Source organism: Triticum aestivum, chromosome 1B (genome assembly GCF_018294505.1).
Source record: "Triticum aestivum cultivar Chinese Spring chromosome 1B, IWGSC CS RefSeq v2.1, whole genome shotgun sequence".
Classification (NCBI taxonomy): domain Eukaryota; kingdom Viridiplantae; phylum Streptophyta; class Magnoliopsida; order Poales; family Poaceae; genus Triticum; species Triticum aestivum.
In genome coordinates, this window is record NC_057795.1 from 499945186 (window position 1) to 500017274 (window position 72089).

Here is a 72089-nt window from a genome sequence, read left to right on the forward strand (position 1 = left end):
CTGTCGGTGGATGGTTTCGATGTGACGGAGGCCGTTTCACAGGGGGGGCAACGACCCCGACGAGACGTGTGGGCCGTACTGGCGGCTCCCAGCGTGTCATGCACGTCTCACCAATCACGGCCGTGCGGTAGGACGCGAGGGGCCAACCGCTCTCGCTCTCGGCCAGGAGGGCACGTACGGCTATTTGATTGGCCCGCGTGCGTGCAGGCCCTGCGTGCGTACGCAGAGACCAGTACAATTACCTGCGCTGCGTGGATCGGTCCAGCTTACCGGCCAGCGCTCTGGCGTGGCGAGCGAGCGCATGCACGGGTCGGGTCGTCGTCGACGACGGCCAGGTTGGTCGTGGGGACGTACGCGTACTTGGCCTCCGATCCGGTGCCCTGTGTGCTTCGGTTCGTTCGTTTCGTGGGTGGGCCCCTTCGACGGGTCGTGCTCGATGGATGGATGCGCTCGACATGTCCTAGGAGAGCGTCGGGGCCGGTAGCTTGGTGGCTGTCCCAGCCGTACGGCACGGACCAACTAGCCTTTGTGAGTGTGTTTTTTCCACCGTTTACTTAGGGCATCTCTAATGCTGACCCCTAAAACCGACACTGTATTTTTCCGGCGAGGCACACAGAAGATGAAGAGCCAAACAATTTCCGATGCACTCAAGGAAGCTCTAGGGGCTGCTTTGGTGCCAGTCTCGCCGAACTTCATCAAGCCTTTGATGGTGTAAAACGATGCTTGCGACAAAGGCAGATGTGGTATTGCAGTAACAAGACGGGCATCCTATTGCGTACCCAAGCAAAGCATCGGGGCCAATGTCAGCAGGATTGTCCACCTACGAAAAAGAGTGCATGGCCATCTTGCATGGTGTCGGCCAATGGTGCTCCTACCTGCAGATGGACGAGTTTGTCATCCGCACAGACCAAAAGAGTTTGGTCCACCTCGAGAAGCAACGATTGAACACCATCTATCAACACAAGGCCTTGCCCAAACTACTTGGCCTTCGATACCGAATCTGCTACAAAAGGGTGAAGAAAATTGTGACGCGGGTGCTCTTTCGCGTCGTACGCATGAACAAGGTGATATGGCGGTGGCTGTTATGGAGTGCAAAGCTTCCTGGCTCAAAGAGGTCCAGAAGGGGTACGGGAGGATGTGTAGTGTCAGAAACAGCTAACGGTTTTGGCAGCCGAAAAACAAGAGGGCCAATTCACTCTACGACAAGGGTTGTTGCGCTACAAGGGAATAATTTGGTTAGGTCAGAACCGCGTAATGCAGAGGCGTGCACCTCTGCTTTGCACGATCTAGCGGTAGGAGGCCATTCTGGTTACCCAATGACCTTGGTGCGTATCAAGCAACACTTTGCTTGGCCAGGCATGTGGCACGCTGTCAAGGAGTTCGTGCAACCTGTCAAGTATGTCAGCAGGCCAAACCTAACAGGTCACGTTATCCGGGACTGCTACAGTCCATTCCAGTTTCGTGCCAGCCTTAGTAGCCACTATAGACTTCATTGATGGTCTTCCACTGTCAGCATGGTTCAATTGCAATATGCTAGTGGTTAACAAGCTAGCAAATTACTCCCACTTTGTTCCCCTTGCGCATCTGTTTACAACTCAAGTAGTGGCTCAAGAGTTCATGGATCATGTCTACAAACATCAAGGTATGCCTCGGTCCATTATCTCGGATTGGGATCCTATTTTCACTAGTCTTTTCTGGCAACACCTCTTCAAGCTGACGAGGACTGAGCTATATCTGAGCAAGGCAAGGCAACTATCGTGGAATTATTACGTCAGATGTCCTAATGGAAGGACTTAGTCGTGGAGCCATCGCGGCCGGGTTAGCTTAGAGGGGTTAAACTAGACAAAGGACACGAGAGTTTTATACTAGTTCGGCCCCTTACGATGAAGGTAAAAGCCTACATCTAGTTGTGATGGAATTACTGGGGTTTCGATTGCCAGGGAGCAAACACGCTATGCCTGGCTCTCGAGTTGTTGTTTCTTGTTCCTGAGCCGCCGCCGGGTCGTCCCTTTATATACACAGGTTGACGACCGGCCGGTTTACAGAGTCCCGAGAGCGGCTCATACCAGTGTCCGGATCAGTCTCTCCCTTTCCCTAACTTACAATACAAGTTATACAACTATGGCGGTTTACAACTATGGGACCTAATCCGCCTTTGGGATCTGGGCCTCTAAGCTTTATCAGTAAAGCGCCATCTTCTTTGTCTTCATGGGTCTCAATATGGATGAGCGTGAACCGGCCCCTCCTGGGCGGTTTATACTTAGTAGTTATATCCTCAACATTAGGCCCCAGATTGATTTGAACCTGTTCATGTCAATCTTCAATACTTAGAAAAATTCCGTGAACATCTTCTTACAATCCTCATAAACCGCCTTGATGTCTTCTCTCTTGTAAACTTTGGTAAACCGCCATGACGCCATCTTCTGAAATTGCAGTTAATCGTCATGACGTCATCTCTGTATACAAAATGTTATAAAGATTCCCTTCATTAATTAACTTCCGAAGATCGAGGCGACAGTTGCGCCCCATTTTACCGCTTCGAGCTCCTCGATTCTCGCGCTTGCCTACTTTATCCATTCAGCTTATAAATAGGCTCAGGGGCCCTTCACTTTTCCCCTTCCGCACTTCTTCTTCTTCCTTTCGACGCTCAAGCCCGACAGCTCCACCGCCGCCATCGACCTTGAAGCTCTGCATCATCCCTGGCCGCTGCATCAACCTGAACGCACCAGAGATCGGCGGTTCTCCTCCGCTACTCCTGTGAATCTGGTAAGCTTTCTTCCTTTCAACCCTAGATCTCCATTAGGGCTTCTTGTTCATCCGTGTTCCTCAGTGTACATCGGTGCTCATTGTTCTTTCTTACTGCCCCTTGTATCCTGATGATCTTAATATCTTTCTTGTGCGGCCAAAACTATAGTTTATTTTTCCTCATCATAGCGTCCTTGTGAGTACAAAAAGATCTCATCTAAATCCTTTTTGTTCCACTGTCGCCATTTTAGGGCTCAGAAAATTTTCTTTTACTAAACTGTGGTAGATCCAAAATTATAGTACCATCTTGTGAAACTTGTTTCTTCAACACTTAGTATATTTTAGATCTGCTTCTTCCATTATAGGCGGTTTAACCTTTAGAATGTTGATAATCCGCCAGGTACCATTAGCCCTCTCTTAAACCGCCAATATTACCTGAACATGAGTATCCGGTTTAACATGTATATATTCTTTGATGAAATCCCCCGGTTTGATACCGGTTTAACCGTAAACCGTCATGTGAACTTCCTTTACAGTTTGTCAGCAAAAAATGGCCAAACAATTTTCTTCTTGCAATTGGGTTCCTTCCCGGATCAAAGAAGAACAGCTTACTGGGTATGTTCTGGCTGGCGCTTTAGCCAAGAAGGAGGTCATTCATTGGCGAGTCCCTGGTCCCGAGTGTCCTCCTGAACCTCAAGATGGAGAAGTGGTTGTGTTCATGCAGCATCTGGACCGAGGTTTTAGTCCTCCCGGATCAAAGTTTTTTCGGGATGTACTTGCTAGTTTCCAACTCCACCCTCAAGATATTGGGCCAAACTGTGTGTCCAATATTTGCAACTTCCAAGTGTTCTGTGAAGTTTATCTGCAAGAAGAACCGTCCATTGACCTTTTCAGAGATCTCTTCCACTTGAACCGCCGTACAGAATTCACTGATGGCCCCAATACCGAGCTTGGCAGGGTGTCAATTCAGAAAAGAAAAGAGGTCAATTTCCCTCATGCCAAACATCATGGCCACCCCAAAGATTGGAATCAGACGTGGTTCTATTGCCGAAATACTCCTCCTGCTGATGAAAATCCTCTATCGGGTTACCGTGCTCACCGGCTTAGTAATGGACATCCGCTGCCTCAACATCTGACTGCTAGAGAACGACAAACATTTTCACCACAGCTTGCCAAGCTCCGGGCTCTTATGGCTAATGGCTTGACTGGGATTGACCTTGTTCATTGTTGTGTTTCCTGGAGTATCATGCCTTTAAGCCGTCGATCCGGTTTAATGTATGAATATACTGGAGATGTCAAAGATCCTCTGTCGCACATTGACATACAGTTAACTGAAGATGAGGTCACTGATTCTGTTAAAAAGATGCTGGATGAACCGGTAGCTGAGTGCAGCAAGACCGGGCTGCGTCCCTTTTATGCTGCCAACAAACCGCCAGCAGTAAGATTTTGCCTTTCTACTTTTAATCCGTCCTCGTTTTAACACTTTTTGATAGCCTTCTATTTGTTCTTTGCAGGCCAAAGACCCATTCTGGAAAAGGAAGCCTCGGGACAAACCGGCCAAACCACAAGACAAACCGGTGGGAGCTGCACGTGCCAAGAGCAAGGTTACAAAGAGATCAGCAAGGAAGAGAACCGCCGAATCCTCTGATCCGCCCGAAGAAATTGAAGATTCGGACCCAGAGGTAGAACTTGATTCCCTTGGTTTATTTTTTAGGCATCTTATTGACAACGATCATTATTAGGATGATGCGGAAGCCAGTCGTGCGGACCATGTAGAGGTAATTTCCCTTTCCTCCGATTCAGATCATGTGCCGGTTCAAAAACTTCGTCGCACAATCCGGAAAGTAAAACTTTCACATCCTCACGCTCATTTGGATCCACACTTTTCTTTGAAGACACAGCAGCATGAAAGTCGTCGCACAACCCGGCATAGTGGCCAACAGGTCACTTCTTTCGGTTTACCAGACACACCAACCCGGAAGCGTCGTCCAGAGGTTTCTTGTTCTTCCAATAAATCTTATCCTTTGGCGGGTTGCTTCTGATACCCACTTAATCTGTATGATTCGAATTATCAGGTAACTTCCAACTCATCTTTTGGCGACTCATCAACCACACAAATGCGTCCTTTCAAGACCGTCCCTGGGTGAGTGATGTTTTTAGCTTAACCTTCTTGCGCCTGGTGTATCATACTAACCTTTGTTTGCTATTTTGCAGCACCAAAGGCCGGCTCAGCAAGAAGGCAAAAACAAATGCTCCTGCTGAGGAATTTGAACCAAAGAAGATCCCAGAAGGTACTGGTGGAGATGCTAACATTGCTGTGGATGATCCTGTACCACAAGGTCAGGATACTTACGTTGATCCGCCGGAAGTTAACTCGGCCAATCCTCATGCTGATCCTCCCAGCCCAATTGCTAATCCTCCAAGTCTTGTTGCTAATCCGCCAAGCCCAGCCAAAGCCTCGGATAAACCGGCTAGTCCAAGCAAAGCAACTGATGATGCTGTGATCACCGGATTTGGCCATACTTCGCCTGGTCGCCCTGTCGCTTTGTCAAAACACAGTGCCAAAGAGGAATTTGCTGCTATGGAAAATGGCAAATGGAAGACTGATCTGTCAAGCAATGCTCATATCAACGCTCAAGATCTTCACTCTGGATACCTAAACCGCCTATATACAAGCTGTGACTGTGAGGCCGGTTTAGTGAACTTGATGAAGGAGCGATATGAGGTAATTTCTGCAAATCTTGCTTTGTACTTTTGTCAATCTCATTGTAGCCCCCAAGGGCCGGTTTATCTCTTGAAGATGGACCAGAACTTTAGATAAAAAATACTTCAACTGTGTAGCCCCCAAGGGCCGGTTTACCTCTTGAAGATGAATTGGGACTTTCTGTTAAACATTTTGTCCTTGTTGACTTCCTTGACCTTTGATTTGGCTGATCAATTAGGCATTAGCCCCCAAGTGCCAAGCTTAATACTTGTATTGAGCCTTGGGACTTTTAAAATATCCGTTTTAAGAAGCAATCCACATTAGCCCCCAAGTGCCAAGTGTATAACTTGTTATGTGCTTGGGACTTTGAAGAAGATATGACCAACTTATCATCTGTCTATTGCAGGCTGACTTGAACAGTAAAGATTCCCAAATTGCTGATTTTCAAGAAAATATTAAATCCCAGCAAGCAGAAACTTCCAAGGCCAAGGAGGAACTGAAAAGCACTTTGACGGCCATGGAGCAATTGAAAGATGGCTTCAAGAATGAAAGAACGAGCTAGGACACCGAGAAGGCTGCTCTGTTAAAGCTGGCTGTAGATGTCGAAGCAGCTCTTAAACCGGTGGCAGAAGAGCTAACTGGGCTGAAGCATCAAGTGAATGCTATGACTTCTACAATATTTGGTAAGTACTTTGTAAGAACCTGTCTGAAACATCTTCGAAATTGCCGGTTTAACCTTAAATTCTTAAACGGTTGCAGGCAGTCGTGTTGCTCATCTGGGCGCGGATATGCGGATGAAGTTGAAGGCAGCATATACGTTGATAGAGTAACTGTATACTGGTGCGCAACGAGTTATCTGTGCGGCTTCATACAATAAACCTACACCAACTTTGATCAAGGATACTTTGGCCAAGCTATCGATGACACCTGCCTAGATAGAGGAGATAAAGCGATCTGCTGCCAGGGCTGGTGCTTTATCAGCACTGACTCGTGCTAAAGCTTGGATAGCTGACCTTGATCTGGTACATATCACAAAGGGCTATCCTGGTGAATAGGCAGACGGGTCAACATTTGACAATGAAGCCCTTAAAGCCCTGACAAAGGAAATGCGCCCGCTGTCGTGGTTCTAAGTCTGACAGTAGTGTAGGGGGGTACTAATGGAGAGGCAAGATCCTAGCTATGGAGTAGTTGTATACGCGAGAGGTTTACGAGTTCAGACCCTTCTCGGAGGAAGTAACAGCCCTACGTCTCGGAGCCCGGAGGCGGTCGACTGGATTATATGCGTATGAGTTACAGGGGTGCGAACCCTTTACACTGAGGAGGGGGTGGCTTATATAGAGTCCGCCAGACCCCTCCAGCCCTCAGTTATGTCGGGTTTAAGATACATTAAGGTTGGGCGTTACTGGTAACGCTATACATAAAGTGTTATGATGACCATAAAAGCTACTTAATGACTGACCGTTGGCGTGCAGAGTGACTTTAGATCTCCTGGCCATCGAGTGGTTGGCTTCATGGTCAAGTGTTTGGCTTCATGGTCGAGTATCCTCGAGTCCGTCGAGTGGAACACTTCTGAGTCGATTGACAGGTGGTTTCTTCTAGAGATGTCCTTGGGTAGGGTAGTTATGACAGAGCCATGACCCTACCCTAGGTACATGGCTTCATCATTAGCCCCCGAATGGATCGAGGTTTGAGTGGGGAAGGAGTTGAGAACTCTTCCGACCCATTTTTCATGCTATTGAGTATGTCTTGTACTGGATCAATGAACTTTAGGTGATGGCACGAACTTCTTTTTCAGTTGCCTTGATCCATTCTTTGTATCCGTCGAGTGAAGTTTTTCACTTGGAGAGCTCCGAGCGACAGAGCGGAGGAGATCTTTCATCTAACGAGTTGTTCTGTAACCCGCGGATTTCGCGGGATTCGAATTTTGGGAAGCGCGCGGGGCGGAGTGAGGCCGCAACAATCGTACAGGATAAGGCAGGGACGCCTCGATCTCCGCGCCACCTTTTTCGCCACGTAGCGCGCGACTGTTACGGGATTTGACAGGATCGTCCGGGCCTACATGTCAGTCACTCGGAAGCAACCTTATATAAGGCGCCGGACGAGGGTTTCTGAACAGTGCGCCCTCATTCCCCCCCTCTCTTCTCTAAATTCCTCCGCCGCGTTCGCTTCTGCCTCAGTGCCGCTGCTCCGTGCGTGCCTCGCCGACGACGATGGTGAAAGAGAAGATGGCAGCCCTGGAGCGGGCGAAGAAAGCGACGGCGAAGGCGAAGGGGAGGGGAACCAGTCGAAGCGGATCTTCATCGAGGACCGGCCTGCCGCCGGGCTAGATCCAGGGCGACTGGATCCGCTTGACAATTAGTCAAGCGGATCTTGACGACCTGGCCGACGGAGGGCTAATCCCCCATGGATCGGCATGGCTCCCGGGGAGGGAGTCGGAGCCGTAGCCTCAGGAGGGTGAGTGCGTTCTCTTGGCCACCCACGTCGACCGCGGGTTTTCTTTGCCGCCCCACCCTTTCTTTCGGGGATTTCTGAATTTCTTTGGGCCACAACTCCACCACTTCACACCCAACACCATCGTGTACCTCACTGCTTATGTGTCTTTGTGCGAGAATTTCTTGGGTTGCCGGCCTCGTTGGGGTCATTTCAAGCACATCTTCACCTGCCGCTCCCACACGGTGAAGAAGGCCTTTCCGACTATGATTTTTCCCGACTCCGTCCGTGGATGGCAGTCGACCTGGTTCTACTGCAAAGACCAGCCGACGCCAGGGCAGTCGACTGGGCTCCCTTCCTTTTCCATGGAACGAGTGAGGAAGCCCTCCTCTTTGAAGGTGGTCCCGGAGGAGAAGGCATAGGTGAAGGTGCTGGTCGAGCGTGTCGTGCAGCTCATCTGTGACGGGTGACTGGCATGGACCTCTTGGAGGTCTTCCTCCGACAATGCATCCAGCTGCTCCAAGCTCGAGATCATCCAATGTGGTTGTATTCTGGCACTGAGGACACCACTCGGATCCATCCGGAGGAGATTGACGCTGCCATGCTGGAGCGGTGGATGGCGAGCATCACAAGGAACAAAGACAACCCCCGAGGAGCCCGGAGGATTGTCCCACTCGACCAATCATATGAAGTAGACAAGGTCCTATTCTGCATTTCCGACTGTGATTCCGCTTTCTCCATTCTGTTTGCTTAAAATCAGCCGACTGACATTTGTCTTGTTTGTTGTCTTCTAGGCTATGACTGAGATGTACTCGATACCCAATGGGGAGCGGGATCAAGCCAAGGAGGGAGAGGCGAGTGGAGGTGAAAGTGAGGAGGAGGAGTGGCAATCTGACGGTGAGGGGGAAGAGGTTGAAGACGGCTCCAGCAAGGAGGAGGAGGAAATGGAAGTCGACCCTCCTTGCACGGAAAGGCGGTCCAAGCTTGCCCACAACTCCGCGGGTGAGCGTGGCAAGGCGGTCGCGCCTGTTGTGCAGTCGATCAAGCATCCTTGGGCGGCTTCTCCGGCACCGACTGAGAATGCGCCGAAGCAGCCGAAGCCATCAAAGCCGCCGAAGGCCTTGACAAGATGAGAATGGTCATTCCCACTATCTCCGAGTAACAGCAGAACTTGCGTTTCCTTGTTTAGCTCGGACGAACTTCTGGTCGACTCACCGACTGACCGACTGATTTCTGAAATCTGCAGTGCTGCTACCTTCGAGATCTCCGCCAAGAACGACGACCAGGAAATGGAAGACGCTGCCACCTCCAACCCTGGTACGCTCTCTAGCATTTTCACTTTTGGTCGATTGGATTTCGTTTCTGACTCTGGATCTATCTTGCAGCTCCTTATCATGTCATTGATCTCCCTGATGATGACGACGAGGTGCCACTGAGGGCGAGGAAAAATAGAAAGGCGCCGGCTGGCAATGACACTCGGACTGCATCAGTGCCTGAGGTACTGGTTCAAGAAGGTGGCGATGTCACTCGGCATTCTGTGACCTTCGCTGTGCCGCTGATGAGTGCCCGGCCTTCGTCGTCGACTATTGATCCGCCCTCCCTTTTTGCCACACACCACGTCCCAGAGGACCAAGCGGGTGCTGCTAAGGAGGCTATACGCCAGGCGGGGATTATGATGGAGCAGGTGAATGCGATTCGGGAAGCCAGCCAACTGGCTTATGATGCGAGCTCAGCCCTTCAGAGCAATGTCCAGGTTAGTTGGTCACCGCCTGTTCTGTTAGGATATGCTATCTGAAGACTTTCTGTCTAAAGATTTTTGAGTCTGTACACCCACTGGGTGCGTCCATTGATGTTTTGAACTGTTGGGGGCACGCTGAGTGCACCCACTGGGTGTAGTCTCCGAGACTATGGTCGACTGCTGGCAGTCGACTGTAGTCTTTGTATTTTGAATTTCCTCATTCCAACTTCTTCAGTCGATCTGGTCGGACCATGTCGAATGGAATCTTAGAACCGGTGGGGGCATGCTGAGTGCACCCACTGGGTGTAGTCCCTGAGACTACGGTGGACTGCTGGCAGTCGACTGTAGTCTGAAGATCCTGTTTTTTTTGTAGATCATGATGAGACCAAGACTAACTGCTGGCAGTTAGCTATGGTTTTGGAACCACAATCTCTTTGTTCCTTTCAGTTGACTGATCGGATCAAGTCGATAAAACTAGTGGGGGCACGATGAGTGCACCCACTGGGTGTAGTCCCCAAGACTACTGTTGAATATTTTGATTCGACTGTAGTCTTAAAAATGCTACGGTTTTTCTCTTAGTTACTCGGAAGCAACCTCTCTTTGATATCTGTCGACTGACTCTTTGCAGAAATCTTGCGAGCTTGTGGCTCGTTATACTGAATTCGAAAAGAAACATATCCAGCTCGACCTTGACTTGAAACTTGTTCAGGAGAACTTTCAGAAGGCGAAGGACGAGGCAAAAGGTATGATTGGTGAGAACTTGACGACTGTTTTCATCCTTCTGCCCATTATTGATTCTGACCTCCTTGTCATTTTGCAGAAAAAACGAAGGTGGCTCTGAACAAGAAGGACCAGGAACTTGCTGAGGCGCAGAAGGCGGTTTTGGACAAAACGAAGCTTGCGGAGGAGAAGCTGACTTCAGTCGGCAAACTTGAAGAAGAGAACGCCAACCTGAAAGCTGCTCTCGACGCAGCCAACAAGGAAGTCAGCCGTCTGAAGAATGACAAGATAGCTCTGAGTGACAAGGCTAGTGAACTGGTGTGGAAGAAGAATGATCTGGAGGCTTATCTGGGAGGGCTCGCCAAGAAGCTATTCATCATGCTTGAGGGTAATCTCTCCTGCCCGACTGACTTGTAGTCACTGACTTATCATAGAACTGCTGGCTTATCCGTGAGTTGTGTTTACAGAATTCTGCCAAAACTTCAAGGAAGAGACCGGTCGAGTGGAGACAGGCCTGGATCCTATCAACTCTCCTGTGAAGGATGAAACTGCCATGAACATGCTCCGACTGGAGTCTCGTGTCGCTAGTGTGATTGACTATCTTGCTCGACTGAAAGTTGCGGCGTCGCGAATCGACACGACACTCTGGCCAAGGGAGACGCTTCAGAATGACCTCGAGTCTCTGATGACTCGACTGAATGAAGTTCCAGGTCCAGTGCAAGAATGGAAGAAGTCTTCCGTCAGGTGTGGTGCTGATGTTTCTCTGTCTTTGGTCCGTGTTCACTGCAAGGATGCACGAGAGGAAAAGCTGGCGTCCCTCAAGGTGGCTAATACCAAGAAGCATGACTTCCAATCTTTCATGGAGACCTTCATTGCAGCTGCCACTCGGATTGCAGATGGAATCGACCTGGACCAGTTTATCACGCCTTCCAGTCCTCCACTGGAGGAGTAAAAAACTTTTATGCTTGATGCCTTAAATTTGCCTCGGAATGTTGAGTGCTTTTGTAACCGATAAATTTTAACAGGCTTGATGCCTGAGCACTTCTGGACCTGTAGGATGCTATCTGAACTTGGCTTTGCCGTTGAATATGTTTGCATTTGCCTTCGAGCGAACATTGTCCTTCACTCGGAATATATTTTAGTGCTTGTGACGCACTCTTGCAGGTAGGGATGGAGCACAGATGGCAGCCGACCTGTGTCCTTGCGGGTCGGGATGGAGCGCACATTGTATTTGCGGCGGAGCTCCGAAGGAGAAGGTAGCAGTCAACCTGCACCTCGTCGTCCTTGTAGAGCGCACATTGTATCTGTGCCGTAGCTCCAAAGGAGAAGGTAGCAGTCGACATGCACCTCGTCGCCCTTGCAGAGCGCACATTGTATTTGTGCCGTAGCTCCAAAGGAGAAGGTAGTAGTCGACCTGCACCTCGTCATCCTTGCAGAGCGCACATTGTATTTGTGCCGTAGCTCCAAAGGAAAAGGTAGGAGTCGACCTGCACCTCGTCATCCTTGCAGAGCGCACATTGTATTTGTGGCGGAGCTCCAAAGGAGAAGGTAATAGTTGACCTGCACCTCGTCGTCCTTGCGGATCGAAATGGATTTCATACTTAGACGAGTACTGGACTGCGGCTAAGCCCCCGAGTGGGAGGTTTTCTCTCCACTCGGTAGGATTTTAAACACTTAGACGAGTACTGGACTGCAGCTAAGCCCCCGAGTGGGAGGATTGCTCTCCACTCGGTAGGATTTTAAACACTTAGGCGAGTACTGGACTGCAGCTAAGCCCCCGAGTGGGAGGTTTGCTCTCCACTTGGTAGGATTTTAAACACTTAGGCGAGCACTGGGCTGCAACTAAGCCTCCGAGTGGGAGGTTTGCTCTTCACTCAGTAGGATTTTTCAAACTTAGGCGAGCACTGGGCTGCAGCTAAGCCCCCAAGTGGGAGGATTGCTCTCCACTCGGTAGGATTTCAAACACTTAGGCGAGTACTGGACTGCAGCTAAGCCCCCGAGTGGGAGGATTGCTCTCCACTCGGTAGGATTTTTCAAACTTAGGCGAGCACTGGGCTATAGCTAAGCCCCCGAGTGGGAGGATTGCTCTCCACTCGGTAGGATTTCAAACACTTAGGCGAGTACTGGACTGCAGCTAAGCCTCCGAGTGGGAGGATTGCTCTCCACTCGGTAGGATTTTTCAAACTTAGGTGAGCACTGGGCTGCAGTTAAGCCCCCGAGTGGGAGGTTTGCTCTCCACTCGGTAGGATTTCAAACACTTAGGCGAGTACTGAACTGCAGCTAAGCCCCCGAGTGGGAGGATTGCTCTCCACTCGGTAGGATTTTTCAAACTTAGGCGAGCATTGGGTTGTAGCTAAGCCCCCGAGTGGGAGGATTGCTCTCCACTCGGTAGGATTTCAAACACTTAGGCGAGTACTGGACTGCAGCTAAGCCCCCGAGTGGGAGGCAGACTCTCCACTCGGTAGGATTTCAAACACTTAGGCGAAACAGATTCGCGGCTAAGCCTCCGAGTGAAAGGGTTGCTCGTCACTCGGTAGGATCTTTTTTTACAAACTTAGGCGAAACGGATTCGCAGCTAAGCCACCCACTGGGGGATTTCTTACATAAACAAAAGAAACAACAATTAATGGGAAAATTATAACACTTTTGTCTTTGATAAACAAACTACAGGAGTACTTTTATTACATCTCATCTGAGTGAGTACTTAAGTGTAAAAGGGGCGGAGCAGATCTGCATTCCAAGCTCATGGCTTATCAATCTGGCGACCGACATTGTAAAGACGGTATGCTCCATTGTGGAGAACTTTGGTGACGATGAAGGGGCCTTCCCAAGTAGGGGCAAGTTTGTGTGGCTTCTGTTGGTCCACTCGGAGGACCAAGTCTCCTTCTTGGAAGGCTCGACTCTTCACGTTTCTGGCATAGAATTGACGTAAGTCTTGCTGATAGATGGTCGATCGGATCATGGCCATATCTCTTTCTTCTTCCAGAAGGTCGACTGCGTCCTGCCGGGCTTGTTCTGCTTCAACTTCAGAGTAGAGTTCAACTCGAGGTGCGTTGTGAAGCAGGTCACTCGGCAGAACTGCTTCGGCTCCATAGACCAGAAAGAACGGAGTTCCCCCAGTCGACCGATTAGGAGTAGTCCTCAATCCCCAAAGAACTGATGGAAGTCCGTCGACCCACACGCCTGCTGCGTGTTTGAGATCACGCATCAAACGGGTTTCAGTCCTTTGAGAATTAGGCTGTTAGATCTTTCTGCTTGTCCATTCGACTGGGGGTGAGCGACGGAAGCATAGTCGACTCGTGTGCCTTGAGAAGCACAAAAGGCTTTGAATTGGTCGGAATCAAAGTTTGACCCATTATCAGTGATGATGCTATGCGGAACTCCATATCTGAATATCAACTCTCTGATGAAGCTGATAGCAGTGCCGGCATCAAGATTCTTGATAGGCTTGGCTTCGATCCACTTGGTGAACTTGTCGACTGCCACCAGTACGTGGGTGAAGCCGCTCCTGCCAGTTCTCAGTGGTCCAACCATATCTAATCCCCAAACAACGAAGGGCCAGATGATTGGAATGGTCTTCAGGGCTGAGGCGGGCTTGTGCGACATATTGGAGTAGAACTGACATCCTTCACAGTTGTCGACTATCTCTTTCGCCATTTCATTTGCTCTGGGCCAGTAAAAACCCGCTCGGTATGCTTTAGCCACAATAGTTCGAGAGGACGCATGATGGCCACAGGTCCCCGAGTGGATGTCATTAAGAATTTTCCGACCCTCTTCTGGCGTTATACATTTCTGACTGGCTCCAGTCGAGCTTTCTCTATACAACTGTCCCTTCATCACAGTAAAGGCCTTGGATCGATGGACGATCTGTCGAGCCTCTTCTTCATTCTCTGGGAGCTCTTTCCTTAGGATATACGCGATGTACGGCACTGTCTAGTCGAGAGTGATAACCAAAACTTCCATGATCAAGTCGACCATGGCTGGGACCTCGACTTCAGTCAGATCCGTGGCACTTTTTGGCTGCGGGGCTTCTTCGGTGAAAGGATCCTCTTGAACTGACGGTGCATGGATATGTTCCAAAAACACACCACTGGGAATGGCTTCTCTCTTGGAACCTATCTTTGCCAAATCATCAGCTGCTTGATTTTTCAGTCGGGGTATATGATGAAGCTCTAACACCTCGAATTTCTTCTCCAGCTTTCTTACTGCATTGCAGTAACCAGTCATGGCTGGGCTTCTGACGTGCCACTCCTTCATCACTTGGTTAACCACCAAATCTGAGTCGCCGTAGACCATAAGGCAACGGACGCCGAGTGAAATGGCCATACGCAACCCATACAAAAGTGCTTCGTATTCTGCTTCGTTGTTGGAGGAATCAAAGTGAATCTGGAGTACATATCTGAGCTTATCTCCTCAGGGGGAAACCAACACTACCCCAGCACCGGAACCATTCAGCATCTTAGAGCCATCAAAGAACATGGTCCAGTGCTCCGAGTGAACTTGAGTCGGCAATTCTGTTCAGTCCACTCGGCGATGAAATCTGCTATTTCTTGGGACTTGATAGCTTTCTTTGCCTCAAATCTGATATCCAGGGGAAGGAGTTCAATCGCCCATTTTGCCACTCGACCAGTTGCATCTCTGTTGTGCAGAATCTCTGACAATGGGGCGTCGCTGACGACTGTAATGGTATGGTCAAAGAAGTAATGAGCAACTTTCTTCGTGGTCATATAAATCCCATATACAAGCTTCTGATAGTGAGGGTATCTTTGCTTTGATGGGGTCAGGACTTCAGAAATATAATATACTGGGCGCTGAACTTTGAAGGCTTTTCCTTCTTCTTCCCGCTCGATCGTAAGTATTGTACTGACGACTTATCCTGTGGCTGCAATGTAAAGCAGCAAAGGCTCTTTGCTGATCGGAGCAGCAAGCACCGGCTGGGTGGAGAGCAGGGCTTTTAGCTCTACAAACGCTGCATCAGCTTCAGGAGTCCACTCGAATTTGTCTGACTTCTTCATCAGTCGGTAAAGAGGCAGTGCCTTTTCACCGAGGCGAGAGATGAATCGACTTAAAGCAGCCAAGCAACCAGTAAGCTTCTGAACATTGTGCACACGCACAGGTCATTTCATTCGGAGTATAGTGCCCACTTTCTCTGGATTTGTGTCGATTCCTCGTTCGAAAACGAGAAAACCGAGTAATTTTCCGCCGGGAACTCCAAATGTGCACCTTGATGGATTAAGCTTGATATCATACCTCCTGAGGTTGGCAAATGTTTCAGCAAGGTCAGTCAACAGGTCGGAACCTTTTTGTGACTTGACCACAATATCATCCATGTACGCTTCCACATTCCGACTGATTTGAGTGAGTAAACACTTCTGAATCATCCTCATGAACGTGGTCTTGAGGCCGAATGGCATGGTGACATAACAGAAGCACTCGAATGGGGTGATGAAAGCTGTTTTGATCTCATCGGGTCCATACAGACGGATCTGATGGTACCCGGAATAGGCGTCTAAGAAAGACAGTCGCTCACACCCCGCAGTCGAGTCAACTATTTGGTCGATACGGGGGAGAGGAAATGATCTTTCGGGCAGGCTCGATTGATATGTTTAAAGTCAATGCACATGCGAAGTGACTTGTCCTTCTTGGGGACCATGACAACATTGGCGAGCCACTCGGAGTGGTAAATTTCACGGATAAACTCTGCTGCTAAGAGCCAAGCCACCTCCTTGCCAATGGCCTTCCTTTTCTGGATGGCGGACCGTCGCAGATGTTCTTTGACAGGTTTCGCCTTTGAGTCGACTCGTAGACGATGCTCAGCCAGCCCCCTGGGAACACCCGGCATGTCAGAAGGTTTCCATGCGAAGATGTCCCAGTTCTCACGGAGGAACTGGATGAGCGCTTCTTCCTATTTGGGGTTGAGTGTTGTGGAGATATGAGTCGGAGCAGCATTAGGGTCGTTAGGGTGGATGTGAACTGGTTTTGTCTCACCGGACGACTAAAATGCTGATTCCGTAGCGGGCTTCTTGGCTCGCAACAAATCACTCGGGTCTGCATTCTTCTGGTGTTCCTGCCACTCTTCTGCTACCATCTGAGCATCGGCGATCTTTGAGCCCTTCTGAAAGCACTCTTCCGCCTTTTTCCGATTGCCAGTAATAGTGATCACACCTTTGGGGCCAGGCATCTTCAATTTGAGGTACACGTAGCATGGTCGAGCCATAAAATGTGCATAAGCTGGCCTGCCCAAAATAGCGTGGTAGGCACTCTCGAAATCCACCACTTCAAATGTCAACTTCTCTTTGCGGAAATTTTTGGAATCACCAAAAACCACATCAAGAGCAATCTGGCCGAGTGACGCAGCCTTCTTGCCAGGAATGACTCCATAAAAACTCATGTTGCTGCTACTGAGTCTCGACATCGGAATGCCCATCCCTTTCAGTGTCTCTGCGTACAGTATATTCAAGCTACTGCCACCATCCATCAACACTTTAGTCAGTCGAGTGCCTTCGACAACTGGGTCGACCACCAGAGCTTGCCTCCCAGGGGTGGCTATGTGTGTCGGGTGATCAGACTGGTCGAATGTGATGGCAGTCTGAGACCATTTCAGATAATTGGGTGTTGCCGGAGCAACCATATTTACTTCTCGGTTGATAACTTTCAATCAACTTTTGCTTTCAACATCAGCAAAAATCATCAGGGTGGAATTGACCCGGGGATACCCATCATCACTATCCTCTTTGTCATCAACTTTGTCCAACTCCTTTTCCTTATCCTTGGGTTGTTTCCCCTGGAATTGTTGGATCAAGAGCTGACACTGTCAAGTGGTATGTTTCGGGTAAATGAAGTTACCCTCTTCATCTTTCTTCGTGTGGATGTTGCATGGCAAATCCATCACGTCATTTCCCTCCTTGTCTTTCACCTTCTTAGGGTTCCAAGGCCCTTTGGGCTTCCCTTTAAACTTTCCTTGAGTTACGGATAAGGCTTCTCCAGGAGCAGCTAGCTCGGCTTTTTGTTTCTGCTTCCAACTGGAGTTCCCTCCTCCGGTTTCGTGGGTGACTGACTTGTGCTTGCCACTCCGGAGCCGATCCTCTTCTTTACCATTGGCATACTTGGTGGATATCTCCATCATTCGACTCAGAGACATGTCTCCGGTTCGACCAAATTCCAAGTTCATCTCTCTGTACTTAACGCCTTCCTTGAAGGCACAGACTGCCTGGTGATCAGATACATTTTCTACCGTGTGATGCAATGTGATCCATCTCTGGATGTAATCTCTCAAAGTCTCATTCGACTTCTGCACACAAGTTTCCAGCTCCGTCAATCCTGCTGGTCGCTTGCAAGTTCCTTCAAACCTTCTGACAAACACTCGGGAAAGATCTTCCCAAGTGTAAATGCTGCTGGGTGCTAACTGATTCAGCCATGCTCTGGCTGAGCCCTCCAACATAAGGGGCAGATGCTTCATGGCCACCTCATCATTGCCGCCGCCGATCTGAACAGCCACTCGGTAGTCCTCAAGCCAAGTATCAGGCTTGGACTCACCAGTGAACTTACTGACTCCAGTCGCCAACCTGAAGTTGGGAGGAATCACCGCGGCCCTGATAGCTCTGCTGAAACACTCTGGTCCTGAGACATGCACTCTGCTGCTGGTGGGCACATCTCTGTCGTGACCCTCTCGGTGAGCTCTGTTCCTGTCAACCAAACCTTGAACGATGATGGATCTCGCCTCAAAGCCTGGTTCCCTAGGGCGACTGGAATCCTTCGCCCCACAATGTGCTGGCGTCTATCATCCTGGTGTGAAGGCACGTACGATCCACCCCTTGGGGGAGGGGTGGGCACTCGACGTCAATCATCGCGATCGATTCGGTGATCGTACTACTCATGGTTCTTGTACTGATCATGCCGGTCTCCACGCCCTTCACGACTCGGGGGCGATCTGGGGCTGTGAGCCGACTGGACTGTATTTGCAGCTACGGATCTGCTGTGAATCCTATTATGCGACTGCGATACAGCTGAATTTTGATCTCCTGCTGCCCGGAGTAAATCTCTGATCTGCCTCAAGCCTCTGCCAGCCTCTGACTGGGAAGGCTAAATCGACTCTGCGATACGGGCCGCAGCTGCTAAATTCTGAATTGGAGTTCGGTATACCTGAGTCGGTGGTGGAAAGAGCTGACGTCGACTGGAGTCCGGAACCCGTTGCTGCGCACGCTCGTCGAGTGCTCGCTGAAGGTTCTCCAATCGAGTGTGCTCAGCCAAGTTGGCCAAGCGTGCGTCCTCTAAGGCACGAGCCTCAGGGGTTTCTCCAACGATAGGAGTGTGTAGCGCATCCATGTTCCGGCGGCGAAGATCTTCCCTCTGCAGCGAAGTGAGTGGCTCGGGGCGATACTCTTCATGGGCATGCGACGGATCGCCTCCGCCGTTGCCTTCTTCGGCGCCGGGAAAACCGGGAGGACTGCATGGTCCATCGACCATCAGAACCTCCACCGCTGGATCACTGCTGTCGCACTCGGATGCAGTCTCTACGGAGCTAGTCGACAGGTCGAACAGGCTGTAGAGAGATTCGTTGGGCTCGATTGCCGCGACTTGGGGGGTGGCCGACTGGCGGGCCACCGCGTGCCTCACCCACCACTGAAGCCTCAACCGACCGGAGCGCTTGCACCAGCGAGAAGCAGGGATGGAGGATGACACAACGACCGACCGATACTGGGTCGATGGTTGCCGCAGGAGGATGCCGCGGAGCGCGAAAGTGCGTTGCTCTGCAGACTGGGAGCACGTCGACGTCGAGCGGAGCCTCCTGAAGCCAAGCAGAGTCATCGGCGACGAACGTGAGCGTGCCGAGACGGATCTCGCGGCCCTCAACCAAAACTCCGCCTGAAACCATGATGAAGGAGATCGGAAAAAATTGCAACTTCTCCAATAAGTCGCTAAGACACCGGCCCCACGGTGGGCGCCAACTGTCGTGGTTCTAAGTCTGACAGTAGTGTAGGGGGGTACTAATGGAGAGGCAAGATCCTAGCTATGGAGTAGTTGTATACGCGAGAGGTTTACGAGTTCAGGCCCTTCTCGGAGGAAGTAACAGCCCTACGTCTCGGAGCCCGGAGGCGGTCGACTGGATTATATGCGTATGAGTTACAGGGGTGCGAACCCTTTACACTGAGGAGGGGGGTGGCTTATATAGAGTCCGCCAGACCCCTTCGGCCCTCAGTTATGCCGGGTTTAAGATACATTAAGGTTGGGCGTTACTGGTAACGCTATATATAAAGTGTTATGATGACCATAAAAGCTACTTAATGACCGACCGTTGGCGTGCTGAGTGACTTTAGATCTCCTGGCCGTCAAGTGGTTGGCTTCATGGTCGAGTGTTTGGCTTCATGGTCGAGTGTCCTCGAGTCCGTTGAGTGGAACACTTCTGAGTCGATTGACAGGTGGTTTCTTCTAGAGATGTCCTTGGGTAGGGTAGTTATGACAGAGCCATGACCCTACCCTAGGTACATGGCTTCATCACCCGTTGGCAAGCCAATTGGCTGAAGAGGCTAATTTGTCCACTCATCGGTCCTTCTATGATGTAGATAACAAACGGGTTGATGCCGCTGTGAAAGAAGTGCATAATCTCATCCCGCCAATCCGTAAGCACACCTATGCCCCTGACGTTGAACCGTCCAATCTTATAAGTGAAGAAGCTGTCTTCCAGGCTTTAACCCGGATTGACTGGACCACCATTGACTTCCAGCCACTGGGTGGAGAGGAGGAGGTTGAACTGACACCAGAGGATCCATCAACGTCACGTCAACCTGGTGACGAGTCTTAATCCGGCAATCGGCTTGATTTTCACAGACTGTGTTCTGTGTGAAAAACAATCATTGTTTTGGGCCTCAGAGCGCCTTGTAATAGGCTAGTTGAAATACTTTGATCTGTTGCCATCGTGCACAGCTACATGAAGCTGTTTGATCCGACATTATATTTGTTGTGCTTGCTTATATATCTTGATAATTTCATGCAATCCTTGTGTCTGCATAAAAGGATCTGTCCTGGCGGTTTGCCGCCGGACGGGTCATAATGCCCAATACAAAGCCTGGTAGATAACTAGGGCTATAACAATATCAAAATATGAAATAGATCATACCTGTGATATGAAATCATATTGTTGGTTTACCAACTTGATTGTAGTAAGGGTGAGAACCCAAATCTTCAGTATGGATAGCTCCCACCATGCAGTGTTGGTGTATATAATTAGCTATACTGGGTTGTGGTGAACACCGGATGATCATGCTGGCGACATGTCGTGAAAGCCAGACCGGGTTATAAAACTCTGGTTTAAGAATGAGTATGGTATGACAACTTGTAGCTGAAAGCCAAGCCAGGTTAACAAACACTGGGTTATTATGATGACTGATAGCCATGCCGGGTCAATAGACGATGGTTTAACATAAAATCAAAAAGAAAAACTCTTTGACAAAAGCAAATAAAACCATGTAGTTGATGCTTTTCAAGGGCTGCCAGGCCCAAATTCGAGGCTTTTCATGGGCTGCCAGGCCGCTGAGTTAAACCATTTTGCAAAGCCTTTCAAGATGGGCCTCCAACTAACCAATCGTCATTTTAACTTTGACAAGTTCAGGGTCTGTATAAGATTGACTTGTCAAACGTTCGGCGGGTCATGCCAGGATTACCTGGATAGGAGTGGCTTACTTGATAAAGGCAGGTTAACCCGGGGTTTTAGGTGAATACACCAGGCTTCCAAGTCGTGCTTGATAGCATACTACAAGGGTCCTTTCAAACTCTTTGTTGCATTGCACAAAGAGCCCCCAAGTAATTCCGTGAGCTGTGCTCAATTTGTGCCTATGTTTGAGCTGTGCATAACATCCAGACTCTCTTTGGCCCCTTGGGTGTGAAGATCCCAAGCTGTATTGTGGCGTGATAGCCGGTTTAAAAGGCAGAACTCCGTTTTGTCAGCTGAAGCCCCCATGTAATCAAAAGATATTTGAAGAAAACCGCAGAGGCCCTGCTTATAGCAAGGATGCCGGTTTATTATATTGATCATAATATATACATTGTCAAAATATGTACATAAGAGGAGCCTATGGCTCAGGTGTAGTAAGGCCGAAGGAGAGCTATGTTCCAGGGCCGCCGGGTCTCCTCCTCAGATTTGCATGAGTCTGCGTGCTCTCGAACATCAATGTGGTAGTATGATCCGTTGTGTAAATTCTTGCTGACCACAAAGGGTCCTTCCCAAGGGGGGGATAACTTGTCCATATCGGTCTGATCCTGGATGAGCCGAAGCACCAAGTCGCCTTCTTGAAAGGTTTTGTCTTGACTCGGCGGCTGTGATAACGCCGCAGGTCTTGCTGATAAACCGCCGAACGAGCCAAAGCCATGTCCCGTTTTTCATCTAACAGGTCCAATGCCTCCTGGCATGCTTGCTCGTTGTCTGCTTCAACATAATTGGCAACCCGGGGCGAGTCATGACGAATATCACTTGGGAGGACTGCCTCTGCCCCGTAAACCATGAAGAAAGGTGTGTAACCCGTTGATCTGTTGGGGGTGGTGTTGATGCTCCATAACACAGAAGGTAATTCTTCCGCCCAACAACCCGCGGTCCGCTTCAAAGGAACCATAAGCCGGGGCTTGATACCCTTTAAGATTTCCTGATTTGCTCTCTCAGCTTGTCCGTTGGACTAGGGGTGTGCCACTGATGACACATCAAGCCGGATATGCTCTCTTTGACAGAAGTCCTCCATCTCACCTTTAGAAAGGTTTGTGCCATTATCCGTGATGATGTTGTGTGGAAAGCCAAAGCGGAAGATCAGCTTCTTCATAAATTGAACTGTCGTGGCTGCGTCACACTTGCTTACGGGCTCTGCTTCAACCCATTTAGTGAACTTGTCAACCACCACTAACAGGTGGGTCTTTTTATCCTTGGACCGCTTAAAAGGTCCCACCATATCAAGCCCCCAAGTAGCAAACGGCCAAGTGATTGGAATCATCCATAGCTCTTGAGCCAGAACATGAGCTCGGCATGAAAACTTCTGACAAGCGTCACACCGCTTTACCAGATCCTCAGCATCAGCATGAGATGTCAACCAGTAGAAACCATGACGAAAAGCTTTAGCCACCAGGGACTTTGAACCGGCATGGTGACCACAATCTCCTTCATGGATCTCATGCAGAATCTCTTGGCCCTCTTTAGGAGAAACACAACGCTGGAATGCGCCTGAGACACTGCAGTGGTGTAACTCACCATTGTGAGTAACCATGGACTTTGATCGCCGGACTATCTGTCTGGCTAGAACTTCATCTTCTAGTAACTCGCCCCGGTTCATATATGCCAAATATGGAACCGTCCAATCCGGAATTACATGTAAAGCGGCTACCAGTTGGGCCTCCGGATCAGGAACAGCTAAATCCTCCTCTGTAGGCAACTTAACAGACGAGTTATGCAATATATCTAAAAAGGTATTGGGTGGTACCGGTTTACGCTGAGATCCCAGCCGGCTTAAAGCATCTGTTGCTTCGTTTTTGCGCCAATCAATATGCTCAGCCTGATAACCCTTGAAGTGACCCGCCACAATATCCACCTCGCATCTGTAAGCCGCCATGAGTGGATCCTTAGAATCCCAAGTGCCAGAAACTTGCTGAGCCACCAGATCAGAGTCTCCAAAGCATCGTACCCGGCTTAAATTCATTTGCTTGGCCACACGGAGACCGTGGAGTAAGGCCTCGTACTCAGCTGCATTGTTAGTACAAGGAAACATTAAGCGGAGAACATAACAAATTTTATCACCTCGAGGGGAAGTAAGTACAACTCCAGCCCCCGAGCCCTCCAATTGCTTGGATTCGTCAAAGTGGATAGTCGAGTATGTGTTATCCGGTTTGTCTTCTGGTGCCTGCAACTCGATCCAATCATTGATGAAGTCAACAAGCGCCTGAGACTTGATGGCTGTCCGAGGCATATACTTCAACCCGTGTGGACCAAGCTCAATTGCCCACTTTGCAACCCGACTAGTTGCCTCCCTATTCTGAATTATATCGCCCAAAGGAGCAGAACTGACCACTGTGATGGGATGGCCTTGAAAGTATTTCTTGAGCTTCTGACTCGCCATAAAAACCCCATACACCAGCTTCTGCCAATGCGGATACCTTTGCTTTGACTCGATGAGTACCTCACTGATATAGTAAACCGGCCTTTGAACTGGATATTCCTTCCCAGCCTCCTTGCGCTCAACCACAATTGCCACGCTGACAGCACGGGCAATGGCAGCCATGTACAACAATAGGGGCTCATTGTCAACCGGAGCAGCAAGTACTGGCATTTCAACCAACTGCCGCTTCAAGTCCTCAAACGCCGCATCAGCTGCGTCACTCCAGACAAAGGTGTCTGTTTTCTTCAACATTTGATACAGAGGAATCGCCTTCTCTCCCAAGCGGCTGATAAACCGGCTCAGGGCTGCAATTCGACCCGCCAGACGCTGAACATCATTGATACACGTCGGTTTAGCCAAGGATGTAATCACTTTGATCTTTTCCGGATTAGCCTCAATGCCCCTGTTAGACACCAGAAAGCCTAAGAGCTTGCCTGCCGGAACACCGAAAACGCACTTGTCCGAATTGAGCATCATCTTATAAACCCGGAGATTGTCAAAGGTCTCCTTGAGGTCATCGATCAGTGTCTCCTTCCTGGATTTTACCACAATGTCGTCCACATAAGCACGAACATTACGCCCAATCTGAGTATGAAGACAATTCTGTACACACCGTTGATAAGTTGCATGTGCACTCTTGAGTCCAAAGGGCATAGATACATAGCAGAAGGCTCCAAAGGGAGTGATGAGGGCTGTCTTCTCCTGGTCCTTAACTGCCATTTTGATCTGATGATAATGAGAATAAGCATCCAGAAAACTCAAATGCTCACAACTCGCCATAGCATCAATGATCTGATCAATACACGCGGGAGAGCAAAAGGATCTGCCGGACAAGCCTTGTTCAAGTCCGTGTAGTCCACACACATGCACCAAGTGCCATTCTTCTTAAGCACTAGCACCGGATTGGCCAGCCACTCTGGATGAAAGACTTCGATGATGAACCCAGCAGCCAACAACCAGGCTACCTCCTCTCCAATGGCCTTGCGTCTTTCCTCGTTGAAGCGGCGAAGAAACTGCTTGACCGGTCTAAAATTGTGATCAATATTGAGAGTGTGCTCAGCGAGTTCCCTTGGTACACCTGGCATGTCAGAAGGCTTCCATGCAAAAATTTCCCGGTTCTCACGGATGAACTCGATGAGCGCGCTTTCCTATTTCGGATCCAGATTAGTGCTGATACTAAACTGTTTGGATGAATTGCCAGGAACGAAATCAACAAGTTTAGTCTCATCAACCGGTTTGAACTTCGGGGTCGGGTCATGCTCAGTGGTGGGCTTCTTCAGAGGAGTCATATCTGCCGGATCAACATTGTCTTTGTAGAACTTTAACTCCTTTGTTGCACAAACCGACTCAGCATAGGCCGCATCACCCTCTTCACAGTCCAAAGCAATCTTACGACTCCCGTGTATCGTGATGGTCCCCTTATGACCCGACATTTTGAGTTGTAAATAAATATAAGATGGCCTTGCCATGAACTTCGCGTAAGCCGGCCGTCCAAACAGGGCGTGATATGGGCTCTGGATTTTCACCACTTCAAAGGTCAAAGTTTCTGACCTGGAATCATGCTCATCACCAAACACAACCTCCAAATCTATCTTACCAACCGGATATGCAGATTTACCTGGTACTACACCATGAAAAACAGTGTTCGACAGTTTAAGATTCTTATCTGTCAACCCCATGCGACGGAAGGTTTCATAATATAGGATGTTGGTACTGCTCCCTCCATCCATGAGCACTTTGGTAAATTTATAACCTCCCACCTGAGGTGCCACCACTAAAGCCAGATGACCCGGATTATCAACCCGGGGCAGATGATCCTCCCTGCTCCACACAATGGGCTGCTCGGACCAACGCAAGTAATGGGGTACTGCCGGTTCAACAGCATTAACTTCCCTCTTGTGAAGCTTCTGATCGCGCTTACACAAGCTAGTAGTAAAAACATGATACTGCCCGCCATTCAACTGCTTTGGGTGACTCTGAAAACCTGATTGCTGCTGATTCCCTTGATTGTTCTGCTGGTTGTTACCACCCTGGTTGCTCTGATTGCCCTGATTATTCTGAAATCCAGAGTTTGAACCACCGCCACTGTAACCTGGCCCATGGAAACCTGGACCTGAACTGCCAGACGGACCCTGATCATACCGGAAGAGATCAGAGTTTTTGAACTCCTTCATAATGAAACAATCTTTCCAAAGGTGTGTTGCTGGAACCTCCTTTGTCCCGTGCTTTGGGCAGGGCTGGTTTAACAGGCGCTCCAGATTCATGCCTCCACCGCGCTGCGGCGGTTTACCCTTACGACGCTGCACATTGCCCTGCACATTGGTGTTAGCCACAAAATCTGAATTATCCGCTTTACGCTTACCATTGTTCATGTGGCTTGTCTGGTTATTCTGTCCCTTTGAACCGGCATTCTTCTTTCCCTTCTCCTGCTTCTCCTCGTTAGAATCAGGATCTTTAGTATTATCAGAATCAGCATATTTAACCAGAGCCGCCATAAGCGTTCCCATGTCATTGCAGTGGCATTTGAGCCGTCCCAATTTCATATTCAGGGACATAAACCGGCAATTACGCTCCAATGTTACAATTGATGTGTCAGCATTGATGCGGTCCGACGAAAGCAAGACTTCTGAAACCCGGCGCACCCAATGAGTTGTTGACTCGTTCTCTCATTGAACACAGGCATCTAAATCCACAATGGACATGGGTTGTTTGCACGTATCCTTGAAATTTGCTATAAACCGGGCCTTCAATTGGTCCCATGATCCGATGGAATTAGCCGACAGGCTCTTCAACCAAGTGCGAGTTGTTCCTTCCAACATCATGGTGAAATATTTTGCACATGCCGCTTCATCCACCTCTAGCATCTCCATAGCCATCTCGTAGCTCTCCACCCATGCCTCGGGGGGTAAATCGGCGGTGTAATTTGGCACCTTCCGCGGGCCCTTGAAATCCTTGGGTAACCGCACATTGCACAGAGCCGGAGTAAGACACGGCACTCCCCATGAGTTGAAAGCAAGTCCGGTACCTCGTTCAACTGACGCCGCTGGTTGAACCGGGGCGGGTTGATGATGATCCGCGTACTATGCCGCTAATGCGGCCTCCCTTCATGCTCTACCATTATCCACCACGCCCTGAGCATTTGCACCACCACACGCCGGATTAGGTCCTCAAGGGGCATCACGGTTCCGTGCACTGCTCGACACAGCCGGCTCATCCATGTGCCTGTTGTAGCTCCTGCTTGGGCGAGGGGTCGAGTGAATCCTATCTTGGCTATATGAATAAGCCTGATGCTGCACCATAGCAGTCTGAAGAAGATCCCTGGCCCGTCGCGTTTCCACCGCTGCTGGCGACTCGCCCTCCATTGGAATAGCTGCCAACCGGGATGCTGCAGCTATCATGTTGTCCAAAGGGGTGGAGAAGTGACCCGGCGGGGGTGTTGTGTATTGCGGCGGGTTGTCTGTTCGTCGAGGTGGGCCCATCACCTGTGGTTGATCCGGCGCTCCAGTCCTTGGCACGGTAGTCCGGTTTACTGCTGGCGGGTTGCTGGTTCCTGCCCCTGGCGTACTGAAGAGATTCATTGCATTGTAATCCGCCGGCAAGCGAGACTGATGTATCCTCCTCAATACGTCATTCGAAGCGTTCTGATCCAGCAAAAGTCGATAATCTTTGGCCTGAATCCTCTGTGACTGGGCATCTAAAGCGGCCCGTTCCTCAGCCATCATGGTTTCCTCAGCCGCAAGTCCTCTTTGGCCTGAGTTATCTGATCTCGTAGCTTTGTGACTTCCGCGTTATGCCGATCTTGAGTCTTCGGGGTAACTGCTGTGGTCAACAATGTCGTCCAGGCGTCCAACAAACCGGATAGAACTTGAGCCGGCCGGCGCGTGGGGCCTCCTGCCCTGGCTGCTGATCCGGAAATCATTGCCGCCGCAGTTGAGTTTTGTAAAGCTGGTTGTGTATCGGCCATGAAGATTGCGACCCGATTTGGCGGTTCAAGAAATTCTGGAATACTGCTGCCATCGGAATACCCTTCAAATAAGCCATCTCGAACTTGATACAAAGATTCGGTCTCGCCGGTGGATGACTTGCCATCGGAATAAACGGTCGTCTCACCCTCGGACACCGGTTCAGATTCGTTCCCATGGATACATCCTATGAACGCACGCTCCATGGCGGGCTGAATCCGGGCAGGACTCGCACGCTGAGCCGTCTCGACGAGGTCGGTGCAGATGTCCGGCTCAGGGCCCGGTTTGCTGATCTTGCCAATGAAGACGTGAATTCCTCCGAAGGGGACCCAGTACCCGTACTCGATTGAGCCGGCGTCGGGGCCCCAGTCTGCATCGTCTATGTAGAGCTTGCCGCGACGACTCTTAGTCATCCGGCCCACTGCGTATCCCTTGAGCCCTTCGAACTTGCCCTCTAAGAACTTGAAACCATCGTGCGATAGCCCCAAAGTGGGCGCCAACTGTCGTGGAATTATCACGTCAGATGTCCTAATGGAAGGACTTAGTCGTGGAGCCATCGTGACCAGGTTAGCTTAGAGGGGTTAAACCGGACAAAGGACACGAGAGTTTTATACTAGTTCGGCCCCTTACGATGAAGGTAAAAGCCTACGTCTAGTTGTGATGGAATTACTGGGGTTTCGATTTCCAGGGAGCAAACACGCTATGTCTGGCTCTCGAGTTGTTGTTTCTTGTTCCTGAACCGCCGCCGGGGTCGTCCCTTTATATACACAGGTTGACGCCCGGCCGGTTTACAGAGTCCCGAGACCGGCTCATACAAGTGTCCGGCTCGGTCTCTCCCTTTCCCTAACTTACAATACAAGTTATACAACTATGGCGGTTTACAACTATGGGCCCTAATCCGCCTTTGGGCTCTGGGCCTCTAAGCTTTATCAGTAAAGCGCCATCTTCTTTGTCTTCATGGGTCTCAATATGGATGAGCATGAACCGGCCCCTCCTGGGCGATTTATACTCAGTAGTTATATCCCTAATAGCAACCGCAGACGGATGGGCAGACCGAGAGGGTCAACCAATGCCTCGAGACCTTCTTGCGCTGCTACGTGCAAGCTTCACCACGCCAATGATCAAAGTTGCTCCCGCTCGCGGAATTCTGGTACAACACTAACACTCACTCCAGCTTGGGCAAATCACCTTCCGCGATGTTTTATGGACGCGAGCCGCGGCCGCTGGGTTTGGTTGCCACTGATGCATGCCAACCAATGGATGTTAAAGGATGGTTAGAAGAGCTACAATTGATGCTGGAGTTGGTCAAGAAACACTTGCATCGGGCGCAGAAAGCATGAATGAACGGGTGGACAAATGTTGTTCAGATCGATCATTCCAGCCGAGGGACCAGGTGTTCCTGAAGCTATAGCCTTACGTCCAGTCCTCCATAGGTCAACGAGCTTGCCACGAACTGGCATTCAAATTCTTCGGGCCATTCCCGGTAACTGCAAAGATAAGAGCTATGGCATACCGACTACAGTTTCCGAAGGGCTCCCTGGTTCACCCAGTATTCGATGCGTTGCATCTCAAGACGGCACATCTTCGCCTAGAGCAGCTGGTGAGCATACTTCCTTCTACTAACATTGAGTTCCAGGTCCCCTTGAAGGTGCTCAAATACCGTTGGCGCAAGACGGCTAACAAGATGGTGACATAAGGACTGATCTGTTGGACAGGAATAGCAGAAGACGACACCACCTGGGAAGACCTTGAAGATCTCCATCGCCGATTCCCTCGAACTCTAGCCTGGGTGCCGCTGCACATCATGCGCCAATGGGACAAGCACACAAGGCCACTTGGACGGAGAGGCAAGAGCTCACACACTGGTTGCACTCCATGGCGGACAAGACCACTTGGGAAGATATCAACCGCCTTCGCCAATGTTTCCCTAGTGCTCCCGCTTGGAGAGAAGCTGGAACTTAAGGAGAGGGGATTGTTAGCGACACTCCGAGCGCAACATCCACCTTCACCGCGCCAAACGTGACTACACCAGCCGGAAGAGACCAACAGGCTAGGCCCACCAAAACTAGGAAGCCAACAACAGGGTGATTGGGCCAAAGTAGGTGAATGGCCCAAGCACGAGAAGAAGGAACTACTCCCTCTGTTCCTAGATATAAGTCTTTATAGAGATTTCACTATGAACTACATACGGAGCAAAATGAACGAATCACACTCTAAGATACAGCTATGTACATCCATATGTGGTTCATGATACGGCTCAAATAGCTTTGAGACGATTTTATGTAGTGGCCCTGATCTTTCACTCGCGCAAACAGGTAGAAGAAATAGTTTTAGGAAGAAGTAGAAGTGTAGGTGCAAAAGAACCAGTATAGCTAGACTAGATGGATGGATGGATTATAGAGATCGGAAAGTAGTAGAAGATGCGTACGTGGTAGTTGTAGTACTAGGATAGATGGAGGGATTAAGCTAATGGCGATTAGCGGTGGCGACGGCAACGGAGTAATTAGCGATAATAAGCACTAGCAGAAGTAGATGGAGAAGAACGGGAAGCTAGCTAGATCGATTCTTGTAGATCAAGAATCAAATGACACTTGTGCCTTGGCGATCGAAGCTGCCGAAACACATGCAATTATCAAACCCTAGACAGGGACGCAGAAGTACAGATACGCATCCATCAGATGAGTTTTCTTCCTGAACTAAAACCTGCTTTACAAAGCGTTGCACCCCTTGTTTATATAGGTGGCGCCTAATACTTGGGCTAGGCCCGACCTGGACTAAGAAAAACATGAGGACTCCTCATTGGTTACAAGTTGTACGCAACAGGAAAAAAAAGGACTACCAAATCTGATCAAACTATGGAAATGAATAAAAAGGACACACGTATCCTTCCCTACGGCAAAATAATACTCGGCTTGCACTCGTGTAGGATGATTGATTCTGTGATTCATCACGTACGTATACTTGCATGGCAAGGTGTTCTGAATGTGGGCTTCACTTTCTCCTGAGGCACAATCTGTGGAGCAACTGAACAAACAAAAGAATTATTTGCAATGATGTTATTGCGTTCAATTGGTAGAGCATATGACCATCTCCCTTCAGTAGCATATAGAATAGGCTTCACACTTAAGATACCTCTTTGTTCTGTTGCACACATGATCTTCTTATGACGTAGAGCAGGCACAATATATTTTGATGTGTTTTCCTCACTATCAGAGTCTCGTTTCGAAGGTATCTTATTTAGCACCAATGGTGAAACAACAATATTATCTAGGGTGATCGCATCAGTTCATGCATAGTAAAATCTCTACAAAGACTTATATTTAGGAACAGAGGAAGGAATAGTTAAGCGTTGCATTACGGCTGCCCTAGTGTTATCCAGAGGATCACAAGCAGTGGGGGTGGTTCTCTTCGCTTTCCCCTTTGTGGCTACCTTCCTATTTCACCCATCGAGTTACACTGCCACTAAATCTTGTACTCCTTCCGTTTGGAAATACTTGTCGGGAAAATAAATGTATCTAGACGTATTTTATTTTTACATATATCTATTTTTATCCGTTTTTCCGACAAGTATTTCTGAACGGGAAAGTATCAAATAATGTCGAATCCTATTCCCTCTGTCCCAAAATAAGTGTCTTGACCTTATTTTAGGAGGGAGGGAGTACTATTTACCTTTATCGTGGCAGCCCTAGCTGGAAACATCATAGAGGGGGGAGGAGGATGGCAAAGAACACGTCAACACCCATGAAAGACATCGCACGTCGACGTGGTTAATACAAAACCACGAGAGGTTATAGTAACGTCTCCAGTCCCATGCAGATATCTGTCTTACCAGGTTGGCCACTACCAGCGGTGCATGTGCATCCCAATGCGACGCCTAATCGTACCAAGAAGGGTGCTATGCATACTTGTTTCGCCGTGGAAGGGGCAGTGATTTTTTTGCGGGGCCGTGGAAGGGGCAGTGATGATACACCATACTCCATCGTGTTTCCCGTGCCAGCAGTCCACACAAACAGGCGGACGTACGTACGTAGACGTGCCCCATCAATCACTCCGGCGGAGTCCAAAGTCCGATCTCTGTGCCTGTCTGCCATGATATCTGTGGGCGAAACATGGACGCTTCGTACCACAGTACTCCGTCTGCCTCCTCCCCAAAGTCGCGAGGTATTAAACGTCCATGATCGTGACCCGCCTCCTGTCTTAGTGCTAATTAGGTCTCCAGCTCAGTGGCGTGAAATTTTCTCTACGGCCACATTAAATCATTAATGGGCTGCACTGTGGACTGCGGTTGTTATGGCGCCATTGCGCGAGCTCAAGACGCTACTGTGTCCACTAAAGAGACTGCACAAGCACTGGTTGTTGGCCATGGTACCTCCTGGTTTGAGTTCTTCTTCCCTCTCCTTAACCATGCATGCCTGCATGGATCTCCTTGTCAGTGATTAGTCACGTCCTAGCCGTGGTCATGTTTTGTTTTCCCAAATGATAAGTGACACATCCGTGCCACGAAACACTCTGACCTGACCTTTTTTACGACTAAAGTTGTCATCTGAAGAAAAAACCCTAAAAAATTGAAACTTGCCATTCGAAAATAAAGTTGTCATGCTTGACAATTAAAGTTGTCATCATTGCGTCACTAAACTTGCCTTAAGAAACGATCGGAATTGCCATGTGTTCGTGCCACGCGGGTGGCACTTATCAGTTCTTTTGTTTTTTATTCTCATCATGAAGATTGAACTCGTTTATATGAAAATCCTGCAAAATTCATGAGTTCAAAATCAACAATTGAAGATTATACAGTTGAATTGAATGGATTTTAGAACACACAATTCAATTCCCACAAGCACCAGGAGACACAGGAAAAACCTCTACGGATCAAGGAGGCTGGCTACAGCAACAACTCGCCACGGATCAAGGAGTACTAGTAACTACTCCCTCTGTAAATTAATATAAGAGCGTTTAGCATACTAAAGTAGTAATCTAAATGCTCTTATATTAGTTTACAGAGGAAGTAATTACCAGCACAAGCTCGCAATCACATGCACATGCACCATGGCCTACCGAGGAAAACCTCTCGTCCTGGCTTCGGCAGCTCTCCCGCCGTCCCACGTATATATACACCTTCCTCCTCTCTCTCTCCTCTCGCATCTGCAAGCTTCCAAATCCTCTCACATCACCGCATTCCTACATTCCCCCAGGTCTCCTGCTTGCTGATCTCCTCCTCTCCGATCGTCGCCATGCTGTCTTCTCACTGCGAGAGCATGCTGGCCTACGCCGCCGCCGCCGGACGGCGCGCGATGCTGGTCGACCCCCGGCGGTACCGGCCGAACGTGGAGGTGGCGCCCAACTGCCCGCGCTGCGACTCGCCCAACACCAAGTTCTGCTACTACAACAACTACAGCCTCAGCCAGCCGCGCTACTTCTGCAAGGGCTGCCGCCGCTACTGGACCAAGGGCGGGTCCCTCCGCAACGTGCCCGTCGGCGGCGGCTGCCGCAAGAACCGGCGGGGCAAGCCGGTGCGGTCCATGGCCGAGGCGGACACGGCCTCGCCGAACCACGGGGCAGTAGTGTTCTCTCACCGCTTCCACGGCCCGGTCCGGCCCGACCTGCTCCTGGAAGGCATGGTTGGCAACCCGGCCGAGCTCGGCCAGCAGCCGGCGTCGGCCGAGGCCGACAAGCCCGCCGGAGCCGCCGACGGACCGACGATTGATCTGGCACTGCTCTACTCCAAGTTCTTGAGCCATCAGCCTCTCGCCGAGCAGTGCGCCGTCGTGCCGGAATCGGCCGACACCTCGAGTGGATCAAGCACGGAGATGAGCCCGCCGACCCTGTCCGGCCCGAGCCAACACGGGCCGGGCGAAATCTGCGGGCCGGCGAGCAGTACGGAGCCCAGCGCGACGACGATGCTCCAGTGCGCCGACGCGCGCGCGCATGCGCTTGGCGAGTTCAACTTCAGCGTAGACCAGAGCTGCTACGACTCGCTCGGGCTGCCAACGGACGGCGGCGATCTGACGATGCTCCCGTCGGCGTGGGACCAGGAGGCCAAGTACGAGCCGTTCAGTTCGCTTCCGGAGGAGGACGCCATGAGCCTCCACGAAGGCGTCCCCGCCGGCGACGACGTCTGGAGCAAGGTGCTGGGCTGCCAAGGGCTGGAGGCTGCTCTCGCTGCAGGCCTCGATCGATGCTAAGCTCATTTTCAAGCTCGTTGATTCGTGGCTGCCGCTGTTCTTGTGATTGATTTTGTGTCTTTCTTTTCCTCTCCCTATTTTTACTCTTGTTCAGAAGTAACTTATATATATATGGGGATCGTGTTCATGGTCGAGGAGTATACATGTGGGATAAAAAGGGTGTACTGTAATGATAATATCGATATATCTGTATTGGCAATATACTTACTATTAACAGCTGGTTTTTCCTGTTCTGAGCTACACGTTCACTTCTTCCTAGGACGACCAATCAATGTTGTTCCTGTTATACACATGCACTGCCTGACCTGGGTGTGGATGGATGGGCACACACATGCCGATGCCGATGGTGCCATGCTGGTGAATGAATGAATGGTGCACCGGGATTCCAACGACATGCCCTGTGGCGTGGCGTGGACGTGGCTAACAATCTGAAGCAGCTGCCACTAGTCGCTCGAAAGGTGACGTTTGGCCCTAGCCCGTTATAGAGGATTTACCATGCCTGCACGCCTCAATTATTGTTGCTACAACAGGACAGGCAGCTCCGAGATCCAGTCCGTGGATAGACGGTGGGAGGGCGCTGTATGGATCCATCATTGCCGGCTCGAGTGAGTGTTCACTGTCATCATCTTCAACAAATTGGCAGCGTGATTGCGGTTATTTTTAAGAACAGGGGACAAAAAGAGTAACAACTTGCATCAAAGGGAAATCGGGAAACCAGCTGCACCCTGCACATACGCCTTCCGTAGAATTTCACAGAAAAATCGTTCGAGTGATAAAGAAACGACACTGTGGAGTGGTGCTCCGGCCGGCCCCTTGCCGTTGCAGATGCACTAGGAACAGAGTTCACGCTGCATCCGAGAGCATTTCCAACAGGCGCCCAATGCGCGGCGCGCTAAAATTTGATTTGCGGCGTGCGCAACATCAGATTTGGCGCGGCGCGCGGCGCTGGCTCCAGCAGCCGTGCTAAAATGCAGCGCGTGCGCACCTCCAACAGTGCGCTAAAATGCAATGCGCGCGAGCAGCTGCGCATCCACATTTGTTGCATTTTACACAACACATTCATCACACAAAACAAAAACATGACATATAATTTTTAAATTACAAACATCATTTAACTAAGTTTAAATGAATAGTTCAATTTATTACAACTCATCAAACAAATAGTATTTTTGAGAAATACAACAAATAGTTCAACAATACAACATCAAACGCACAAATCATGATGATCTTCGGCGGCCATTCCAAACCCACCACTCCTCAATGAGATCCTTCTTGAGTTCATTATGCGTTGCCGGGCGTCGAATGACATGATAAGAGGCAACAAAACGGGCCACTCTTTCAGCCCTCCGCCACGCTCGCACGGGATGTTGCAAAAGCTCATACTGAGAGTAGTCTACATCTTGGCCACACTCATTCTCGATGATCATGCTGTGCATGATCACACAAGCATGCATTATGTACCAAAGCATTTTCTGATCCCAAAATCTAGCCGGTCCTCTCACAATAGCAAATTGGGCTTGCAAAATTCCAAAAGCTCTCTCCACATCTTTTCTAGCAGCCGCGTGAGCATTTTGGAAATCAAGATATTTCTTACCTTCCGTTTTTTTAACGGCTTCACAAATGCCATCCGCAAGATAGTAGTCGTGGTTGTATGTACGACCATTAGCTTCAAACTGCACTGGTGGCAGTTCATCATTTGCAATCTTACTCATCAGTGGTGACCGGTTGACAACGTTGATGTCATTCAAAGATCCAGGCATTCCAAAAAAAGCACGCCAAATCCAAGTCCCGTGATCAGCCACCGCTTCAAGGATTATAGTGGAACCTTTTTTTGTCTGTGGAATTGTTCATGCCATGCCTTTGGACAATTCTTCCAACTCCAATGCATGCAATCTATTGAACCAAGCATACATGGGAACCCGCGATCTTTGTTCATCTCCAATAACCTTGCGACATCTTCAGCATTGGGAGTTCTCAAGTACTCTGGGCCAAATACTTGCATAATTCCGACTGCGAAGTGCTTGACACACATGATGGCTTGGCTCTCACCCATGGCCAAGTGATCATCAACTAGATCAGCGGGGATACCATATGCCAACATACGCAAAGCGACTGTCACCTTCCGAAAGGTGCTATGCCCGAGCTCTCCGGCGACATTCCTCCTCTGCTGAAAAAACCGGTCATGGCTCTCTAGTTTCTCTGCAATGCGCCTGAACAACTCGGTGCTCATCCTAAACCAGCGACGAAAGTACGACTCAGGATATGTGGGATTCTCCACAAAATAGTGCCTCATCAATCTGTTGTGGGCATCAATCCTATCCCTCCAAATTTTCTGCCGACCCATAACCGAACTACCGTGTTTCGGTTTTTTATTGATGTGCATAGCTAGGATCATTGCAAGATCCTCCTCCTCTTCCATATCAAATTCTTCTGCAGAAGAGTCATAGCCCGAACTCATCTAAAATATTAAAAACTAGGCTATAAACAACATGCACCAAATTTCATGCAAAAATGTGGAAGTTGGAAGCAATACATACCTTGCGGGCCTTTTGTCGAACACCTTGCGGGCGCCAAAGCGGCGGCGGGCGGCCGGGCACTGTTCGTCGGAGACTGCCGCGCGCGACGGCCGGCGCTGACTAGAGAGAGAGGGACGAAGCCGCGGCCGCGCGGGAAGGGACCGGGGAAGCGCAGGAACGGTCGCCGGGAAAAATGGGGTGGCGCGGGGCGGCGGCGGCTGAAAGGATAGGTGGAGTTGCGAGCGAGCGCTCGAGAGTCCAGCGCGCGGGAGCAGGCGCAACAAATAAGCGACGCGCGATGGCGTTTCTGCCCGCGCGCTGAATTATATATGCCGCGCACGCGGTTTTTGCGCGTCCGCTGGAGCGCCGGGGATGGTAGCGCGCGCGCTAAAACCACTAATTTTTCCGCACGGCGCATTTATAGCGCGCCTGTTGGAGATGCTCTGAGAACGAAGTAAAGGGGCGTCAGAAGAAGGGAGCTCCTAGTTGGCGCTCTAAGCGTCGCTTTCCTGAACCAGCGCCCGCAACGCATCGTGCGCCAGCTCCCGTGGGCCGGCCCAGGAAAGGAGGCGATCGCATCTTGTGGGATTGCTGGTTCAGGGCAGTGCTTCGTTCCCCATCTCGTGGTCAATGGTTGATCGGGCCAGTTGACTATTTCATAAATTCTTTTTTCAAACAAAAATTCCCAAAAAATCACCAAATTCGAATAAAGTTCACAAATTCGAACAAAGTTCATCGCTTTTGAAAGAAAGTTCAACAAATTTGAAAAATAGTTCACCGAATTTGAAAAACAGTTCATATGATTTAAAAAAGTCAATTTTGAGAAAAAGTTCATCGAAATTCAAAAAAAGTTCATCAGATTTGAAAAAGTTTCATCGCTTGTGAAAAAAGTTCATCGATTATCACAAAAGTTCACCAATTTTTTTTTAAAAATTCATCAATTTGGGAAATGATCACACATTTGAAAAAAAAATCATCAAATTTCAAAAGAAATCATCAATTTAAAAGAAAAGTCCACGTATATGCAAATAATTCAACGAACCAGGATGAAAAAAAACAGAAAACAAAAAACAAAAAAAGGACAACAAAAAATTAAAAACGGGAGAATATATAATTAAAAAGAGAAAGTTCTTCTTTGTACAGATCCGGCTGGGTTGGCGCAGTGGTTGCACCAGCAAAAACTTGGTCTGCAGGGCGGGGGTTTGCCTTAGAAGAATTCAAAATTGATAATTGGCCAAGCTTCCACATGCCTCTCCGTGGGCTTCGATCCAATTCAGAAGATAAATGTGCTCGATCCAGGGCTGAGATGCCCATGGGCTGAGATCTGATCGACAGAATAAATTGGCCCATTATCGGAGGACCGCCAGGCGCAATGAGTCTCTTATGCTGGAACTGCCGTGGGATTGGCAACGCCCCGACAGTTCAAGAGCTACGGGAGATCGCGGCAAAGTTTGCTCCTAAAGTGCTTTGTTTGGTAGAGACCCAAATAAGTAGAGCTCGTGTTGAGAATCTAGCAAACACTTTAGGTTTCGATAATGCTTATGGAGTGGACCCCACTGGTAGAAGTGGTGGACTTGTAATGCTTTGGCAGAATGAAATAAAATTAGAGTTCTTGGGTTACTCAAAGTACCATATAGATATGAAAGTTTCAGATTCGGGAGAGACCCCATGGAGATTGTTTTGTTTTTATGGTGAAGCTCAAACTCACCTTCGTTATCAAACTTGGGACACCATGAAGAATATGATAAACATAAGCCCTCTTCCGTGGCTGTGTTTGGGTGACTTCAACGAGGTCCTGCATGTGGAAGAGCATAATGGGATTGGACAGCGAAACCAGGCTCAGATTCAGGGTTTTAGGGACGCAGGGTTTTAGGGTTTTAGGGACTTTCGTCGGGACAGGGTTACCAGGGCATGCCATGGACTTTCGAGAAGAAGGTAGCTGGCGGTTCTTACACAAGAGTTCGCCTTGACAGAGCACTTGGATCAGCCGAGTGGTGTGCCCAGTTCCATCTAGCGACCCTGGAACACCTAACAGCAACGACTTCAGATCACATCCCAATTTTACTTAAGCTGTGACCGAACCAGTCCGCACCAACTGAGAAACAATTCTGTTATGAGATCATGTGGGACACCCATGCAGATATGAAGCGGGTAGTCAAGGAGGCATGGATATTGAGAACAATACCACTTCGGTTGCTGAAATAAGGAGGAAGTTGACAGAACTGGCTGGTAATCTTGGGGCATGGAGCAACAGCACTTTCGGAAGTGTAAGAAGTGAAATAAAGAAGTTAAAAAAAGGAGCTAGAAAAGTTGTGGAATGATCCTGTGCAGCGAAACCAGGCTCAGATTCAGGGTTTTAGGGACGTAGTGGATATTTGCAGATTGATTGATCAACCATGCCCTCCAGCGGCCGGGTGGACAGATTACAGATGATCCGACAGAGATGCAGGCTCTTGCGCTAGATTTTTATAAAACTCTATACACATCAGAAGGGATTCAGGGGGTTGAGAATGTGATCAACCATGTCCCGACGAAGGTCACACCAGAGATGAATTCTACCCTTTTAGCACCATACAGCGAGGACGAGGTGAAGAAGGCATTATTTCAAATGTTTCCAACTAAGGCTCCGGGGCCGGATGGGTTTCCGGCGCATTTCTACCAACGCCATTGGGACATTTGTGGACCGGCAGTGACAAGAGCGGTGTTGAGGATTGTCAGGGGGAGGAGAGTGCTGCTTGTATCAATGACACGATTCTGGTGCTGATCCCCAAGGTCACAAACCCTACACTCCTTCCGCAATTTCGTCCTATAAGCTTGTGTAATGTGTTTTATAAGATTGCTTCAAAAGTCATAGCTAAGCGCCTCAAGATTATCCTTCTGGAGATTATATCAGAAGAGCAATCAGCTTTTGTCCTTGGAAGAATGATCACGGACAATATCATCTCAGCCTACGAGTGTTTACACTTTATGAAGAGGAACAGGTCAAAAAACAATAGCTATGCGGCTCTTAAACTGGACATGATGAAAGCATACGACAGAGTTGAATGGAGCTATCTTAAGGCAATGATGGAGAAGTTGGGATTTGCACCTCAATGGATCTCCACAGTTATGCACATGGTGAGCTCGGTTTCGTTTTCTGTCTTGTTCAACGGAGAAAAACTTGAGGAGTTTCAACTATCACGTGGCATTCGGCAGGGAGATCCTATCTCTCCATACCTTTTTTTGATTGCAGCAGAGGGCCTTTCGTGCCTCTTAAAATCACATGATCAATCATCCCATTTGAGTGGAATCAAGGTGGCGCAGTCGGCTCCGCCGGTCAACCACCTCTTATTCGCGGATGATAGCCTGCTGTTTTTCAAGGCAAGTGTCGATGGAGCTGAGGAGGTATCAAACCTACTGGAAACATATGGTATGGCATCAGGACAGAGAGTAAACACGGACAAATCATCTATATTTTTCAGCAAAGGATGTCCTAAAATTGTACGGGCAGCAGTAAAAGGTCACTTGCATGTGCCAAATGAATCTCGTAGTGAGAGGTACTTGGGCATGCCTACTGATGTGGGACAAGCTAAGATAGGCACTTTCAAATACCTCAGTGATAGAGTATGGGAAAAGGTGACAGGATGGATGGGGAAGCTATTGTCTTCGGGGGGAAAGGATGTCTTAATTAAGGCTGTCGCTCAAGCTATCCCAGTTTATTCGATGGCCTGTTTTAAATTACCCCGTGGTCTATGCGAACACATTAATTCCATCATCAGAAAATTTTGGTGGGGATGTAGAGAAGGCAAGAGGAAACCAGCTTGGGTTTCTCGGGATATTATGACAAGGCCCAAGTTTTTGGGTGAAATGGGGTTCAGAGACATGGAGATCTTTAACCTCGCACTACTGGCCAGGCAATCATGGAGACTAATCCAGGAGCCAAACACTTTGAGTGCTAGGATTTTGAAATCAGCGTATTTCCCTGATACAACGGTTCTTGAGGCAGAACTTGGTGCAAAACCATCCCAAATGTGGCGAGCGATTCTTGAGGGCAGGGATATCTTGAAGCAGGGCCTGATTAGAAGAATTGGGAATGGACAGGAGACTCGGATTTGGGCTGATAACTGGATACCCAAAGGTAATTTTATGAAACCAATTTTATCCCTGGTGCAGAACCCACCAGTAACGGTGTCGGAGCTTCTTGAGCCAACCACAGCTTCATGGAACGAACATCTAGTTCAAACCATATTTTTACCAAATGATGCTGAGGAAATTTTGCGAATCCCAGTTTGTACGCAGAACATTGGCGACTTTTGGGCTTGGCAACCGGACAGCAAGGGCGTGTTCTCGGTTCGCTCGGCCTACAGGTTCATCATCAAGACAAAAGTTCAGAGAGAAGGTTGGCTCGATGGCAGCGGAGAATGTTCTGACGGTGCAAGGGCAGAAAGTGCATGGTCATATTTGTGGAAGATCAAAGTGCCGGCCAAGGTGAGAGTATTCCTATGGAGATTAGCGCGCCACTCACTGCCGACCTTTGATGTAATGCAGCACAGGAATATGACAGATACTGATGTGTGCCCTCTTTGTGGCGCCGAAGACTCGTGGAGACATGCACTGTTGAGCTGCACCATGGCGAGGTGCGTATGGGCCTTGTCGGATGATGACCTGGTAGAGAAAATTTCTGAAAATGAAGGATCTAATGCGAAGAACTGGGTACTCGATCTCCATGAGACTCTTAGCCAAGATCAGTTCACTAGGCTCGTAATCACGCTATGGTCGATTTGGTATGCGAGAAGGAAAGCTGTCTATGAATCTGTTTTTCAGGGACTGAGACAAAAACATGAATTCATAGCCTCATATGTACGGGAGTTGAACGAGGCTCAGGAACATGAGAAAAGACCAAGGACAGTTACGGGACAATCAACCATCAGAACAGAACAATGTAGAGCTCCACCGGAAGGCACTGTAAAACTCAATGTGGATGGAGCTGTGGCAAGTCATGATGCCTTTGGTGCTTCGGTAGCGGTGTGCAGAGATCACAATGGCCTATATCTAGGGTCGTCGGCGCTGGTCACACAAATGGCCGACCCGGCAACACTGGAGGCGTATGCAGTACGGGAGGCTCTCGCCCTGGCTGAGGATCTTGGAGTTCAGCGCCTACTTGTTGCTTAGGATTGTCTGACAGTGATCAACGACATTCATCATGGCACCGGTGGACGGCATGGAGCGGTGATCAGGGAGATCATCAACCGTTCGAAAGCCTTTATTTCATGTAACTTTATTCATGAGCATAGACTAATGTAGAAGCACACAATTTAGGAAAGTATTCCTGTAACATAGGATTGGGCCGACATTTGTGGTTGGGAATCCCCCACGACTAAGATCTTGTACTCATGAACATCTCTGAAGTTTAATAAAGTGGAACAAGATTTCTCTCTCTCTCTCTCTCTCTCTCTCTCTCTCTATATATATATATATATATATATATATATATATATATATATATATATCAAATCCTGCTAAAAAATATCAAATACTATGTGTACTCCCAAAATCAATAAGGGAGAGAGAGACAGACAGACAGAGAAAGAGGCCAAATTCAGTTAGCAAAAGGAAAGAGAATTGTGAGTTGACGCATTAGTAGGAAATCCGCTGCGAGTATTCAAAACACACACCACATGGCAAAACCCTGCTAACACTAACGAACAACAGAGAGTTCAGGTACAACTGTCCATAGGAAACAAAAAAGAGCTGCCCGAAATTCAGTTACTCCATATACCACTTATATATACATTTATATGCAGCCACTTCAGGCCAGTTGGAACATGGAAATCTCAAAGGATTTATATAATATTTAAACTTTTTCTTCAAAATGTTAGGTAGACTTGCTCTCAATTTCTTGATTAGAAATAAACTAACCCCTCTGTAAAGCAATGTAAGACGTTTTGGCAGTCCTACAGGACCACAAGAAAATGTGTTTCTTAAACCTGTTGTTTCAGTTCATTTGTACCTCGTGTTTAGAATGAAAGCCATCAGTTGGGGGCTCAGGTGATATTGTCCGCAATGTGCAAACGCTTCCCCAAGATGTGAAAACAGATGCCAGAAAAGGACAGGAGCAAAAAACTTGATACAAATTCAAGCAAACCACACACCAATGTTCAACCTTCTTTGCAATACTGAAGACAAACCATACACGACCGTAGCGGATACAACACTCGACATACAGCTCTTGCTGAATGGGGATTTCACTCTTGGCACAGTTTTAGCAGGTTTGAACAAGGATTTCGGTGGTACATATAGCAGTAGTGATGGTGATGTATACATCTCCATATTACAACATCAGTGCCGCATTCTAAGCAGCAACGAGTGTGGTCACTGCCGGAACCTGGACTTGCCCCGGAGTTGCCAGCTGACTGATGTTCGCCGGACGAATCCGGCCGCTTGCGAGCCCGGCAGTCAGGTCCTCCACTTCCACTTTCAATACGTCTCGGCGGTTGCCAATGTCACCTGCGTACCTGCTGACACAGTACACCCCGACTGCCATCACCGCCACTCCATAGATGTTCGTGGTTACTAGGCGGAAAGGGGTCGAAACCACAGCAGCAAGAGGGCCGCCGATGATGGACACAGCCTGCCCACTCTGCCCGAGCCCGACGTTGCCCTGCTCAGCCACAAGCAGACCAGTCTTGCAGTATATCGCAAAGTCCTCGCAGTTGTTCTTGAACAGGCTGTAGCACCTGAAACCATTGGTCAACAAGTATTTGGCGCGTCGGACAACCACCTCGTCGGGATCAGTGGCGGCAAGCGTGCAGGTCCCTCCTCGCACTTTGGCAAGGAAAAGCGCCGGGTTGACGTCATACTCGAAACGGTAGAGGGCACCCCCTGCCAGGAAACAGCTGAGGCAAGAGGATGTCACACCATTTGTCTCCGCGGTGGTAGTGGCTTCTTCGCTGCTGCATACCAAGCATGGCGTGGTGCTCCTAGTAGGGCCAGAACTCACAAGAAGAAAATCAATGACCGTTCCTGTTCCGACCTCTTGGTCCCTTCCTCTGGTAAAATGAATCACCTTATCATCCCCCACATATATTCCTGCATAGAAACATACGGTTATACACGCACAAAGCTACAAGAGTGAAGCACCTATTACTGTTCTGACAAAATGCACAGATAATTTCCGACATGGTGGCAACAGAGGTTTCCGCTACAGCTAGACCAATCATCTATCTTTTGCAATTTCATAACTTGATTTCCTGGTAAGTATTTTCTCACATACACAAGTTGATACCCCCTATATAGTATGGGCTGAGTAAACATATGCTATACACAGAAGAGGTTTGCATTCACGCGTCCAAACCAGAGTGGCTGGTGGTGACAACCATCTGTTATGCAGCAAATCAAAGCACTAAACGGTTACCAAAACCGAGCTGTGGACACATCTGCATGCCTCCCAGTTTAGTTAATCGAATCCCCCCCCCCCCCCCCCCAATTGCCTAAAATTGCCAAACCACAAAGATCCAATGTTTTCCGGAAATAAACCGGGTTGGATTTCCACTTAGAACTAGAGACACATGGCATTACAGACAAATTCCTGCTCTTCTAAATTCATTGGTCCAAAACTTATAAACCTATCAATTAACAAACCGAAACCAAAACCTACACGGAAGCGAGTTAACACGATTTAATCAGAACTGGAAATAATGATATTGGAAGGAACAGATTCCGCACCGTGATGCGCGTAGACCCACGCGGCCCTCCACGAGTAGATGTGATCCCCCGCCTTCAGGCTCTCCTTCCCGATCCTAACCAAACCAAACCGCACAAAAAAAAAAAGGAACCAATCAATTCACCGATGCAGAGCAAATTAAAAGTCATTGTAGCAGCGCAGGGTATGAAATCGAAAGAATGGGGCGATTCGGAGCTATACCTGTTGGACAGGAGACCCATGGAGACGGACGGAGGCGGCGGATCGGACGGCGAGCAGGCGGCGGGCGGAGAGGAGGGCGAGGAAGAAGGAGAGGGGCGGAAGCGAGAAGGCGCCTTGCGCTTTGGAGTAAAGCACGAAAAAGTGGGAGGGGATCGTGGGGAATGGGCCGTAGGATTCACGAGACGCTGATCTCGTTTGACGCACACGCGTAACCGGCGCCTTTATCCTACGGTGGAATATTTCGTTTGCCACCCCTGGCTTTCGCAGTAATTAGTTGTCGCATCCTTTCAGGACTATTTGTGAGACTTTGTTTTCAATATCATCTTTGAGTTGTTGAGTAGTAAAAGGGCAACCTGGTGCATGTAGCTCCCGCTTGCGCAGGGTCCAGGGAAGGGTCCGACCACTTTGATCTCTTTTCACAACATATTAATTTAATTTGGCCACTAGTATGCATTTTTGCAAGACTAACTGGTTTTCAAAACTGTGGTACGTACGAGATAACTTTGATCTAGATTTGTCATGAAAAGCACTTTAAACTTCAGTTAACAATATTGCTATGCTACAAAGACATTGCCGTCATATTTTCGAACAGAGTCCAAACCACAACAGTTAACAGCTACTCTGCCTCAACCTCAGCCTTAACGCCGAAGGTTACCGAGGCCGCGTCAAGGGTAAAACGATGATAAGCCGAGCTGTTTTCAGTGGTCGGCCGCACGAGCGCTGTCGGCAGGAGCAGCGTCTGAAGCGCGTCTGCTCTCGCTAGCTGAAGCGGAGTGGAGTGATAAAGGATTGGTCTTCAGCCTATCCACGCAGAGCCCCTCGGTACGCGTGGCATCGTCCTGGCGGGGCGGCTACCCAAGCCGAGTGAGCGAGCGAGCTGCACCTGCACGCGTTGCCGGAGCACAACCAAAGGTCGACGTCGGCTAGTCCAAAACCACCAGGTCAAATAAGAAGCAGCAAATCAAATAGGCAAATGTTAACAGTAATCATTCCAGCAAAAGATGCCGGCGCACTGACAGCCACACAAGTTTATACTGTACAAACAAACGAACGGTTGACCGCAAAATGGGTCGGCTAGAGGGATGTCTAGTCTATCTACCACTGACAAAATACAAAAGGGACCGCGCAAGAAACAATTGTGGAGCGTGATTGAGAACAGTAAAATTGAATAAAATAGTAAAAGAAAATCTGAGTCATCCAAGATGCTTGAATGCGCGTGCAAAAATTCATGGCGTAATGACGAAATCTGGCCGTGAAAGAAACTTTGAAATAGAACACTATTTGAACCTGTTTTTTCTTTCTTTTTTCTAGAGCTCTTCGAATGTCCAAACACCAAGAAAATTTGCACGCTCCTTGCACTCCTGACCATTTCAATGCCAAAAAATATATTATAATTTGAATTTTGTTACTATTTTTCGCAATTTACTGTTCATCGAGACATGCATGATTGATGTTGAGTCAATCCGGCGCAAGAAACAATTGTGGAGCGTATGATAGCTGTAGAAACGGTAGAGATGACGTACAAAACGAATATGAAGGTATAATACGATGCGATGTAGGGGCGGCTGGATGCGGTGAGACGTCGTCGCTTCCTTCCGTCCATGAAGGGATCGATTCTTTGCAGCATTTCTAGGTAGCACCACCCTGCTTTTGCAACAGATATATGCTCTCTTCAATTCAATGGACGGCATGCAACGAAAAATAGATTCTCAATTCAACGGGTAACAGCTAACATCCCTTACTAGACGATCAAGACTTTGCCACTAGTTGGCGTAAAGATGTCTGCGGACTTCTTCTACTGCGACCTGCGATCAAACTGCTCAAGCAAAAGGTCTGATTTCATCCTCTCCCTCTTAAAAGAAAAAGAAAAAGTCTGAATATTCATCTGAACCATAAGCAACAAATACCATTACAAATCAAATCACGCAGCAAACCTATACGGGAATCAGGGGTTGAGGGAAGGTGCATCCATTTTCAAGTTGCTCCAATAAACAGACCCTTTGCGGTCAGCAGAAGGCTATAAATGTAGAGCATGACACGATTCAGAATTGAGAATCGCTGCCGCTGTGTTGAAGAGACGTACGCGTTTCTAAATGTCCTTCAAGAAGGGAATGGATTCTTTCCAGCATTTCTTCATGACGTCGACAACTTTCATGGTGTATTTCTCATCCTCTGGATAATATGCGATTGGGTCATCCAGCAACGGGGCTTCAAGATTCAGAACACCTTCTAGTGTCGCATGCAGACAGTATGCTGAGTAACTGATGTGGTAACCCCCTTCCTGGACAATCAATATTTGCCCATCGCTATGCTGATTAGCCAGGCTCCTCATTATTTGTCCAACTTTCCTATAGCCATCCATGGTCAAGCACTGTCTTCCATTTGGGTCAAACTGCATGGAGAAAATTCACAATTAGTTCGTCTAACGGAGTCATCTAGTTTAAGACAGAATATTATCCTGCATGCAACATCACCTCAATCTTCAAGGTACAATTGCTACCCTTTGATTTAATTTATATACATTCCACACATGACATGCTAAATACTACTCCCTCCGATCCAAAATAAGTGTCGTGGTTTTAGTTCAAATTTGAACTAAAACCACGACACTTATTTTGGATAGGAGGGAGTAATATTTTGCGTTTAGTATATAACTTCCGTTCCACAGTATAGATTATCCAACATGAATGATAAGAAATCTAGATAGTAAACATACATTTAGCGCAAGTATATTTATTATCTTCCTTGGTATGAAGTTTATATATTCCCACAGTCCCACACTGTTATACAAGATGGTAGGTAGCGGAACTGAGCCTTGCTCAGTTGGTGGGAGGCGTGGCTGCTACCGATGTTCGAATTCTCCACTTGAATTTGGGTGCCTATTTCTTATCTAAACAAAAAGTCACTTAGTTCCTATAGGAAATCTAGTTATTTTCACAACATGGTATGGGATACAGTGCATAGCGGACGGCTAAAGCGTGCGGAGAATGTCAAGAGAGGGCGGGGTAGACTGAATTTGACATGGGAGGAGTCCATTAAGAGAGACCTGAAGGATTGGAGTATCACCAAAGAGCTAGCTATGGACAGGGGTGCGTGGAAGCTTGCTATCCATGTGCCAGAGCCATGAGTTGGTTGCGAGATCTTATGGGTTTCACCTCTAGCCTAGCCCAACTTGTTTGGGACTAAAGGCTTTGTTGTTGTTGTTGTTGTTGTTGTTGGTATGGGATACATTGATACCTATATTTTTTAACTTCACAATATATTACAATTGCTAAAATGCGACTGCATCTTCTCGAGAAAAAAAGAATATGAAACTGGACATGATTTAGCAGTATTGACAAGTAGAGCATGTAGTGAACTAAGGAGAACAAATAAGCATACTCAGCTCACCATGCTAGAATCTTGGCCAATGACAAAAACCAAAAGCTGAGGTTTAAACTTGTCAATCGCCGGGACAACTAATTCATTCATTGCATACTCGTAGCCTTTATCCCCACTGCCATTAGGCAAAGGTATATTGAGATTGTACCCAAGCCCCTTGCCTTCCCCAATCTCATCAGACGAGCCACTCTGCAGATGCGAAGGACCCCAAGTACCATGCTTCATGTGAAGAGAGATTGTCAATACATTGTCCGTGCGATAGAAGCCCTCTGCAGTACCATTTCCATAGTGCACGTCTATGTCAACAACGGCAACCTTTGCGCGGCCAGAATCCAAAGCCAGGTGCACCGCAAGTCCGGCATTGTTCAGAAAGCAGTAACCGTCAGCATGGTCCGGTTGCGCGTGATGGCCAGGGGGGCGGACCAATGCGTAGGCTATCTTCCCATGCCCATCTAGTATGTGCCTCATAGCTGATAAGGTTGTTCCGGCAGCCAGAAGCGCAGCACCCCATGAACCAGGGTTCAAGAAAGTGCCCTCACATAACTTCTTGGGTCCACTGGCATTTGCCTGCACGAGCTCCTCAATGTATTCTGAATATCACAACAAGATTAAGGGTCCGTTAGGAACACAAGATTAAGGTTCAAGAAAGTGCCCTCACATAATTGTACAGGAACTGAATTATTTCCCGAATGAACATGAACATGGTTTCTGAATCCAAACGAGTAATTACAAGTTACAAAACAGTTCGTTTTGTCAACTCAAACGACATATAGATGTAGCACACTACAAGGATTAAAATAAGGTATAGTAAAGAATGATTGGAGGTCGATGGGAGGTTTAGCACTCTAGGTTAGTTGACTTTGCGAGCAGATTTGGGGGCAGACCTGGGGAGTGGAAGGAGATGAGCTCGCTGGCGTGGGCGGGGGTGCCGGAGTGCCAAGAGAGGAAGGGCGCGATGGGCCCGCGGCGGAGGATGGAGACCATGTTGCGGACGCGGTCGGCGTTCTCCGGGTGGTGGTCGAGCACGTCGAGGAAGCCCGGGTCGCGGCCCGAGTCGAACACGCCGCGGCCGGCGTCGTGGGCCAGCATGCCCTCGTGCCAGAACACAGCCAGATTCTCCCCCGCCGGAGGCGCCCCCTCCGCAGCCGCAGCCGCGGGGACGGAGGACGAAGAGGGGTCCATCGGGGAACGGCGACCGCCGGAGTTATCGGCGGTAGTTCGTGATGCTTCAGCGTCAGTTGACCGAGGCTCGAGTTTGACTCCCACAGAGAGAGGTCCTTTTTTTTTAGGCAGCAGCGAGAAAGAGACCTGGCCTGCACGGCACGGCCTACGGCCTACCCCCAATTACATGGGCCGTCCCGGCCCGGCAATCGTGCCGCGCTCCGGGTCGGCCCACCGGCACGTTTAGCCACCAGCCCGTCTGATTTGGGCTGTTTTGGGCCTATTTGGACTGCTTTGGGGGCCAATATATAAAAAATTCTGAAAAAAGGTAAACAGTTCGTGTCGTGCCGACACTCATGCCCAGCCTCGTGGTCCAGGCACGACCCCGGGTGGGCTGCGTGCTAGCACGGTCCGATTAGATACGTGCCAAGCAGGTGTCTTAAATCTGACGAATCACGGGTAGGGGGTCCTGGGCTGGTGATCTTGGTTAGATGGTAATAAGACGAACTAAAGACACGATGTTTATCCAGGTTTAGGCCCCTCGAAGAGGTAAAACCTTACGTACTGCTTCAGTTACAAAGTACAGGATGACCTACCTCGAGATCGTATGTGTATGAATCTAACTTAACTTGACCCTACGGACTAAAACCCCTCGGCTTAATAGGGACTGGGGTACCTAAGGTTACATGTAGGTCGGTTAAATCTAGGGATAAACTTGCTTATGGTTTGATCATGTCTTGAAGTGTGTGACAAGTCTTCGAATGATTCCATCTTGAGTACGCCGGGGGTCATGGTAAACATGCACATTCTTTGGTTATCAGGGGGTCCTCGACCCGGCCCATGAATGGCAGGCCGACGTGGATAGCACCCCCTAGTCTAGGACACCGTCAGTACCTCATGAATTGGTCTTCAACCCGAGGTCATTGATTGACTCCTCGGAATGGCTTCAATTTTGATCTTCGCCTGCGTAGATGGGTTCAAAAAACTTGATGCTTCTACGATGATTCCTGTCTGATGACACCTCTGGATATGAAGTCTTCACATTATTTTTCCAATGTCTTCCTCTACTGCAACCGTGCCTTAATCGAGAAGCGATATTCTTTGGATATCCGAGGAGTTTCGACAACGCCTTCTTCAAAATGTTTGTACTAGATCCGTAGACCCGATTGAAACCTCGGTAGCTTAACGACAAAATTTTGTAGTGCTGGCACAGTGGGTCGATTGGGTCATGTTCTGAGAATTTTGACCGAAAACCGAACTGCCACCACGTAAGGTAAAACAAAAAGGTCACATCAGTGGTTATTATGCCGAGTTTATCGTGGCTCGAGGCCGTTACCATTGGCACGTACCCTCAATAAAGGGATCGTGCTTCGGATTTTCAGTGACATCATCAACAAAAATCCCTTGACTCACGCGTTGAAAGCACAAGTGCTCCCTGAGTGATTTTGGTAATTAATCTCAACATATCTCTTGTTGGACTAATACTTTTACCTAGTGTATTTTAGATAAGTCCAACAGTGGAGTGGCATGGACAAGAGGATGTGGAACTCCTTCAAGATGATAAGGACAAAGGATTGGCTCAAGCTCAAAGCTCAGGACTCTACATTTTATGTTTCAGTGATCTAAGATCATATTGAGTCCATAGGAAAGCCAATACTATTAAAAAGGGATGAGGTGTTGCTTAATGGCTTGCTTGCTCAAAGTGCTTAGTGATATGCTCCAAAACCCTCAACCACTTTCTCATATCCACATATGTCCCATACCAAAAGTCAAACTCGGCCCCACCAATTTGATCTATCCGGCGCCATCGAGTTCATTTGACATAGCCACTGCCAGAAACCCTAATTGATTCGATCGCACTGATGGGACCTCGGTCTCACCAAGATGGGCTTGCAAACTCTCTATTTCTTATTGCAATAATTTCGATCTCACCGAGAATATGCAACCGGTCCCACTGAGTTTGCTTGACCAACTCTGTGTTTTGCTTATACCAAAATCGGTCCCACCGAGTTTGTGTAATCGGTCAAACCGAGATGAGGTTTTACCCTAACCCTTGCACATCGGTCCCACCGAAATGCCTAACGGTCACATTATGAACTAAATCAGTCTAACCGAGTTTTCTGATTCGGTCCCATCAGGTTTGGTAAATTGTGTGTAACAGTTAGATTTTATGTGGAGGCTATATATACCCCTCCACCCTCTCTTCATTCATGGAGAAAGCCATCAGAGCGTGCCTACACTTCCAGCATTCATTTTCTGAGAGAGAACCACCTACTCATGTGTTGAGGTCAAGATATTCCATTCCAACTGCATAAATCTTGATCTCTAGCCTTCCCCAAGTTGCTTTCCACTCAAATCATATTTCCACCAAATCCAATCCTATGAGAGAGAGAGTTGAGTGTTGCGGAGACTATCGTTTGAAGCACAAGAGCAAGGAGTTCATCATCAACACACCATCTATTACCGTTTGGAGAGTGGTGTCTCCTAGATTGGTTAGGTGTCACTTGGGAGCCTCCGTCAAGATTGTGGAGTTGAACCAAGGAGTTTTTACGGGCAAGGAGATTGCCTACTTCGTGAAGATCTACCCTAGTGAGGCAAGTCCTTCGTGGGTGATGGCCATGGTGGGATAGACAACGTTGCTTCTTCGTGGACCCTTCGTGGTTGGAGCCCTCCGTGGACTCGCGCAACCGTTACCCTTCGTGGGTTGAAGTCTCCATCAACGTGGATGTATGATAGCACCACCTATCGGAACCACGCAAAAAATCTCCATGTCTCCAATTGCGTTTGCACACTCCAATCCCATCCTTTTACATTCTCGCAATTTGCATGCTTTACTTTCCGCTGCTCATATACTCTTGTCATGCTTGCTTGATATGTATTGTGAATGTTTAAACTTGTGCTTCAACTCCACCTCAACTTGAAGAACTTAAAAATTGTTACTTTTCTTTGTTGAGAGTATATTCACCCCCTCTAGACACCTCTTCTCGATCCTTTCAATTGGTATCAGAGCTTTGGTCTCCATTGCCTTGGTTTAATCACCATTGAAGGAAGATGGATGAGTCTACGTTGGGGAGTCTTAGACATAGAGTGCCTATACTTGATGGAGAGTACTTTCATGAGTGGAAAAATGAGATGCTTGAGATTTTCAATGAATATCATTTGAGCAAGTACATTACCAACCCTTGTGCGCCCCTTGTTGATCCCTTGCATCCTACCCATGATGAGGATCTTGACATGATTCGCAATCTTAGAACTATCAATCTTATCATTAGAGGATTGCCTAAAAATTTGATTGGTCACTTGCCTACTCTTGATTGTGCTTATACTATATGGAGATTTCTTGAGGAAAGATTTCCAAACTATTCCTTGCAAAATCTAGATGAGATTCTTCATAAGTCAATTGCCTTGAATAAAATGAGTACTGGTGATCCTAAGTTTGATGATTGTCTATTTAAGTTTTGTGACCTTATGCGTGCCAAAGGAGGTGTTGGAATCATTAGCAATATCATCTCCGAAGCCATTAGATTTCATAAAGATGATTATTGTCATGATCATTTATCTAATGAGTCACTCTCTCTAGGAATTGATCCATCACGTGACGATGTTGAACATGGATACTATGATGGGGATGATGATAGTGACTATGATCTTGATGATGCAATGAGACACTTTGGTCTTATGGATAATCTTCGCGGCTACATGGCTGGAGGAAAGGAATGGGTCCTTGATAGTGGATGTACTGATCACATGACCGGAGATAAAGATATGTTTCGTGAGCTTGCTGAAAACGACGGCCCTCGAAAGTATATCACTTTTGGTGATAACTCAAAGGGTAAGGTGGTTGGCCTCGGTAAGGTGGCCATCTCACATGATAGCTCCATACAAAATGTCATGCTCGTTGAATCTCTTGGCTATAATCTACTTTTGTATCTAGACTTGCTGATTTCGGTTTCAATGTCCTATTTACTAAAGTAGATTGCCAAGTGTTTCGAAGAGATAATCATAAAATGGTCTTTACCAGTATGCGTAAAGGTGATCATATCCTTGGAATAAAAGATGTTATATTTGATAAGGATAGACTTTGCAGCGCTTGCCAAGCAGGAAAACAGGTTGGAGGAAGCCACCCCGTGAAGAATATCATGACCATGAGAGGACCGCTTGAGCTACTTCATATGGATCTCTTTGGTCCCAATGCCTACAAAAGTCTCGGTAGAAACTCATTTGGTCTAGTTATAGTCGATGATTTTTCAAGATTTACGTGGGTGTTCTTTCTTGATGATAAATCGTAGGTCCAAAAGATCTTCAAGAACTTCACTAGGATGGCCCAAAATCAATTTGAAGTGAAGATCAAGAAGGTTCGCAGCGACAACGGAACGGAGTTCAAGAACGCCAATGTGGACACCTTTCTTGACGAAGAAGGTATCTCACATGAGTTCTCGGCTACGTACACACCTCAACAAAATGGAGTTGTTGAGAGGAAGAACCGGACGCTCATCAAAATGGCGAGAATGATGCTTGATGAATACAAGACGCCAAAACACTTTTGGGCGGATGCGGTTGAGACAGCTTGTCATGCAACAAATCGCTTGTATCTTCACAAGCTACTCGGCAAGACGGCATACGAGCTCCTCACCGGTAACAAACCCCAAGTTGGATACTTTCGAGTATTCGGCTCGAAGTGCTACATTCTTGATAAGCATCGTCGTTCTAAATTTACTCCCAAATCTCATGAAGGTTTCCTACTTGGTTATGGCTCAAACTCTCACACTTACCGTGTCTACAACAATTTCACTCGAAAGGTTGAAGAGACGGTAGATGTGAAGTTTGATGAATCTAACGGCTCGCAACTAGAGCAATTGCCAATTGATGTAGGAGACAAAGACCCTTCAGAAGCAATCCAAGACTTGTCTATTGGCAAGATCCGTCCAATGGAGGTGAAGGAGAGTACCTCGTCCGTCCAAGTGGAAGCTTCTACCTCACGACAAGGTGAAATTGAGGAGGAAGTTTATGTTAAACAACCTCCCGGCTTTATTAATCCTAAGAAACACGATCATGTGTACAAACTTCACAAAGCTCTTTATGGTCTTAAACAAGCTCCTAGAGCGTGGTATAAATGCTTGACCAAGTTCCTCATTGAAAAAGGCTTTGAGATTGGACAAATTGATTCTACTCTTTTCACTAAAAGGGTTAATGGAGAATTATTTGTGTGCCAAATTTATGTTGATGGTATTATATTTGGTTCAACTAACCCTCATTTTAGTGAGAAGTTTGGAAAGCTAATGTTGGAGAAGTTTGAGATGTCCATGATGAGTGAACTCAAATTCTTTCTTGGTTTGCAAATCAAGCAAACTAAGGAAATTACCTTTGTCTCTCAAACAAAGTACACCAAGGACTTATTCAAGAAGTTCAATATGAAAGAATGCAAAGGTATGAATACACCCATGCCTACTAGTGGACATCTTGACTTGACTAAAGGTGGTGAACCCATTGATCAAAAAGTTTACCGCTCTATGATTAGTTCATTGTTATATCTATGTGCCTCCCGTCCCGATATTATGCTAAGTGTGTGCATGTGCGCACGATATCAAGCGGCCCCTAAAGAATGTCATCTTAAGGCTGTGAAAAGGATAGTGAGATACTTGATACACACACCAAATTTTGGCATTTGGTATTGATACGTCTCCAACGTATCTATAATTTATGAAGCATTCATGCTATTATATTATCTATTTTGGATGTTTATGGTCTTTATTATACACTTTTATATATTTTTTGGGACTAACCTATTAACCGGAGGCCCAGCCCATATTGTTGTTTTCTTTCCTATTTTCGTGTTTCGAAGAAAAGGAATATCAAATGGAGTCCAAACAGAATGAAACCTTCGGAAAAGTTATTTTTGGAATGGAAGCAATCCAGGGAGCTTGGAGTACAAGCCAGGGAAGCTTCGAGGAAGCCACGAGATATGGGGGGGTGCCCACCCCCCTGGGCGCGCCCTACACCCTCGTGGGCCCCTTGAGGCTCCCCCAACCGACTTCTTTCACCTATATATTCCCATATACCCTAAAACCATCGAAACAGGAGATAGATTGGGAGTTCCGCCGCCGCAAGCCTCTGTAGCCACCAAAAACCTCTCGGGAGCCCGTTCCGGCACCCTATCGGAGGGGGAATCCCTCATCGGTGGCCATCTTCATCATCCCGACGCTCTCCATGACGAGGAGGGAGTAGTTCACCCTCGGGGCTGAGGGTATGTACCAGTAGCTATGTGTTTGATCTCTCTCTCTCTCTCTCATGTTCTCTCTATGGCACGATCTTGATGTATCGCGATATTTGCTATTATAGTTGGATCTTATGATGTTTCTGTTGGGGAACGTTGCAGAAAATTAAAATTTTTCCTACGGTTTCACCAAGATCCATCTATGAGTTCATCTAAGCAACGAGTCAAGGGAGAGAGTTTGCATCTACATACCACTTGTAGATCACGAGCGGAAGCTAGCCAAGGGGATGGTGATGATGGAGTCGTACTCGAACGTGATTCGGATCACCGATGTCCAAGTGCTGAACGGACAGCACCTCCGCGTTCAACACACGTACGGGACGTGAGACGTCTCCTCCTTCTTGATCCAGCAAGGGGGAAGGAGAGGTTGAGGAAGATTGCTCCAACGGCAGCACGACGGCGTGGTGTAGTTGGTGCAGCAGTACTCCGACAGGGCTTCGCCAAGCATATACGGAGGAGGAGAGGTGTTGGGGAGGGGAGGGGCTGCGCCTTGGCTTGTGTTAAGCTCCCATGCGCCTCCCCACTATATATAGGGGTGGAGGGGCTGGTTTCTTGCCCTCCAAGTCCATTGGGGCGTTGGCCAAGGTGGGAGGAAAGAAATCCCATCATTTCCTTCCCCACCGATTGTTATCCCCCCTTTTTAGGGATCTTGATCTTATCCCTTCGGGATATGATCTCATTCCTTCTAAGGGGGGATCTTGGTGCGCCTTGACCAGGGGTGTGGGGCCTTTCCCCCACTACTCACGTTCATGTGGGTCCCCCCATGCAGGTGGGCCCCACTCCGGAACCTTCTAGAACCTTCCCGGTACAATACCGAAAAATCCCGAACATTTTCCGGTGGCCAAAATAGGACTTCCCATATATAAATCTTTACCTCCGGACCATTCCGGAACTCCTCGTGACGTCCGGGATCTCATCCGGGACTCCGAACAACATTCGGTAACCACATACAAACTTCCTTTATAACCCTAGCGTCATCGAACCTTAAGTGTGTAGACCCTACGGGTTCGGGAGACATGTAGACATGACCGAGACGTTCTCCGGTCAATAACCAACAGCGGAATCTGGATACCCATGTTGGCTCCCACATGCTTCTCGATGTTGTCATCGGATGAACCACGATGTCGAGGATTCGATCAAACCCTGTATACAATTCCCTTTGTCAATCGGTACGTTACTTGCCCGAGACTCGATCGTCGGTATCCCAATACCTTGTTCAGTCTCGTTACCGGCAAGTCACTTTACTCGTACCGTAATGCATGATCTCGTGGCCAACACTTTGGTCACCTTGAGCTCATTATGATGATGCATTACCGAGTGGGCCCAGAGATACCTCTCCGTCATATGGAGTGACAAATCCCAGTCTCGATCCGTGTCAACCCAACAGCTACTTTCGGAGATACCTGTAATGCACCTTTATAGTCACCCAGTTACGTTGTGACGTTTGATACACCCAAGGCACTCCTACGGTATCCGGGAGTTACACGATCTCATGGTCTAAGGAAGAGATACTTGACATTGGCAAAGCTCTAGCAAACGAACTAAACGACCTTTGTGCTATGCTTAGGATTGGGTCTTGTCCATCACATCATTCTCCTAATGATGTGATCCCGTTATCAACGACATCCAATGTCCATAGCCAGGAAATCATGACTATCTGTTGATCACAACGAGCTAGTCAACTAGAGGCTCACTAGGGACATATTGAGGTCTATGTATTCACACGTGTATTATGATTTCCGGATAATACAGTTATAGCATGAATAAAAGACAATTATCATGAACAATGAAATATAATAATACTTTTATTATTGCCTCTAGGGCATATTTCCAACAGTCTCCCACTTGCACTAGAGTCACCAATCTAGTTACATTGTGATGAATCGAACACCCATAGAGTTCTGGTGTTGATCATGTTTAGCTCGCGAGAGAGGTTTAGTCAACGGATCTGCGACATTCAAATCGGTATGTACTTTGCAAATTTCTATGTCTCCATCTTGAACATTTTCACGGATGGAGTTGAAATGACGCTTGATGTGCCTGGTCTTCTTGTGAAACCTGGGCTCCTTGGCAAGGGCAATAGCTCCAGTGTTGTCACAGAAGAGTTTGATTGGCCCCGACGCATTGGGTATGACTCCTAGGTCGGTGATGAACTCCTTCACCCAAATCGCTTCATGCGCTGCCTCCGAGGCTGCCATGTACTCCGCTTCACACGTAGATCCCGCCACGACGTTCTGCTTGCAGCTGCACCAGCTTACTGCTCCACCATTCAACTTATACACGTATCCGGTTTGTGACTTAGAGTCATCCGGATCTGAGTCGAAGCTAGCGTCGACGTAACCCTTTACGACAAGCTCTTCGTCTCCTCCATAAACGAGAAACATGTCCTTTGTCCTTTTCAGGTACTTCAGGATATTCTTGACTGTTGTCCAGTGTTCCTTGCCGGGATTACTTTGGTATCTAGCTACCAAACTCACGGCAAGGTTTACATCAGGTCTGGTACACAGCATGGCATACATAATAGATCCTATGGCTGAAGCATAGGGGATGACACTCATCTCTTCTTTATCTTTTGCCGTGGTCGGTGACTGAGCCGAGCTCAATCTCACACCTTGTAACATAGGCAAGAACCCCTTCTTGGACTGATCCATTTTGAACCTCTTCAAAATCTTATCAAGGTATGTGCTTTGTGAAAGACCTATGAGGCGTCTCGATCTATCTCTATAGATCTTGATGCCTAATATGTAAGCAGCTTCTCCAAGGTCCTTCATTGAAAAACACTTATTCAAGTAGGCCTTAATGCTGTCCAGAAATTCTATATTATTTCCCATCAAGAGTATGTCATCTACATATAATATGAGAAATGCTACAGAGCTCCCACTCACTTTCTTGTAAACGCAGGCTTCTCCATAAGTCTGCATAAACCCAAACGCTTTGATCATCTCATCAAAGCGAATATTCCAACTCCGAGATGCTTGCACCAGCCCATAAATGGATCGCTGGAGCTTGCATACTTTGTTAGCGTTCTTAGGATCGACAAAACCTTCCGGCTGCATCATATACAGTTCTTCCTTAAGATGCCCGTTAAGGAATGCTGTTTTGACGTCCATCTGCCATATCTCATAATCATAGTATGCGGCAATTGCTAACATGATTCGGACGGACTTTAGCTTCGCTACGGGAGAGAATGTCTCGTCGTAGTCAATCCCTTGAACCTGTCGATAACCCTTAGCGACAAGTCGAGCTTTATAGATGGTGACATTACCATCCGCGTCTGTCTTCTTCTTAAAGATCCATTTGTTTTCTATCGCTCGCCGATCATCGGGCAAGTCTGTCAAAGTCCATACTTTGTTTTCATACATGGATTCTATCTCGGATTTCATGGCTTCAAGCCATTTGTTGGAATCTGGGCCCGCCATCGCTTCTTCATAGTTCGAAGGTTCACCGTTGTCTAACAACATGATTTCCAGGACGGGGTTGCCGTACCACTCTGGTGCGGAACGTGTCCTTGTGGACCTACGAAGTTCCGAAGTACCTTGATCATCATCATTGGTTTCCTCTTCAGTTGGTGTGGGCATCACAGGAACATTTTCCTGAGCTGCACCACTTTCCCGTTCGAGAGGTAGTACTTCATCGAGTTCTACTTTCCTCCCACTTACTTCTTTCGAGAGAAACTCTTTTTCCAGAAAGCATCCGTTTTTGGCAACAAAGATTTTGCCCTCGGATCTTAAGTAGAAGGTATACCCGACAGTTTCCTTAGGGTATCCTATGAAGACGCATTTTTCCGACTTTGGTTCGAGCTTTTCAGGTTGAAGTTTCTTGACATAAGCATCGCATCCCCAAACTTTTAGAAACGACAGCTTAGGTTTCTTCCCAAACCATAATTCATACGGTGTCGTCTCAACAGATTTAGACGGTGCCCTATTTAAAGTAAATGTAGCTGTCTCTAGAGCGTATCCCCAAAATGATAGCGGTAAATCAGTAAGAGACATCATAGACCGCACCATATCCAATAGAGTGCGATTACGACATTCGGACACACCGTTTCGCTGAGGTGTTCCAGGCGGCGTGAGTTGTGAAACGATTCCACATTTCCTTAAGTGTGTGCCAAATTCGTGACTTAAATATTCTCCTCCACGATCTGATCATAGGCACTTTATCTTTCGGTCACGTTGATTCTCCACCTCATTCTGAAATTCCTTGAACTTTTCAAAGGTCTCAGACTTGTGTTTCATTAAGTAGACATACCCATATCTACTTAAGTCATCAGTGAGAGTGAGAACATAACGATATCCTCCGCGAGCCTCAACACTCATTGGACCGCACACATCGGTATGTATGATTTCCAATAAGTTGGTTGCTCGCTCCATTGTTCCGGAGAACGGAGTCTTGGTCATCTTGCCCATGAGGCATGGTTCGCACGTGTCAAACGATTCATAATCAAGAGACTCTAAAAGTCCATCGGCATGGAGCTTCTTCATGCGCTTGACACCAATGTGACCAAGGCGGCAGTGCCACAAGTATGTGGGACTATCGTTATCAACTTTACATCTTTTGGCATCTACACTATGAACATGTGTAATATTACGCTCGAGATTCATTAAGAATAAACCATTGACCATCGGAGCATGACCATAAAACATATCTCTCATTTAAATCGAACAACCATTATTCTCGGACTTAAATGAGTAGCCATCTCGTATTAAACGAGATCCAGATACAATGTTCATGCTCAAACTTGGCACTAAATAACAATTATTAAGGTTCAAAACTAATCCCGTAGGTAAATGTAGAGGCAGCGTGCCGACGGCGATCACATCGACTCTGGAACCATTCCCAATGCGCATCGTCACCTCGTCCTTCGCCAGTCTCCATTTATTCCGCAGCTCCTGCTGTGAGTTACAAATATGAGCAACGACACCGGTATCAAATACCCAGGAGTTACTACGAGTACTGGTAAGGTACACATCAATTACATGTATATCAAATATACCTTTGGTTTTGCCGGCCTTCTTATCTGCTAAGTATTTGGGGCAGTTCCGCTTCCAGTGACCCTTCCCCTTGCAATAAAAGCACTCAGTCTCAGGCTTAGGTCCATTCTTTGACTTCTTCCCAGTAACTGGCTTACCAGACGCGGCAACATCCTTGCCGTCCTTCTTGAAGTTCTTCTTACCCTTGCCCTTCTTGAACTTAGTGGTCTTATTGACCATCAACACTTGATGTTCTTTCTTGATTTCAGCCTCTGCTGACTTCAGCATCAAGAACACTTCAGGAATGGTCTTTTCCATCCCCTGCATGTTGTAGTTCATCACAAAGCTCTTGTAGCTTGGTGGGAGCGACTGGAGGATTCTGTCAATGACCGCCTCATCTGGGAGGTTAATGTTCAGCTGGGTCATACGGTTGTGCAACCCAGACATCTTCAGGATGTGCTCATTGACAGAACTATTTTCCTCCATCTTACAACTGTAGAACTTGTCGGAGACATCATATCTCTCGACCCGGGCATGAGCTTGGAAAACTATTTTCAGCTCTTTGAACATCTCATATGCTCTGTGATGCTCAAAACGCTTTTGGAGCCCCGGTTCTAAGCTGTAAAGCATGCCGCACTGAACGAGGGAGTAATCATCAGCGTGAGTTTGCCAAGCATTCATAATGTCTTGGTTCTCTGGGACGGGAGCGTCACCTAGCGGTCCTTCTAGGACATAATGTTTCCTGGCAGCTATGAGGATGATCCTCAGGTTCCGGACCCAGTCCGTATAGTTGCTGCCATCATCTTTCAACTTGGTTTTCTCTAGGAACGCGTTGAAGTTCATGTTGACATGAGCATTGGCCATTTGATCTACAAGACATATTTGCAAAGTTTTTAGATTAAGTTCATGATAATTAAGTTCTAATCAAATTATGAACTCCCACTCAGATTAGACATCCCTTTAGTCATCTAAGTGTTACACGATCCGAGTCGACTAGGCCGTGTCCGATCATCACGTGAGATGGACTAGTCATCATCGGTGAACATTCTCATGTTGATCGTATCTTCCATACGACTCGTGTTCGACCTTTCGGTCTCCGTGTTCCGAGGCCATGTCTGCACATGCTAGGCTCGTCAAGTTAACCCTAAGTGTTTTCGCTGTGTAAAACTGTCTTACACCCGTTGTATGTGAACGTAAGAATCCATCACACCCGATCATCACGTGGTGCTTAGAAGCGATGAACTGTAGCAACGGTGCACAGTTAGGGGAGAACACTTCTTGAAATTTTTGTAAGGGATCATCTTATTTACTACCGTCGTCCTAAGTAAACAAGATGCATAAACATAATAAACATCACATGCAATTATATAGTTGTGACATGATATGGCCAATATCATATAGCTCCATTGATCTTCATCTTCGGGGCTCCATGATCATCTTGTCACCGGCTTGACACCATGATCTCCATCATCATGATCTCCATCATCGTGTCTTCATGAAGTTGTCACGCCAACGACTACTTCTACTTCTATGGCTAACGCGTTTAGCAATAAAGTAAAGTGAGTTACATGGCGTTCTTCAATGACACGCAGGTCATACAAAAAATAAAGACAACTCCTATGGCTCCTGCCGGTTGTCATACTCATTGACATGCAAGTCATGAATCCTATTACAAAGAACATGATCTCATACATCACAATTCATCATTCATCACAACTTCTGGCCATATCACATCACATGATCAATCGCTGCAAAAACAAGTTAGACGTCCTCTAATTGTTGTTGCATCTTTTACGTGGCTGCAATTGGGTTCTAGCAAGAACGTTTTCTTACCTACGAATAACCACAACGTGATTTTGTCAACTTCTATTTACCCTTCATAAGGGCCCTTTTCATCGAATCCGCTCCAACTAAAGTGGGAGAGACAGACACCCGCCAGCCACCTTATGCAACTAGTGCATGTCAGTCGGTGGAACCGGTCTCACATAAGCGTACGTGTAAGGTTGGTCCGGGCCGCTTCATCCCACAATACCGCCGAAGCAAGAAAAGACTAGTAGAGGCAAGTAAGATGACAAAATCCACGCCCACAACAAAATTGTGTTCTACTCGTGTAAAGAGAACTATGCATAGACCTAGCTCATGAGGCCACTGTTGGGGAACGTTGCAGAAAATTAAAATTTTTCCTACGGTTTCACCAAGATCCATCTATGAGTTCATCTAAGCAACGAGTTAAGGGAGAGAGTTTGCATCTACATACCACTTGTAGATCACGAGCGGAAGCTAGCCAAGGGGATGGTGATGATGGAGTCGTACTCGAACGTGATTCGGATCACCGATGTCCAAGTGCTGAACGGACAGCACCTCCGCGTTCAACACACGTACGGGACGGGAGACGTCTCCTCCTTCTTGATCCAGCAAGGGGGAAGGAGAGGTTGAGGAAGATTGCTCCAACGGCAGCACGACGGCGTGGTGTAGTTGGTGCAGCAGTACTCCGACAGGGCTTCGCCAAGCATATACGGAGGAGGAGAGGTGTTGGGGAGGGGAGGGGCTGCGCCTTGGCTTGTGTTAAGCTCCCATGCGCCTCCCCACTATATATAGGGGTGGAGGGGCTGGTTTCTTGCCCTCCAAGTCCATTGGGGCGTTGGCCAAGGTGGGAGGAAAGAAATCCCATCATTTCCTTCCCCACCGATTGTTATCCCCCCTTTTTAGGGATCTTGATCTTATCCCTTCGGGATATGATCTTATTCCTTCTAAGGGGGGATCTTGGTGCGCCTTGACCAGGGGTGTGGGGCCTTTCCCCCACTACTCACGTTCATGTGGGTCCCCCCATGCAGGTGGGCCCCACTCCGGAACCTTCTAGAACCTTCCCGGTACAATACCGAAAAATCCTGAACATTTTCCGGTGGCCAAAATAGGACTTCCCATATATAAATCTTTACCTCCGGACCATTCCGGAACTCCTCGTGACGTCCGGGATCTCATCCGAGACTCCGAACAACATTCGGTAACCACATACAAACTTCCTTTATAACCCTAGCGTCATCGAACCTTAAGTGTGTAGACCCTACGGGTTCGGGAGACATGTAGACATGACCGAGACGTTCTCCGGTCAATAACCAACAGCGGGATCTGGATACCCATGTTGGCTCCCACATGCTTCTCGATGTTGTCATCGGATGAACCACGATGTCGAGGATTCGATCAAACCCTGTATACAATTCCCTTTGTCAATCGGTACGTTACTTGCCCGAGACTCGATCGTCGGTATCCCAATACCTTTTTCAGTCTCGTTACCGGCAAGTCACTTTACTCGTACCGTAATGCATGATCTCGTGGCCAACACTTTGGTCACCTTGAGCTCATTATGATGATGCATTACCGAGTGAGCCCAGAGATACCTCTCCGTCATATGGAGTGACAAATCCCAGTCTCGATCCGTGTCAACCCAACAGCTACTTTCGGAGATACCTGTAATGCACCTTTATAGTCACCCAGTTACGTTGTGACGTTTGATACACCCAAGGCACTCCTACGGTATCCGGGAGTTACACGATCTCATGGTCTAAGGAAGAGATACTTGACATTGGCAAAGCTCTAGCAAACGAACTAAACGACCTTTGTGCTATGCTTAGGATTGGGTCTTGTCCATCACATCATTCTCCTAATGATGTGATCCCGTTATCAACGACATCCAATGTCCATAGCCAGGAAATCATGACTATCTGTTGATCACAACGAGCTAGTCAACTAGAGGCTCACTAGGGACATATTGAGGTCTATGTATTCACACGTGTATTACGATTTCCGGATAATACAGTTATAGCATGAATAAAAGACAATTATCATGAACAATGAAATATAATAATACTTTTATTATTGCCTCTAGGGCATATTTCCAACAGTTTCTCCCCCCCTCTACTCTCTTGTAATGGATTGAGTTTTCCCTTTGAAGCTATCTTGTCGCATTGAGTCTTTAAGGATTTGAGAACACTTGATGTATGTCTTGCCGTGCTTATCTGTGGTGACAATGGGATATTCACGTGATCCCCTTGGTGTATGTTTTGGTGATCAACTTGCAGGTTCCGCCCATGAACCTATGCATAGGGGTTGGCACACGTTTTCGTCTTGACTCTCCGGTAGAAACTTTGGGGCACTCTTTGAAGTACTTTCGGTTGGTTGAATAGATGAATCTGAGATTGTGTGATGCATATCGTATAATCATGCCCACGGATACTTGAGGTGACAATGGAGTATCTAGGTGACATTAGGGTTTTGATTGATTTGTGTCGTAAGGTGTTATTCTAGTATGAACTCTATGATAGATTGAATGGAAAGAATAGCTTCATGTTGTTTTACTACGGACTCTTGAGTACGTAGAACAGAAAGGGTAACTTTGAGGTGGTTTTGTACCCTACCATAATCTCTTCATTTGTTCTCCGCTATTAGTGTCTTTGGAGTGACTCTTTGTTGCATGTTGAGGGATAGTTATGTGATCCATTTATGTTATTATTGTTGAGAGAACTCGCACTAGTGAAAGTATGAACCTTAGGCCTTGTCCCTACCATTGCAATACCGTTTACGCTCACTTTTATCACTTGTTACCTTGCTGTTTTTATAATTTCATATTACAAAAACCTATATCTACCATCCATATTGCACTTGTATCACCATCTCTTCGCTGAACTAGTGCACCTATACAATTTACCATTGTATTGGGTGTGTTGGGGACACAAGAGACTCTTTGTTATTTGGTTGCAGGGTTGTTTGAGAGCGACCATCTTCATCCTACGGCTCCCACAAATTGATAAACCTTAGGTCATCCACTTGAGGGAAATTTGTTACTGTCCTACAAACCTCTGCACTTGGATGCCCAACAATGTCTACGAGAATAAGGTTGTGTAGTAGACATCAAGCTCTTCTCTGGCGCCGTTGCCGAGGAGGTGAGTGCTTGAAGGTATATCTTTAGATCTTGCAATCAAATCTTTTTGTTTCTTGTTTTATCACTAGTTTAGTCTAAAAAAATTGGAATTGAGTTTGTCTCATACGCTTCATCTTTTTAAAATCTTTCGTGAGAATGATGGTAAGGAAAATTGTGCTCAAGTGCTAGAAGAAGAAGTCTATAAAATGTTTGGCATAAAATATGTGAATTATGAGCATGATTGCAATGTTGTTAGTATGAATTCTTTGAATACCCAATGCCTCCTATTTATGATGATTATATTGATTAAAGTGAATTTGGAGAGGTCATGACTTTATTTAGTGATGAATCCACTATTTCGGAAGAGGTTCCAATTGATTATGAGAACAAAGTTGCTATGTATGATGATTATTGTGATGACTTATATGCTATTAAGAATAATTATAACCATGAAACTTGTCATCATGATTTTAGTTTTCAATTGGATTATGCTTCACATGATAGTTATTTCGTTGAGTTTGCTCCCACTACTATTGATGAGAATAAATTTGCTTATGTGGAGAGTAGTAAATTTTCTATGCTTGTAGATCATGAAAATAATGCTTTAGGTGCTGGTTATATGGTTGAATTCATTCATTATGCTACTGAAAATTATTATGAGAGAGGAACATGTGCTCTTACATATTGCAATGATATCAAGTTTCCTCTCTATGTGTTGAAAATCTTGAAATTATGCTTGTTTTGCCTTCCTATGCTAGTTGATTATTGTTCCCATAAGTTGTTTTCTCACAAAATACCTATGCATAGGAAGTGGGTTAGACTTAAATGTGCTAGTCATATTATTCATAATGCTCTCTTTTATGCATTAAACGATAGCGCTTGTTGGGAGGCAACCCAATTTTATTTTTGTTCTTTGCTTTTGCTCCTGTCTAGTAATAAATAATTTATCTAGCCTCTGTTTGGATGTGCTTTTATGTTTTAGTTAGTGTTTGTGCCAAGTAGAACCTTTGGGAAGACTTGGGTGAAGTTTATGTGATCTTGCTGTAAAAACAGAAACTTTTGCGCTCACGAGATTAGCTGCCATTTTTTTTACTGAAGAGTGCTTTTAGGTTGATTCTTTTTGAATATGATTAATAGAAAAATTCCTTAGGTCCACCAATTTATTTCAGAATTTTAGGAGTTACATAAGTATTCGAATGATATATATTACTACAGACTGTTCTGTTTTTGACAGATTCTGTTTTCTATGTGTTGTTTGCTTATTTTGATGAATCTATGAGTAGTATCGGAGGGTATGAACCATAGAGAAGTTGGAGTACAGTAGATATTACACCAATATGAATTTATAATGAGTTCACAACAGTACCTAAGTGGTGGTTTTATTATCTTATATTAATGGAACTTACGAGTTTTGTGTTGTGAAGTTTTCAAGTTTTGGGTAAAGATTCGATGGACTATGGAATAAGGAGTGGCAAGAGCCTAAGCTTGGGGATGCCCAAGGCACACCAAGGTAATATTCAAGGACAACCAAGAGCCTAAGCTTGGGGATGCCCCGGAAAGCATCCTCTCTTTCGTCTTCGTTCATCAGTAACTTTACTTGGAGCTATATTTTTATTTACCACATGATATGTGTTTTGCTTGGAGCGTCATTTTATTCTATTAGTATTTGCTTTCTGTTATTTAGAATAATTTTTTGCACCTATATTTTCAATAAAAATGTCAAGGATAGCCTTTGCCATGCTTATTTTGCAAGTATACATGTTGCTGTTTCAAAACAGAAAGTTTACCGCTGTTGCAAAAATTCCCTAGAAAATTAAGAGAATGATATAATGTTGAAACTTTTTGCATATTGAGCTCTGATAAATCTTCTACAGCATAGTATTTTTCTCAAAATTTTTGGAGTTAGGGAAGTATGATGAATCTTGCATTCTTTACAGACTATACTGTTTTGGCAGATTGCTGTTATGTTTGCATTGTTTGCATAGGTTTGCTTGTTTAATGATTCTATTTGAGGATATGAGTATTAAATATGCAGAGACATTTAGTATGCAATTTTGAATAATAACTTTAGTAATTTATTACAGTATAAAATCATAAGGTTTTTACATTGGTTTATACTAACTTATCTCACGAGTTCTTGTTGAGTTTTGTGTGGATGAAGTTTTTAAGATTTAGGAAACCAACATATAAAAGGAATTAAGGAGACATAAAAGCTCAAGCTTGGGGATGCCCATGGCACCCCAATATAATATTTCAAGAAGTCTCAAGCATCTAAGCTTGTGGATGCCCCGGTAGGCATCCCACCTTTCTTCTTCAACGATTATCGGTTAGTATCGGCTGAACCTAAGTTTTTGCTTCTTCACATGAGTCGTGCTATCCTTGCAATGCCATTTTATTTTGTTTTTATTGATGTTTGAATAAAATACCAAGATCTGGAATTCTTAAATGTTAGAGAGTCTTCACATAGCTACATAATTATTTAACTACTCATTGATCTTCACTTATATCTTTTTGGAGTAGTTTGTCATTTACTCGTGTGCTTCACCTATATCCTGTGAGTAAATGGTTGAATGAGTTGAATGTCATAAATCTGAAATTATACATGTCTCATTTTCTTATCCCATGGGGAGTAATGACCTCACATCTAAGAAGTAGAGGTTGTAAATTTATTGAAGGTTAGCAAGCATTGTATTGGTCATTTGAACAATTCATGAAAGAATATTGAAGGAAGAGAGATTTCACATATAAATATACTATCATGGACATATTTTATAATTGTGAGCACTCATTAAGTATGACATGCTAAAGAGTTGATGTTGGACAAGGAAGACAACGTAATGGGTTATGTTTTCTCACATCTCAGTTAAAGTATATTGTCATGGATCATTCAAACATGTTGAGCTTGCCTTTCCCCCTCATGCTAGCCAAAATTCCTTGCACCAAGTAGAGATACTACTTGTGCTTCTAAATATCCTTAAACCCAGTTTTTGCCATGAGAGTCCACCATACCTACCTATGGATTGAGTAAGATCCTTCTAGTAAGTTGTCATCGGTGCATGCAATAAAAATTGCTCTCTAAATATGTATGACTTGTTAGTGTGAAGAAAATAAGCTTTATACGATCTTGTTATGGAAGCAATAAAAGCGACGGACTGCATAATAAAGTTCCATATACAAGTGGCAATATAAAGTGACGTTCTTTTGCATTAAGATTTTGTGCATCCAACCATAAAAGCGCATGACAACCTATGCTTCCCTCTGCGAAGGGCCTATCTTTTACTTTATGCCTTTTACTTTATGCAAGAGTCAAGGTGATCTTCACCTTTCCCTTTTTCATTTTATCCTTTGGCAAGCACCTCGTGTTGGAAAGATCCTGATATATATATATATCCAATTGGATGTAAGTTAGCATGAACTATTATTGTTGACATCACCCAAAGGTGAATACGTTGGGAGGCAACACTATAAGCCCCTATCTTTCTTACTGTCCGATTAAAACTTCATAACCATAAGTATTGCGTGAGTGTTAGCAATTGTAGAAGACTATATGATAGTTGAGTGTGTGGAGTTTGCTAAATCAAAGCTCTAACATAGACCCTTTCTGAAAATAAGATGAATTGTAATTGTTTGATGACTGAGAATGAAGTTTGCTAAGTTTTCAAGAAAGTTTATGGTCTATGCTTTAACATGTGAATAGTTTATTAATTGATCATGAGAAGTTTTATGAGATGAACTACTGTATGACATATAAAGGTGACTGAAATTATCATTGATCAAACTTGTGCACCTGCTAGCATTCACACTTCATAAATTCTTTCTTTTATCATTTACCTACTCAAGGACGAGCAGGAATTAAGTTTGGGGATGCTGATACGTCTCCAATGTATCTAAAATTTATGAAGCATTCATGCTATTATATTATCTGTTTTCGATGTTTATGGGCTTTATTATACACTTTATATTATTTTTGGGACTAACCTATTAACCGGAGGCCCAGCCCATATTGCTGTTTTCTTGCCTATTTCAGTGTTTCGAAGAAAAGGAATATCAAACGGAGTCCAAACGGAATGAAACCTTCGGAAAGTTATTTTTGGAATGGAAGCAATCCAGGGAGCTTGGAGTACAAGCCAGGGAAGCTTCGAGGAAGCCACGAGATAGGGGGGCACCCACCCCCTGGGCGCGCCCTCCACCCTCGTGGGCCCGTCGAGGTGTTGGGGATCGCAGCAGAAATTTAAAATTTTCTACGCATCACCAAGATCAATCTATGGAGTTATCTAGCAACAAGAGAGAGAGAGAGAGAGAGAGAGAGAGAGAGAGAGAGGAGTGCATCTACGTACCCTTGTAGATCGCGAGAGGAAGCGTTCAAGAGAACAGGGTTGATGGAGTCGTACTCGTCGTGATCCAAATCACCGATGATCCTAGTGCCGAACGGACGACACCTCCGCGTTCAACACACGTACGGAGCGGAGACTTCTCCCACGCCTTGATCCAGCAAGGAGGAGGGACAGGTTGAGGAAGAGGGCTCCAACAGCAGCACAACGGCGTGGTGGTGGTGGAGAGGCAGTACTCGGGTAGGGCTTTGCCAAGCTCTTAACAGAGGAGAGGTGTTGGGGAGGGGAGGGGCTCCGCCTTGGATGTTGTTGTGCAGCCCTCCCCTCGCTCCTCTATTTATAGGGGAAGGGGGAAGGGGGCCGGCCCCCTCTAGATGAGATCTAGAGGGGTGGCAGCGGCCAAGGGGAGGGGGCTTGCCCCCCAAGCAAGGGGGCGCCACCTCTAGGGTCCCCCCCAACCCTAGGCGCATGGGCCCAAGGGGGGGATGCGCCCAGCCCTCCAGGGGATGGTTCCCTGCCCACTACGGCCCATGAGGCCCTCCGAGAGAGGTGGCCCCTCCCGGTGGACCCCCGGAACCCCTCCGGTGGCCCCGGTACAATACCAATATGCCCCCGAACTTTTCCGGTTACCGTATGACAACTTCCCGTATATAAATCTTCACCTTCGGACCATTCCGGAACTCCTTGTGACGTCCGACATCTCATCCGGTACTCCGAACAACACTCGGTAATCACTTACAAGTCTTCCTAATAACCCTAGCGTCACCGAACCTTAAGTGTGTAGACCCTACGGGTTCGGGAATCATGCAGACATGACCGAGACAGCTCTCCGGCCAATAACCAACAGCGGTATCTGGATACCCATGTTGGCTCCCACATATTCCACGATGATCTCATTGGATGAACCACGATGTCAAGGATTCAAGTAATCCCGTATAAAATTCCCTTTGTCAATCGGTACGTTACTTGCCCGAGATTCGTTCGTCGGTATCCCAATACCTCGTTCAATCCCGTTACCGGCAAGTCACTTTACTCGTACCATAATGCATGATCCCGTGACCAACCACTTGGTCACAATGAGCTCCTTATGATGATGCATTACCGAGTGGGCCTAGAGATACCTCTCCGTCATACGGAGTGACAAATCCCAGTCTCGATCTGTGTCAACCCAACAGGCACTTTCGGAGATACCTGTAGTATACCTTTATAGCCACCCAGTTACGTTGTGACATTTGGTACACCCAAAGCACTCCTACGGTATCCGGGAGTTACACGATCTCATGGTCTAAGGAAATGATACTTGACATTAGAAAAGCTCTAGCAAACGAACTACACGATCTTGTGCTATGCTTAGGATTGGGTCTTTTCCATCACATCATTCTCCCAATGATGTGATCCCGTTATCAATGACATCCAATGTCCATGGTCAGGAAACCATAACCATCCATTGATCAACGAGCTAGTCAACTAGAGGCTCACTAGGGACATGTTGTGGTCTACGTATTCACACATGTATTATGATTTCCGGATAACACAATTATAGCATGAACAATAGACAATTATCATGAACAAGGAAATATAATAATAACCATTTTATTATTGCCTCTAGGGCATATTTCCAACAGTCTCCCACTTGCACTAGAGTCAATAATCTAGTTATATTGTGATGAATCGAACACCCATAGAGTTCTGGTGTTGATCATGTTTTGCTCGCGGAAGAGGTTTAGTCAACAGATCTGCGACATTCAGATCCATATGCACTTTGCAAATATCTATGTCTCCATCTTGAACATTTTCACGAATGGAGTTGAAGCGATGCTTGATGTGCCTGGTCTTCTTGTGAAACCTGGGCTCCTTGACAAGGGCAATGGCTCCAGTGTTGTCACAGAAGAGAGTCATCGGCCCCGATGCATTGCGAATAACTCCTAGGTCGGTAATGAACTCCTTCATCCAGATTGCTTCATGTGCTGCCTCCGAGGCTGCCATGTACTCCGCTTCACATGTAGATCCCACCACGACGCTTTGCTTCAAACTGCACCAGCTTACTGCCCCACCATTCAAAATATACATGTATCCGGTTTGTGACTTAGAGTCATCCAGATCTGTGTCGAAGCTAGCATCGACGTAACCCTTTATGACGAGCTCTTCGTCACCTCCATAAATGAGAAACATATCCTTAGTCCTTTTCAGGTACTTTAGGATATTCTTGAACGCTGTCCAGTGTTCCATGTCAGGATTACTTTGGTACCTTCCTACCAAACTTACGGCAAGGTTTACATCAGGTCTCGTACACAACATGGCATACATAATAGACCCTATAGCCGAGGCATAGGGGATGGCACTCATCTTTTCTCTATCTTCTGCCGTAGTCGGGCATTGAGCCGAGCTCAATTTCACACCTTGCAACAAAGGCAAGAACCCCTTCTTGGACTGATCCATATTGAATTTATTCAATATCTTATCAAGGTATGTGCTTTGTGAAAGACCTATGAGGTGTCTCGATCTATCTCTATAGATCTTGATGCCTAATATGAAGCAGCTTCTCCAAGGTCCTTCATTGAAAAACACTTATTCAAGTAGGCCTTAATGCTGTCCAAAAGTTCTATATCATTTCCCATCAAAAGTATGTCATCTACATACAATATGAGAAATGATACAGAGCTCCCACTCACTTTCTTGTAAATGCAGGCTTCTCCATAAGTCTGCATAAACCCAAACGCTTTGATCATTTCATCAAAGCGAATGTTCCAACTCTGAGATGCTTGCACCAGCCCATAGATGGAGCGTTGGAGCTTGCATACATTGTTAGCATTCTTAGGACCGACAAAACCTTCCGGCTGCATCATATACAATTCTTCCTTAAGATAGCCGTTAAGGAATACCGTTTTGACGTCCATTTGCCATATCTGATAATCATAGTATGCGGCAATTGCTAACATGATTTGGACGGACTTCAGCTTCGCCACGGGAGAGAAAGTCTCATCGTAGTCAACCCCTTGAACTTGTCGATAACCCTTAGCGACA

At 47.1% G+C, this 72089-nt stretch overlaps 3 protein-coding genes across 3 annotated transcripts; 1 reads left to right on the forward strand and 2 right to left on the reverse strand.

Moving 5' to 3' along the window:
• The first annotated feature begins 32579 nt into the window (after nucleotides 1-32579).
• Nucleotides 32580-33833, forward strand: LOC123093292 (dof zinc finger protein DOF1.8). The gene has a single exon (XM_044515214.1). It carries the CDS (start codon nucleotides 32661-32663, stop codon nucleotides 33609-33611), a length of 951 nt encoding a protein of 316 aa, XP_044371149.1. The 5' UTR covers nucleotides 32580-32660; the 3' UTR covers nucleotides 33612-33833.
• Nucleotides 33834-42240: 8407 nt separating this feature from the next.
• LOC123134922 (protein LEAD-SENSITIVE 1) lies at nucleotides 42241-44241 on the reverse strand. The gene is made up of 3 exons (XM_044554073.1): nucleotides 44031-44241; nucleotides 43832-43905; nucleotides 42241-43195 (listed from the first exon to the last, which is right to left on the reverse strand). Exons 1-3 carry the CDS (start codon nucleotides 44048-44050, stop codon nucleotides 42459-42461), a joined length of 831 nt encoding a protein of 276 aa, XP_044410008.1. The 5' UTR covers nucleotides 44051-44241; the 3' UTR covers nucleotides 42241-42458.
• Nucleotides 44242-45883: 1642 nt separating this feature from the next.
• LOC123134933 (histone deacetylase 8) lies at nucleotides 45884-48685 on the reverse strand. Its single transcript, XM_044554081.1, has 3 exons — nucleotides 48296-48685; nucleotides 47421-48001; nucleotides 45884-46422 (listed from the first exon to the last, which is right to left on the reverse strand). Exons 1-3 carry the CDS (start codon nucleotides 48591-48593, stop codon nucleotides 46120-46122), a joined length of 1182 nt encoding a protein of 393 aa, XP_044410016.1. The 5' UTR covers nucleotides 48594-48685; the 3' UTR covers nucleotides 45884-46119.
• Nucleotides 48686-72089: the final 23404 nt, after the last annotated feature.

What these genes read in the sequence shown, in the direction of transcription:
- LOC123093292 (XM_044515214.1), top strand. Translation starts at nt 32,661, where the DNA reads ATGCTGTCTTCTCACTGCGAGAGCATGCTGGCCTACGCCGCCGCCGCC.
- LOC123134922 (XM_044554073.1), bottom strand. Translation starts at nt 44,050, where the DNA reads ATGGGTCTCCTGTCCAACAG. An exon ending in ATGGGTCTCCTGTCCAACAG is followed by an intron (nt 43,906 to 44,030) that starts GTATAGCTCCGA and finishes TGGTTTGGTTAG; the next exon opens with GATCGGGAAGGAGAGCCTGA. An exon ending in GTGGGTCTACGCGCATCACG is followed by an intron (nt 43,196 to 43,831) that starts GTGCGGAATCTG and finishes GTTTCTATGCAG; the next exon opens with GAATATATGTGGGGGATGAT.
- LOC123134933 (XM_044554081.1), bottom strand. Translation starts at nt 48,593, where the DNA reads ATGGACCCCTCTTCGTCCTCCGTCCCCGCGGCTGCGGCTGCGGAGGGG. An exon ending in CATCTCCTTCCACTCCCCAG is followed by an intron (nt 48,002 to 48,295) that starts GTCTGCCCCCAA and finishes TGTGATATTCAG; the next exon opens with AATACATTGAGGAGCTCGTG. An exon ending in TTGGCCAAGATTCTAGCATG is followed by an intron (nt 46,423 to 47,420) that starts GTGAGCTGAGTA and finishes TTCTCCATGCAG; the next exon opens with TTTGACCCAAATGGAAGACA.